This window comes from Sus scrofa, chromosome 8, assembly GCF_000003025.6.
Source record: "Sus scrofa isolate TJ Tabasco breed Duroc chromosome 8, Sscrofa11.1, whole genome shotgun sequence".
In the NCBI taxonomy this organism is placed as follows: Eukaryota; Metazoa; Chordata; class Mammalia; order Artiodactyla; family Suidae; genus Sus; species Sus scrofa.
In genome coordinates, this window is record NC_010450.4 from 573,035 (window position 1) to 640,834 (window position 67,800).

The 67,800-nt window shown below is 60.5% G+C and overlaps 2 protein-coding genes across 7 annotated transcripts; one reads left to right on the forward strand and one right to left on the reverse strand.

Annotated features, from left to right (window-relative positions):
* Window positions 265-29,583, forward strand: UVSSA (UV stimulated scaffold protein A). 6 transcript variants are annotated; one of them, XM_021100882.1, is made up of 15 exons: window positions 404-419; window positions 1,143-1,247; window positions 1,355-1,490; window positions 2,551-2,881; window positions 3,815-3,935; window positions 4,516-4,833; window positions 5,574-5,686; window positions 5,770-5,898; window positions 12,288-12,396; window positions 17,095-17,242; window positions 17,577-17,702; window positions 18,123-18,306; window positions 18,587-18,686; window positions 20,915-21,089; window positions 22,324-29,583. In XM_021100882.1, exons 3-15 carry the CDS (start codon window positions 1,393-1,395, stop codon window positions 22,415-22,417), a joined length of 2,046 nt encoding a protein of 681 aa, XP_020956541.1. In that variant the 5' UTR covers window positions 404-419; window positions 1,143-1,247; window positions 1,355-1,392; the 3' UTR covers window positions 22,418-29,583. The 6 variants fall into 6 exon arrangements, with proteins under 6 accessions (XP_020956542.1, XP_020956537.1, XP_020956541.1 ...); XM_021100881.1 differs by lacking the exon at window positions 404-419 and adding an exon at window positions 466-1,024; XM_021100878.1 differs by lacking the exon at window positions 1,143-1,247 and having other exon boundaries at window positions 267-419.
* Window positions 35,293-38,825, reverse strand: NKX1-1 (NK1 homeobox 1). The gene is made up of 2 exons (XM_021100889.1): window positions 38,357-38,825; window positions 35,293-36,158 (listed from the first exon to the last, which is right to left on the reverse strand). Exons 1-2 carry the CDS (start codon window positions 38,823-38,825, stop codon window positions 35,293-35,295), a joined length of 1,335 nt encoding a protein of 444 aa, XP_020956548.1.

A 67,800-nucleotide genomic window follows, 5' to 3' on the forward strand; every position in this document is an offset into this window, starting at 1 on the left:
TCGCACCCCTCAGGCCCGCCCCACCCTTGGCCCGCGCACGCGGCCCCTTTAAGGACTTGCTGCGCCCGCCCGCCTCCTTTTTCTCGCGCGTCGCTCTCCCCAGCGGCCCCGCCCCCGCCGGGAGCGCGCCTGCGTCACCGCGCAGACTTCGGCCGCGACCCGGCATCCGCGCCTCCCGGGTCAGGGCCCGCCGTCGCTCGGGGTCATGTGACAGGCGTGGGCGGGGCCCCCACCGGAAGGGGCGGGCTAGCGTGACAGCGGCGGCGGCGTCGCCCGGTCGATGCGGTCCTGGCCGCGCCGACCTTCGCCCTCGCGCCGCCGGGGCCGGAGCGAGCCAACCACTGCAGCGATCGGGGGCACGTGACGGGGGCGGGCCCTTCGCCGGAAGGGCGGGGCGAGGCGAGCGGCCTGGTCGCGCGGTAGGTGCCGAGGTCGCCGCGCCGCTGGGGGGGGAAGGGGCAGGGGGAAGGGGCGGCGGGGCGGGGTCCGAGGGCGCGCCTTCTCGCGGGACGCCCCTCCTGCACCCCTCCCCGGACGCTGCTCCCGGCCCCGCCTCCCCGCCGCCGGGGCTCCCCACGCACCCGCAGGTCGGCCCGACGGGTCCTTGGGCCGCGCGGTGCTGGGGGTGTGCTCGAGAGAGGGACCCTGGCCTCGGCCGCCGCGGGTGTATTGAGCCCATGTCGTGACCCTACACGTTACCGTTGGCGAGCGCGCCGGGGGAGGCTGGGCACACCTGCCCCGTCCGTCCCTCCTTCCGCCCAATGAAGCTGAGCCCTACGGCCCCCCAGGCGTCCTGGCCACCCGTGCCCCCGTGGGCGTTGAGCGACCCGGCCCCTTCCTGCCTGCGCACCTGCTGCGCGGGCGCCTTGGCCTCCTGGACACCGGTCTCTGGGCGGCGCCCCGCGCGGTGGTCAAGTCGCAGCCACTGGCTTTGCTCTCTGGAGGCTGCCTGTGGCCTGCGGGTGAATAGCAGAGTTGGCAGGGAAGAGGCGCCGCGGCAGTCGTGTGGAAAACTGATTTAAACGTAACGCAGACAGTTCCGTTCCTTCCCTTAACTCGGGATGGGTGGGACAGAGCCTTGACTGCAGCCTCTGCCCCGCTCAGCGTGAGAGTTATTGTCCTTTTCTTAATTACTCCCCCAGAGTCCTTGGCCCGGCCTGGCATCTCGCCTTGAATTGTGGTATTTCACAGAAACACAGCAACCCCTGTGAGATGGTCCAGGAGGTTCATCTGGCAGAGGCCAGGCCGTGAGGACCCAGCCTTGCACCCATGTCCCAGTGCCCAGCATGCAGTAGAGCCCAGCACACAGTCGTTAATAAAGTCAAGAGCCCTGAAGTACCGCGTGCCCCTACAGGTAGTTGCTTAGCACCTCTGTGCTCCGCATTTCTACACATGGAGCAGCAGCTCTCAAAGTTGGTGGAAGAGCTCACGATGTCGGGAGAACCCCAGCTGAGTCCTGGGAAGATGAAGGAGCTGAAGAAGATTTGCAAGTACGTCTGAGGTTCAGCCTTTCACGGTGACGGGCTGGCTCCACAAGTCCTGACAGCCCTGGGAGGTTGTCCAGCTCCCCCTGGGGTCAGCCCTCCCCTGCCTGTCCCCAGGATGCCCATCTGCTGGGGAAGAAGCGGCAAAGGAACACTCCCAGGGCCCTGCGGCCCCCAGCCGGGGCAGTGGTCCTGTCCTGAGGTGGGGAGGACACAGCGGGGCTGCGGGTTCTGCCTTTCCGTACCACGGGAAGGAGGCTGGAGGTCAGAGTGGGCTCTGCGGCTCAGCAGGACCTACCTGTCTGGTTTTTCCTGGCTGCCTGTTTGGCATGTGGAAGTTCCTGGGCCAGGGATTGAACCCGAGCCACAGTAGTGACAACCCTAGGTCCTTAATCGGCTGCGCCACAAGAGAACACTTGGTTTCATTTGCTTTGTTTTGAGGACCTACCTGTCTTTGGAACACATACACCCCTCTCTTTTCCTCCCAGATGCGGGTACATAAGCCGAGGTGGTTGCTGTTATCCTTGTTCTGTATTTGCAAAACAGGAGAGCTTAAGTGAGGAGTGTTTACATTTGGGTAAAAACCTGAGATCAGGTTTCACTGCACACCCCAGAAAACCTCCAAACAGCGGGGCTTAAAGAGTGGAGGTTCCTGGGAAAAGGAGAAGCAAGAGGGGGTAAGGGTGTGTGCCTGCCCCTCCTAGGGCAGAAGTCCCCGGAGCTTTGGGGGTGGGGCCGGCAGCCCTTGACCCAGCAGCATGGGCTCTGGCAGTAAAGTCTGCCTCTTGCCAGCCAGGCGTGGGGATGGACATGCCCGTGTCCCGGTGAAAGTAGGTGCCCAACGCCGAATCTCATGCAGCAGGGCAGGAAGTGGCCGTCTCTTGGCCAGCCTTAGCCAAAGAAGTGAAAACCGCGCTTGGCTTCGCAGCCATACCGAAACAGGCAGGGGATTTGGCCCGCGGGCCGTTTGTCCTCCCTGTTCCGGGGGACTGGGGGACGGGCAGAGGACTGCGAGGCCCCCCTTGCGCGTGTGTCAAGCACTTGATGAGGGCGGCTCTGTCCCCAGGTCTTCAGAAGAGCAGCTCAGCCACGCCTACCACCTGCTGATGGCCCAGCTCCGCCAGGACCACGCCGAGGTCCGCCTCTCCGCCTTCCAAGTCCTGGACCAGCTCTTCACCCGGTCTCACCAGTTCAGGATGCTGGTTGTTTCCAACTTCCAGGAGTTCCTGGAGCTCACGCTGGGCACCAACCACGAGCGGCCCCTGCCCCTCCCCAGGGAGGTCGCGCAGAGGCTGAGGCAGGCCGCCACTCAGGCCGTCCGTGGCTGGAACGAGAAGTATGGCTCAGCCTATAAGAAGCTGGCCGTGGGCTTCCACTTCTTAAGGCACAGCAAGCAGGTGAGCAGGCCTGGCACGGCGCTGCCTGTCCTGGAGGAGAGGCGGGCCTGGCCCTGGGCACTGGGCAGGGGAGTGGGTGGGTGGACAGTACCCGGCATGGGCCGCGGGGCTTCTGAGACAGCCGTGTCGGCGCATCCCTGCGTGTGGGTGGCGCTGAGCCTTTGGGCTCTTTCCACAGTGAGGGGAGGGCAGCAGGCAGAGCCAGCTGCTCACGTGCAGCCTCCTCTGCGGCCGCCTTTCCCAGGCCATCCCGGCTCTCTCTCCCTGAGTCCTGCCTGGGCCGCTGTGCGCTCTGGCCAGTCTGGGTGGATGAAACCCGCCAGCATCCCCCACCTGCCACAGCAGCTCGTGGCCTCTCCCTGCTCTGAGCCCGTGGATCCTGCCTTTCCTGAGGCCCCTCTCAGGCCCCAGGACCCTGGGCGCAGCTAGCAGCCTCCTTCCCGCTAACGGGAGGGGCCGGCCACCTTCCCACCTGCAGCAGAGGAGGCCGGCAGTCTGGGCTTCTCGTGTCTTGTTAGGGAACGCTGCTGGTTGTGTTCTTTCCCGGGGTTAAACATCGGGTGTGAGCTTGAGTTGCTCAGGGCTGGGGCTGCGGGGCTTCCCTCAGGCTCGTTTTTGTGTTTTGCGTTTTTGGGCCGCACGAGAGGCACATGGGGGTTCTCGGGCTAGGGGTCGAATTAGATGTGCAGCTGCCGGCCTCCACCACAGCCGTAGTGATACGGGATCCGAGCCGCGTCTGCAGCCCACACCACAGCTCACGGCAACGCCGGGTCTTAACCCACTGAGCGAGGCCAGGGACCGAACCCGAGCCCTCACGGGTGCCAGTCGGGTTCGTCATGGCTGCGCCCCGCCGGGAGCTCCTCGGGCTCGTTTTGCCTCTAGTTTTCTTTGAGTTCTGTCGAGTCACGTCTCATCTTCACCTTAATGTCTCAGGTGGACTTTCAAGACGTGGATGCTCGGACTCTGGCCGAAAGAAAGCGGGCGGAGGAGAAACAGAAGCGACTGGACAGGATCTACAGGGAGAGGTCGGAGCGGGCGGCCAGGGAGATGGAAGGTGAGCTGGGACCGGCCCTCCGCGCTCTCCTGCGCCCGGCGGCCCTGCCGGAGCCGAGTGTCCGCAGTGGTCTGAGCCGCCAGGGGCCCAACGCCCCTCGGCTGCGCCACTGTGGTCTTGCCGGCCTCGTCGCCAGCCCCACCGTGTGCCTCCCGCAGCCAGCCCTTCCCGAGGGGGGCAGCCCTTCCCGAGGGGGGCAGCTGGGGTGCGAGCAGCGTGGGAGGCAGCAGGGTCAAAGGCGCTGCCGGAAGCCCAGCCTCCCGAAGGCCTAAGGCAGGAGCTGGGCGGCCCCAGGGAGCTCCCAGGCGGGACAGTGAGCTGCGCTCGCCCCGGGAAAGCGGTGCTTGTCCGATGGTGCTCTGGGCACGGAGGCACCTCACCCGTGTCCACCGATGCCACCCGGCGTGGTGGCAGCATAAGGCAGGCCGTACCGGGACCTCCCGGAGAGTGGCCTTGCGGCAGCCGGCAGACAGTCTCAGGCAGGGGATGTGCAGCTGCAGGTGGCCGGGCCACCCAGGCCGTCCCAGGGCGGTGGCGCGGCGCTGCTGGTGGGAGCCAGCGGGCCTGTCTCTCCTCCCAGAGATGACCGGGGAGATCCGGCGCTGCCTCACCGAGGTGGAGAGCTGCTTCCGGCTGCTGGTGCCCTTGGACCTTGGCCTGAGCCCAGGGGCCGCCTTGCCTGCCGTGGCCCCTGCTGCGGCTGAGGAGGGTCCCCCGGACCTCGGTGACGAGGAGCAGCCCTGCTGCAGCAGGTCTCTGCCCGCCTGTGCACGCTGCCCAGCAGCCGTGGGCGCGGGGGTGCTGCCCTCGGAGGATGAGGACAGCGACCAGGAGGAGTTCGTGCGGCGCCACGGGCTGGGCTCCCGCCAGTACACCCTGGACGTGGAGCTGTCCTCAGGTACTCTCTCCCCAGCTGTGCCAGGCTCTGCCATGCCGGGCCTCGTGGCCATGGGCCTCGGGGAGACTTCTGAGCTTGGGCTTCTTGGGGCCACGGCGGGGGTGGGGGCCTAAGGCTGCGGCGTCTGTGGCCACTGGCCCTGCTGTGACGGGCAGCATGGTGCGAGGGCGGGCCTGACGCTCTGAGTGGTGGGGAGCCTGGGGGGCGGTCAGAGGGCGACGGGGACGAAGGATGCTGTTGAGAAACACCGTGGCCCTGTGCTTGTCCTGAGAGGTGACACGCTGGCCCCTATGCCAGCCACCAGCGGGAGAGGGGCACCAACCATCCGTTCACCACCTGTGGCCCAGGCCCCTTGCTGGGGTGTGGGTGGGGCTGGGGGAGACCTAGGCCCCCAGCGTCTTGAGCCCTGCAGGCCCCAATGAACTATCGCCAGTCTGCCTGGGCCGGGGACACAGGTGGCACACAGGAGGTGGGACCCGGCTGAGGGTTGCCTGGGTGGGCGGGTCTGGAGCGAGCCCCCCCCCCCCCCCCGGCCCTGACGTGGAGGGGCAGCTGGGGCTTCTGTCCTGAGGGCAGCGTCAGCCTGGTGTGGAGAGAGGCGTTGGGGTCAGGCCGGCTCCACCTCGGCCTACAGCGCAAGGCCGTGAGCCTCCTCCCTGGGGACCCCTGGCGCAGCGGCATGGGCAGCAGTACGGGTGGCCCCGGCAGTGGTCTCCCCGTGACCCGCGTGCTCGTTGCAGACAGCCTGAGGGTGCGGGAGGACGAGGACAACTTGGCCGTCATCCACGCGGCCCAGGACGCGCTCAGGCTCATCCAGAACAAGTTCCTGCCGGCCGTGAGCGCCTGGGTCCAGGTGGGCTGGGCGCGGGCAGGGGGCAAGGGCGCCCTGGGGCAAGGAGGGTGCCTGGCCCGCCGAGTGACACCCTGCCCCCGCAGCTCTTCACTCGCGCGGGGACACACGGGGGGCACCTGGAGGGCGCCATCGACCTGAAGGCCGAGCTGGAAACGGCCCTGAGGAGATCCCGGGAGCTGGACATCGTGCCCCAGGGGCCCCGCCGGAGGGAGGTGAGTGCCGCCGGCCAGCCGGGGACGGCAGGGGGCCCTCCCCTCTGACTGGAGCTCGGCCTGGGATGGTCCGTGCTCCTCCTCGGTGGGAGCCGTGAACCCAAGGACCGGAGGCCACAGCCAGGCTGTCCCTATAGGCAGGGGGGCTGGGACAGGATCTGGGCGGGAGGGGGCAGGAGGGGGCGGGAGGTGGAAGGGGACCTGGGGAGGGGCACTCAGGGCCCCCGCGTTTCTTCAGGGGCCGTTGCCAAGGATGCCCGCAGGGCACAAAAGCCGGAAGGCCGCCTTCTCGGGCTCTGGGGGGTGCTTGAGGCCGCCATCTGCTGGACATCTGTTGCCACCTCCCAGGCACCACGAGGGCCGAGGGGGCGTTGGTCCTGTGAGGACTGCGGCCCCAGCAAGGCGTGTGGCGTGGGGGCAGGTGTGAGGCCCGGTTCTGAACCCTGAGCCTGACCCCAGGCCCCCGCACTGACCCGGAGCCTCAGAGGTTGTGGCATCCAGGTCTCCTCTCGTGGGCCTTTGTACCAGAGAAGGACTGAGGGAGAGAGGGGTCCCTGGGGTGGGGGGGTGGGGGGGCAGGGAGCCGTGACGGGACCCGTTCGGGGACTGGGAGTGGGGACTGGGAGCCGAGAGCGGCCGGCACTCAGCTCCAGGCCCGGCCCCCAGGGGCTGGTGGCCGGGAAGGGCGTGTGTCTGGGCGTGCAGCCCGGGAGCCGGCAGGGGGCGAGCTTGCCCTTCTCCTGACCGCGGGGCCTGGTCGGCAGCTGGGGGCCTGGCCTGACTCCACGGCTGCGGGTCAGTTCCTCCAGCACTGGCTTCGCTCAGGAGTGGGACGGGACAGGAAGCAAGTGCTGTGCCTTTTGACCAGGGTGCTTGTTTCGGTGGCAGAGGGGCTGTGGTCAGGGGAGGGGCGGGTCTGGTGGGCTCGTCCCAGCAGGTCTGGGGATTGATTTCTGCATCTCGGCAGATGCGGTCGCAGCGCCAGGGCAGAGGTGGGCCTGGGGGCAGTGACCAGCGGAGGCACCGGGCTCTGTCCTGTGCACCCCTTCCGGGCCTCCAAGGCCCCGCCTGCCCTGCACGAAGGCCGCTTTTCTGTAGCTGTGTCTGGCGGGGCTGGGGTGACACACCTAGGTGTGCAGTGGGCGTTCTCAAGGCAGCGCGGGCTTCAGGCAGAGCCAAGAGGGGCGACTAAGCTGGGGCAGCCTGCCCTGCTGGTCTGGCAGGAGTCGAGGCCAGATCTGGCCACAGAACCTCCTGTGTGGCCTGACACGGCCCGGCCCTGCTCATCCCACAGCCCCTTGAGGATCACTGGGTGAGGCCAGCTGCTGGGGTGAATCCGAGGAGCTTCCTGGCAGCCCCAAAGCCCAGGGGGCATGTGGCCACGTGGTCAGGTCAGCAGACTCACCCGAGGCGATGGCAGGCAAGGAGGCTTCTGAGGGCCTGAGCCAGGGGTGGCCCGGCGGGTCGCCTGGTGGAGGACTGCAGCGGGAGGGCGCGGCGAGGCCCTGTCAGGCGTCCCCACGAGCTGACCTCGGAGGCCCCAGAACCCTCGGAGATAGTGCTTGTCCTCGGTACTATCGATGGAGTGATTGGGGCGCCCAGCTGAGTAGCCGCCTCCGCCTTGTCTGCACCTCGGCGCCGAGCTCGGAGCCAGGCCTGGTGACGGCACTCGCTGGCCCGGTGCTCCTGGCTCCTGCGCACGTGTGAGGCGTCAGGGACGTGGGTCCCGTGCCTGCCCTTTCCCCGCTGGCTTGGCTCAGGCTCGGCTCCGGACTGCGGGCTGAGCTGGGAGTGCGGAGCAGCAGCACGGGCGTCCGTGTCCTAGGGCTTCAACACCCTGAAACCTGGAGGCCCGGGGCGCCCGGGCGCCACCCCGCTCGGGGCCTCCCGCTTCAGTGTTTGGGTCGCCGCGTTGTCTTCTGTCCTTGGAGAACATTCAAGCCACTTTAGGTACGTTTGGCCGTGTGGTTTCTAGAGCGCCTGTCCCACCTCAGGGGAGGCGGGCCGGGGATAAATCGTAAGTGGATCGATGCGGAGCATCCTCCGGTAGATTTAGTTTCCAGCCAGGCTGCTCGAGAGAGCTGTAATAACCCGGGGCTGCTCCGTTTGTTAAACTGATAAAAATCCGTTGAAAACTTTTAAATTGCCTGCTGTTTAATTGTGTGGCTATGATCACCACTTACCTTCTCTTGTGTAATTAACAAAATATTAATCTCCCACCAACCGGTGACTCAGAAAAAAATAATTCTGAGCGTCAGTCCGTCAGCTGTCGGCGGTGCAGGCGTTTTCTTGGCTTCTGGCTTGCTTGCTTGCTTCCGAGGCCGCGAGGCCGGCGCGCTGCTCTCCTGCTCAGCCCTTGCTGGGCTGGGGCGGCTGCCGGGGGCTTTGAGTGCGGACGCATCCTCCCTGCAAAAGTGGAGCTCAGGCCCCCAGAGCAGGTGAGGCTCGCCAGCCGTGGGTCGCCCGCTGCCTTCGGCCTGGGCGGGTGCGCAGGGCTGCGCCGGACCGCGGCCGCGCTTGCGGCTGTGTGGGCCGCGTGTCTGTGCTGCTGGGGCTGAGCGCTGGCTCCTCGCAGGCGAAAAGCTCAGAGCGGGGCTGCAGGGGATGAGATGTTGACCACGCGGCGCCCCAGGGGGCAGGGAAACCCCATCCACGACGGCGGGGCCAGTAAACCGCCTTCCTGGTGACGCGCTCCCTCCACCACCATCATGCCCAAGGCTGCCCTGCGCTGCGAGGGCTGGAACTGGGGCGGCGTCTGCGCGGTCCCCCTGTGATCCGAGGACCCAAACGTCTTAGCTGCTGGGGGCCAGCCCTCCCCACCCGCAGCCTCCGGGCTCTCTTTGCCCGACACCCTCCGGGGCGGCCCCCAGGCGTTCCCGTGTGGTTCCCTGTGCTCCAGAATTAGCCGAAGGAGCTAGGCTCCCATCCGAACCCCATTTAGAGATGAGCAGACCGGGTCTGGGGGCCTTGCCTGAGCCTTCTGGCCAAGGCTGAGCGGCCCACAGCGACCAGCGCCCTCACGTAGGCAGAGGGCCGGCATCCGTCGGGGGCTGGAAGCCCCGGGCGGGGGTGTCCGTTAGTGGAGGGCGTGGGTCCCCTGCCTCCGCCAGCCACGACTCCTGGGAATCGGGGTGCCCAGCCTCAGCCCGACAGCGGATGTCCAGGCGTTGGGATGACCTGAGGGGGCAGTGATGTCCTCTCGTGCCCGCAGCGGTGTCGTGGTGCGAGCAGGCGAGAGGGAGGGTTACCCTGGGCCGGTGGCTCTCAGACGCTGCAGGAGGTAGGTGCTGCTCTGCCCGCCCGCCCTTGTGCTCTGCCCTGCGAGGTGGTCCCGGCAGCGGCAGCGGGGATGCACATGAGCTATTGGCCTGGCCGGGCAATTTGCACGGCCTTCCAGGGAGGCATTAGCATATAAATAGCAGGGCCACAACGAGTCTCACAGCTGAGCACGTTTAATTTTTAGTTTATAAGAGAGGCTGGGGCGGTGAAGGCGTCGCCATCCAGCTGGGGAGACAGAGGCAACCGGGGCTCCCTTGTCTGACGAGGCCTGACGTCATCTTTGTTTTAAAAAGAGAAACGGACACACGAGACTGAACAAAAGTGGTTTCTCGGGTGAAAAGGGATGGAGACGGCGCCCGAGTTAATTACATGCCCAGGATTTATCTGGCAGCCCGTGGGCCCTGTGGCAGGTGGCAGGCCGGGCGGGTGGCAGGTAGGCAGGGAGGCGGCTCTTCCCCTCCCGCCCGCTCCGGTAATTAGCAGCCCCAACCCGCCACCCTGGTTCCCTTGTAGATTTTAGCCATTTCATTGCTTGTTTAATTATGACCATGGAGCCTCATTTTTCTAAATCCTTTTAACTGGGGGTGAGAATCAATTGGCGAGAAAGCAGAGGAAGGCCGGTGCTGCCCGTGGGGCCTGGCCCGCTCCCTCCGAGGCGGTGGAACTTCAGCATCAGGGAAGGTGGGCACGCCAGGGGCGGGCAGGTTCCTCGGGGTCTCTCTTCGCCGGGGTCTCTCGGCTGCTAGAAAGCCCGGCTCCCTGAGCCGGCCCCCCGAACCGACCGCAGGTCTGGCCCGTTCGGAGGGCTCCCGCCTTCACCCCTTCCTCCTGTGCCCTGCCCGCTCTGCCCCAGCGCCCCCACCCAGGCCCTGGGCCCCGGGCTGGCTTCTGACCCGACCTGTGGCCTGACCCCTTCCTCCCTGTGCCCTGCCCGCTCTGCCCCAGCGCCCCCACCCGGGCCCCGGGCCCCGTGCCCCGGGCTGGCTTCTGACCCGACCTATGGCCTTGCCCCTGGGGGAGCTGCCCGCTGCTCCCAGCCTCAAGCTTTCCAAGGCCTGGAGAGCTCTGCCTGCCTAATAGGTGTGTCCTCTGAACAGCCCTTGGCCCTCTGGGGTCCTGGCTGCGGGGACTGTGCCTGAGGCCATCGGGCGCCCCTGCCCTCCCCGAAGGCAGTATGCCCAGAACCAGTCATAGAGGGTTCCTGGGTGCTCAGAGTATTGGTCGCCCGGTGCACCCCATGTGACCTGAACGTGAACTGGTGCTTGATTTGTTCAAGCTCGAAGCAGCGGTGACATCCCTGCCTCTGTGCCAGCATAGAATGGAGTGGGTCATCCCAGCTGCCTCTGCATGAGCACCCCAGAGCCTTCACGTGCGGCCGCGCCTGAGGGTCTGGCCGAGGGCCCCGAGCAGGCCGCTCTCGGAGGCCAGGCGGGCCTCACGGCCTCAGCAGCCCCGTCCTGTCGGCACTGATTGAAGAACCGAGGGGAGCCGGGGCTTCGTTTCCTCATGGGAACGGCCGGCTCGAGTTGGGGAGAAAGAAGGCACGGTTCCTAATAGTTGGCGAAGGGGCCAGATATCTTTTAGGAAATGAAAATTTAATAAAAGGTCCCCGGTGAAACGCAAGGGTGTGAGCAATAAGCATAATATTTTATGAAAATGACCCCCATATTTAAAATGGGGCGCTGTGTGTTATGCATTGTAGCCGCGAGTCCACATCTACCTTTTAGAAAATTAAAACACATAAATTCTGTTTAGTGTTTGATGCGCGCTGCGCCCGCCGGGCCGCGGCGCCTCGAACCTTGGGCTGCTCTCCACCTTTCATAAATTCCTGGGTGGATTCCGCACAAAAATAATTTTCAGGTCCGCGGCTCATTGTTATTCAAACGTGATGGATCGTGGCCATTTGCTCGGCTCCGGAGTTAAGTGCCCCTGTCATTTCCAAAGAGTATAATTGGGACGTTTCACAGGTCAGCGGTGGAGACAGGCCTCCCTTTTGATCAGTGTTAGACTGATAACAAAAATTACAGTTTCCAATGATTAATGTCTCTCTGCTTCCCCGCCACTCGCTGCGGGTTGTGCCCGAGCGCCGTGCGTTTGCATCTGATTAGGGCTCGCGGGCAGCTCCTCCGTGGCTTCCCGGCTCCGCAGAGTGGCCAAGGCTGGCGGCCACCACCGCCGAGCCTGGCTCTGTGGCCACGGGCACCTGCGGCCTGGCCGGCCTCCGGCCCTGGGGGCCAGCAGGCCAGGCCCTCCAGCCCTCATCCAGGTGGCTGCTGCGCCGCCAAGGCCGTGCCGTCGAGACTGACCTGTCCGGTGGTTCCGGCCACTGGCTGGTCTTAAGTGGGCAGCCGTCTTCCTGCCGTTTCCATCAGGTTGGGCCCAAGAGGCCTGGAGGCAGGAAACGGCCCCCAGCTGTTTCAGGTGGGGCTAGAGCTCCTGGGCGCCTTCCTGCCACTCACCCTCTAGGCGGGACCCCTGGGGTTGCTGCCTGGCCTGTCCCGGGGGTGGTGGGGGGCGCAGGGACCCGTGCGGGCCTGGGAGGGCAGGCTCGGAGCAGGAGGGCCGCCAGTGCTTGGTTCTGTTGAGCACGGCCGTCAGGCATCCCACTTTGGGCAGGGCCCTCCAGCCTCCACTGGGTGCTCGCTCCGTGCTCAGGGCCCCTGCCGCTCCCGCCAGGCCAAGCGCTGCCCACAGCACTGGAGCTGGGGGCGGAGGCAGGCGGGGAGGGCGGCCTGGTCCAGAGGAAGCTTTTTCCTCAGTGGCTTTTCACACTAGCTGTTCTCAAGGGCAGAATGTTCCAGAAGTGCTGTGGTCACCCCGGCACCACTTGGGCCCCTGAGCTGGCCCAGGGGTAGGGCTGGTGCGGTGGCCTGGCTGGAGCTGGGCGCACGGGCTGTCAGCTCCCCCCCTGCCTTCTCGGGACCTGCAGCCTGAAGGGGCTCTGTGGGGCTGGAGTCTCGAAGGGTCGGCCTGTGAAGGAGGCCTGGGGACGGCCTCCGGCGGGTCTGTCCTGCTGGACGAGAGCCCCAAGCTGAGAGGGTCTGTGGGAGCAGGCCTGGGGCTCGGGCTTCTGCCGCGGTTTTCACAGGGGGCTGCGGGTGTTCCCACAGGTGGCAGCCCCGGGGGACGAGGACGACGAGGACGACGAGGACTTCGTGGAGGTCCCTGAGAAGGAGGGCTACGAGGCCTGCGTCCCTGAGCTCCTGCGGCCCCCGTGTGGTGAGCAGCCGAGCTGCGCGGGAAGGAAGTCCCTCTCAGGGCCCTGCCCTTCAGGGCGTGACCTCACGTCCAGTCTGGGGCCCAGCAGGCCAGGAGCTGGCTGTGGCAGGCGCTCCTGCCTGTGCCGGGTGGGCCCCGGTTCACCTCGGCCTGGCCTGGCCGCGGCTCAGAGCAGCTGTCCTCAGAAGCCCCACGTTCTCTCTGAGGCCGCCCTCCCTGGCTCCCACTGTCCCCTGGCAGGTGGGCCTTCCCGCAGTTCCCGTGGTCGCAGCCAGGCTGTCCCCGTAGGGCAAGGGCCAGGGAGGCCCCTGCCCGGATACAGGCCTGTGCCCAGCCCCCACCCTGCAGCTGCAGCCCACCCAGGGCGAGGGGCAGCCCTGTGCGCGGTCACAGAGGTCTCCGTGCTTGGATGAGTCTGGGGCGGGAAGGGCACCCATCGAGCAGAGGGCAGGTGTTGGCCTGAGGGGTGACCCTGCGGTGATGGTTGAGGGGCTGGAAGGCGTCGATGGCAGGCCTGGGGGGAGCCCCCCATGTCCTTCAGGCTCCCCTGCTGCCCAGTTGCCATTTCTTAGTGTCACAGGTAGGGTAGAAGGCATCTTGCACCCCATTTCTGGAGTCACGGGCTTGGCGTCTGGCCCAGAAGCAGCAACGTACACGGTGGCCTTAAACCTGAGACCCCTGCTCCTGTGTAGAATTTTCTTTCCGGAGTTCTCCTTGTGGCTCAGCGGAAACGAATCTGACTAGCATCCACGAAGATGCAGATTCGATCCCTGGCCTGGCTCAGTGGGTTAAGGATCTGGCGTGGCTGTGGCTGTGGTGCAGGCCGGTGGCTGCAGCTCCGATTAGACCCCTCGCCTGGGAACTTCCATATGCTGTGGGTCCGGCCCTGAAAAAAAAAAGACAGACTTTTCTTCTTTGGAAACGACCTCCCAAAGACACATCTGCACAGGCGGCATCTTCTGTCCAGAGGAGGCAGAAACCCGGGACTGCGTGTGGCTTCTGTGGGGAAGTAGGCGAGGGGGTTTGCGTCGGGGTGTGTGAGATGAGAGGTAGCTTTCTTAGAAAGTCGAGGTGATTAGGTGATTGGAGGGCAAGGACGTGGCCCATTGGGGGTCACACCCCCGCCACCCGGTCCTCGTGCTGCCTGAGGGTGCGGCCGCCGGCCCGCTTGCCCTGTGCCCTGGCCGTGCGGACTGCACTGACCTCGCCGTCCCTGCCCGTGGGCCTCCTGGGACCACTGGGCCGCTTCCCATGCTCTCTGGTCACCTCTGCCCTTCCAGATGCCTGGTTTCGCTGCCTCCCCGCCTGGTGAGGCCTGGTCCCCTGCCCGGGACCAGCAGGGGCGCAGGGGCCGTGAGGCACAGGGACTGCCCTCGGGGTCTGCCCTGCTGGCCCTGCTTCGAGGGAACCCCCAGCCCCACCAGGAGGCTGTCTCCGGGCACCGCCAAGCTGGCTCTCACCTTCCCTGCCAGGTGCTCCGGCAGGACAGAGCAGAGGGAGGCTGTGGTCCCTGGTCACGGCCGTCGGCAGTACTCGTCACCGGACCCCCCCCGCCCCGAGCCCTGTGGTCTGTCCTGCGGTGGCAGGTGCCGTGTGGCCTTGCCCGTGGCTGTGCCACAGCCCCGTTGCCTGCACCTCCCTGCGTTCCTCAGCACAGGGGCCGGGGGCCGTCCTTCGTTCCCTGGCGGGTCTGGGTGCAGGCAGGTGGGACCGGCTGCCCTGGCGCGGTGAGCCGCTGCTGCCCAGCCTGGCCGAGGCCGGGCCATCCCTGAGACGCCCGTGTCCCCACGTGAAGCCCCACGGAGCCCTGGAGCCTCAGGCCACGGGTGAGAAGTGCCAGGCGAGCCAGTTCATAATACTAGTTTATATGCCGTCACTGTTTTTTCAATTAAACGCGGTGACTGCAGTGGATTGGCCCTAAATCCCCAGCCGAGGAGAGGCCGCGTTTCCTTTCTCATTTCTTTCTCTGAATTTTCACTGAGGGGCTTTTATCTTCCCCTTAATCCTGCCATTTCTGCCAGGACATAATCTCTTTCTCAGATTTACATTTTAATTACAAGGCCAGCTGAACTAGGTAAAATCAATACTGTCAGGCTCGCAGCCTAAGTTCGCGCGAAGCCGCAGCCTCTCTTCCGATCGATCTGTCCCGCCCTGTCTGCTTCAGCGCTCGGGCAAATGGGTGCCACTCGGCCGCTTTAGACAAAAAAAGGGGGTTTGGACATTTTTATGATGCTTTTGGAAAGCCACCGCGGGAGCGCCTCTGAGCCCCGGTCCTGCGCTTGAGCCAGATGCCGCGGCCGGGAGGTGCGGCTGGCGGGACCCGACCGCGACTCTGGGCTCTGGCTTTCCCGGGCGTGGGACGCCCCTGCTTTGGCTGTTCACTTTGAAAGTGTGTCGTGGAGATCGGCTTCCTGCAATAGTGTGGGTGGCAGTGTCTCGGTGCCCTGAGTACTCGTCCTGCCTCAGCACGCTCACCCGTCTCGTTAATGGTTAAAACAACACATCAATGAAAAATATATTTCATTCTTGTAACTCTTAGGCATTCTCTTATTGATCTTTGGCTGTGATTGTATCCAGCCGCGTAAGCGCCACAGTGGCCACTTCCCAGTCCGCCCCCCGCGTGTGGGGAGCGCGGCCGTACCGGGTCGGTGCCACTTGGTAAGGCTGCGTGGTCCGAGTCCTGGGTGGGGGCGTTTGGGAGTTTCTGTGTCGGCGATGGGGCCGGGTTCCCAGCTGCCTTCTGAACACGCGCACGTCCCAGGCCTTAGAGCTTGGCGCTCCTGCTGCCAAGCGGCCAGGGTGGACCCCGAGACGCAGGGCCGGCTGGCCTTGCAGAGTGCCCGGGGCGGGTGCAGGCAGGCGTGTCCGTGAGGGGCCAGGGTAGGCCTTTCCGGACTCATGGGCTGTGTGTGGCCTCTGTTTCAGCTACTCCCGGGCTGTGCAGACAGCCGCTGGCAGATGTGGGGCCAAGCGCAGGGCAGGCTGCGAGCCGCGTGCAGACCCCGGCCAGGTCCCCTGCCCCGTGGGCGGCCCCAGGGCCTGGCGCTCCTGCCCAGTTCTCTTTCTGTGTCCTGGGAGGGACTTCTCAGACGTGAGGCCCCACTGGAGAGGCCACCCTTGCATGACTTTAACCTGTTGAGCAGGTAGGGGCAGCCAGCTGACTACGCCTTCTGCTCAGTCGGTGTCGTGTTGCCCTTTGCTCGGTTTATTTGCCGGATAAACGTCTCTTCTGTTTTTGTTTCTTTCTTCATTTGTTTATTTACTTTTGTCTTTTCTGTTTGTTTGTTTAGGGCTGCACCGGGGCACATGGAGGTGCCCAGGCTAGGGGTCAAATTGGAGCTGCAGCTGCCAGCCTGGGCCGCAGCCACAGCCACGCGGGATCCAGGGACGTCTGTGAGCCACACCACAGCTCATGGCAACCTGGATCCTTAACTCATGGAGCCAGGCCAGGGTTTGAACCCGCGTTCTGACAGAGGCGACGTTGGTTCTTTACTGGCTGAACACAACAGGACGCCCTGCTGCTGGTGTTCAGTGTGTGAGCAAAACGGGAAAGATCCCTATGCTTCCGGTGGTCGTGCTGCCCTCTGGAGGGTGGGCCCACTACCCCCTGCTGTGCGCCTGGGCGGGGGCAGGACACTCACCTGTTCCCCTGGCTTCCAGCCATCACGCTGGGTCACCCGGATAATTCCGATGGTTGGGGGGGCGGGCGTGATGTGCTGGCCTTCACCCCGCGTGTCTTGTGCTCCCTGAGCGTAAAGGTCAGGTCACGTCGAAACCTTGCTAGGCTGGGTGTGGAAATCGGACTTCCTTTCCAGGACCTGCCGCCCGAGGGGCGCGTACGGCCTTGGGAGGAAGGCTTTTCACCCGCTTCTCTCCGCCTCGGACGCCCTGCCGTTTCCCTGTGAGCCGCTGGCCTGGTCTCCTCCTGTCTCCCTCCTCCTCCTCTGCCAGCCTCTTGGTCTTTCTCCGACTCCGGGAGGGCGGGGCTTGCTTCTTCCTCCCAGTTGGCGCGTCTCCTTCTGGGACCCAGGAATGAGGGGCTGACGCCCATGTGTTGGCCCTTCGTGCCTGTGAACGCAGAGCGAGCGCGCTGCCCCCTCCAGCCCCGCTGGGAGGTGGCGTCTCCCCACCCCCCGCCGTCTCCCGCCCACTCCTGCTCCCCTTTGTGGGTCCCCAGTGGTGCGCGACTCCAGCTCCTTGTCCCTCGTTCTCCGGACACTCGGTGTCTTTGCTCCCCAGGCTCCATTCCTGGCAGCAGCGCCCCATCTGGAGGAGGAAGTGTTTCTTGCAGGCCCTGGGCTCCTGCCCAAGTTTGGGGCGGGACGCGCCGCGCTTAGCGTGGAGTGCCCCCCAGGTCCTAGTCCAGCTGGGAGGGGCTGGCCGGGGTCGGGATGGCCCGGGAATCGGCCCAGGTGGGCCGGTGGGGCGGGGGGAGCAGGGTGAGTGGGGTCCGGCCGTGTCGGAGAAGCTGCCCTCACCCTGCGCTGGGACCTGGGCACGGACGCTGGCCCTCAGAGGTCGCTTCGCTGGGGGCCTGGGCGGTGAGGAGCCCACCTGACTGCTGGCAGGGCAGGTGCTGTTGGAGGACCCGTCCCTCTAACATGTGCTGTGGCATCACCACGGAAGAGGGCACGGTGCCGCTGGAGGTCGTCTGGGTCGTGGGGATGGTGACGAGGCTGGGCCGCGTCTCTGTTGCAGGACTGGAGGAAGGGCCGGCCACGCGGGGCTCGCAGGCGAGGAGGAGGAGGACCAGGAGCACCGAGGAGGCCCACGACCCCACCTCTGCGGCAGCCCAGCCGCATCGGCCCCAGCGCCACCCGCCCCCGGCCTCGCCCCCGAGCCCCAGGTGATGCCCGGACTCCCCCCTCTGCCGAGGCAGGCCCGCCTTTGCCCACGAGGCAGCCCCGCGTGCTCTCCTGGCCAGGCTGCTGGGCCCGGGGCTCTGCAGCCCTGGTGTGTGGGCCAGGCCGCAGGAGGGGCTGAGGCTCTGGGGTCTGAAGCGCCGGCATGGGGGCTGCGACTCCGAGGCCCAACCCACGTGGTCCCGGGCCCGTCTTCTCGGAACAGCTGCCCTGGGCCCAAGCCGAGGGGGCAGAGGTCACGCTCAGGTGTGCTGACCATGACTCCAGGGCTGTGGCCGCTCAGGGCCACGTCACTGAGTTCTGTTGTCTTGTCTCCAGGGTGCCACCGGGGCCAGAGGAGGCGGAGAAGCTGGCGGCAGAGCGGGCCCGGGCACCCGTCGTGCCCTTTGGGGCAGACTTGTGCTGCTGGGGCCAGGAGGCGGCAGCAGCTGGGTCGATCCTCAGGCGAGTGCAGCCCCGCCAGGGCCCGGCACCCGCAGCCCGCCCCAGCGGGTCACTCCGCCAGGAGGCCTGCGGACCGTCTCTCCCAGCTGCTCCCGGGGGTTTGTTCTCCCTGACGGTCAGGTGTCAGGTGTCGGGAGAGCAGGCAGGGTCGTCCGCCAGTCCCACCCCTTTCTGGCCCAGCGGCTGCTCCAGGCCGTCTGGTCCTGACTGCAGCCTCCGCAGGGGCCGGGCTCTATGGGGAGCTCCTGGGGAGCCACTCCCATCGTGTGCCGGCCCCGGGTCTAGGCCAGGCCGGGCTTTGGGGGCGGGGGGTCGTGTGCCTGCGGTGCCCCCAGCTTGCTCTGGGACTGCCCGTCCCGCGGGCCCACCACCCTCCACCACCCAGCACCCGACAGCGCTAAGAGTGCGGTCCGCCTGCAGGTCGGACTCCGAGCACCGTTTCTGGAAGCCTTGTGAGGTGGACCCGGAGGGGGACAGCACTGCCGTCTCAGAGTTGCTCCGGAGCCGCCGCATCACCTTCGCGGGGCGCTTCGAGCCTGTGCAGCACCGGTGCCGCGCTCCCCGGCCCGACGGCCGGCTCTGCGAGCGCCAGGACCGCCTGAAGGTGGGGTGGGGGCCCGGGAGGGGTGGCTGCTGGGACCCTCCCAGGGCGGGGGTCTGGGAGCCCGACAGCCGCAGGATCGGGGTGCTCTGTGCTGTCCCTGCCCCGGGCTGGCCCGGCAGCTGCAGAGGCGGACTTGGGCGCCCGGCGGGGCTCCGTCCATCTCGGAGGGCCCCTCCTCTGAGGGTGTGTGACCGGAGGGCGGGCCGCATGGGCAACCCCCCTGAGAGAGCCGAGCCAGGCTCCCCCCAGCCCCGTTAGGACTGCCTGTCCGGTGCCGCAGTGCCCTTTCCACGGGAAGATCATCCCGAGAGACGATGCGGGGCGGCCCCTCCACCCCGAGGACCAGGCCCGGGAGCAGAGGCAGCAGCTGCAGAGGCCGGGTAGGTCTGGGGACAGGGTGGGGTGGGCGGCCCGAGGCGTCTGCGGGCGTCACCTGTGCCTCCTGCTTGGTCATTTCCCTGGGGTGTGTCCAGGGCTCGCTGCCCCGGGGCTGGCAAGACCCTCAGCTTACCGACGGGAGACGTGAACCCATGGCAGCGAGAAACCAGCCTGCTGCCCCTTGTCTGGGTTCTTTGGCTGCTTCTAGATGGAGGAGGAGGCCGAGGCAGGGGGAGCGGCTCCTGCGCTGGGTGCCGGCTCTCGCGGGTGCCGTGTGCAGCAGCAGGAGGGCTGCGGGCGGTGAGGGCCTTGCGAGCTGTGCGCCGGGGGCGCAGGCGAGGTGCTGCCCGCAGCCCAGCCGCCTCTGAGCACCCTGGTCCTCCCTGCTTGGGCCCTTGTTGTCCGGCCCAAAGGCCAGTTTTGTGCCAACAGATGAGGACTTGAGCCCCTAGACGCAGTTCTCGGGCCGCGTTCCATCCTGGCTCACATGGCCCTGCTGTGTGGTAGCGCAGGCGGCAGGCTGGTGGCCCCCAGAGGCCCCTGAACAGCCAGGCCGGGTGGTGACGCGCAGAGGCGGCATCCGTGGTGGGCAGCGTGAGGGCACGGTCAGGGTACTGGGCACCCAGCGAGACCGCCGTGACCTGGGACACCTCTGCGGTCTGTGGAACCTGGACTGGGGTCTGGAGGCCCGGCCGCCCTGGGCCCCTTTCTTGGAGAAGGGCCAGGCCCTCGGGGCCAGACCCCCGAGGCAGAAGGCGGCCGTGTCCGTGGGGCGGGGCAGGCGCGCGCGTGGGGCTCCCGCCGCCCGTGTGGCCTCTTGGCGGGGCTTCTCCTTTTGTCACGAGAGACACACACGTTAGGATCGGCCTCAGCCCGGGCTGGGTGCCCGGGCCCGCGGGCCTGGGGGGCGGCGGGGAGGGGCCCTGACCCCGCGGATCGGCGGGGCGAGCCTTGCCTGGTGCTTCCCCTTCAGGAGCAGATGAGGTGCGAGTCTGCTGTCAGCCCTGAGGGGCGGCCGGTCCCGCAGCCCTGGTGACTTGTTAACAACAGGTACCGGCGGGCGCGGCGGCCGCTGGCCACTCAGATGTGAAATAGCGTCTCTCTACTAACGACGCGATCGATGCCGCCTCCCTCGCCCGGTGGGCAATTTTCTTTCCCCGGCGCTCAGCTCGGGGACAATACGCGGGGCTGCCGGCCGTGGGCGCGCAGCCCGGCCACGCGGCGGCTGCTATTGATTTTCCTCCCAGGCTTTTAAATTGCTCCTGCGTTTCCCTGAGGCGGCCGTTCCATCTGCGCCGGGCGCCGGCGTTTTCCCCTTGTGTTTACACAATCGCTCCGTTCACAGGGGCCTAAACTGTGGCGCCTTCTCATCACGCGGAGATAAACTGTTTGGACGGTTTTCCTTCATCTTGGATTAATCGCTTCTGTGGGGGCCGCCACCGCCCCTGGTCCTTGGCGTCGCAGGTGCACCGGGCGGGGGGCGGGGGGGGGGCTCGCCGCAGCCTGTCTGCGCTCGGCTTCCTCCCCTGGGGACGCGCCCGCTCCCCGCCCACCCTCTGCCCCGGCCCTTGGGGCTCCTGTTCGCATGGTGGGTGCCAGAGTGTCACATTCGCGGCCTGGGTGGCCTTCCTGAGCCAGGCTGGGCGGGATGGACGCCGACGCTCAGGCCGCCACGTGCCCAGCCCAGGAAGGAGCTGTCAGGGCCGGGGCAGAGGGCTTGGAATCCTGCCTTCTGACCCCGACACCTGTGCCCCCAGGTTGGGACGCCCCCCACCTAGCCACGACTTTCAGTCCTGGCCGACAAGCACCCTGACTTGGCTCTGGTGCAGCCTGGGGCAGCCGGACCCCGGTGGTGGTGCTGGGGGCTTTGTTTCCCCTTGGAGCGCCCCCTGTGGCAGCTCTGAGAGGGGCCATGGCGGGAAGAGCAGGGCCGTTTGGATGAACCGACACCCTCGTCGCCAGGGTCTGGGGTCAGGGTCCCTTAGGACCAAGAGAAGTCTGGCTGGCCTTGTCCCCTCGGCCCTCGGCCAACAGATGGTCACAGTCCAGCCCAGAGGCTGGCAAGCAGCCTGCACATGGCACTGTCCCCCGGCCACCGCCTGAGGGGTCGGGGGACACACCCACCCCGGCTGCAGGGTGCCGGGGCCTTGCCTGCCCGGTGGCAGGGAGGGGTCAGGCCCAGGTGAGCTCAGTGCCAAGTGTTCTCTGAAACCTCGGGGTCTGTTTGCAGCCTGGCAGGACCCCGAGTTCATGAGGGACGTGGAGGCGGCCACCGGGGTGGACCTCGGCTCGTCCAGGTGCGGCGGGAGAGGCAAGGGCGGCAGGAGGAAGCACTCGGGCCTCACGGACCTCAAGCGGCAGGCCGACACGGCGCGGGCACGCATCGCCAAGAAAGTCTTTGCCAAGTAAGAGCCCCCCGGGGCCCACCCCAGTCCCGGGGCCTGCGGTGCTGGAGGCCAGCGCCTGGCCCCCGCCCCGCGCCACATGTTTCCTGTGACCACCAGCCCCGCGGGTGGGAAGAGCGGAGCCCAGAGCCGGTCACCCTGCCACCGGTGGGGCCTTGCTGGCAGCCTGAGCACCGTGGCCCAGCAAGCTTGCCCCACGTCTCTCCCTCCCCCGCTTGACTGGGAAGGGCTGCTTAGTGCCCGAGGCACCCACGTGGTGACTTCAGGAGAGCACGTCCCCCAGGGTCTCAGCTCCAGGAAGGCGGCGCCTCGTGCCGCTCCAAGCACCGGCTCTGGGGCGGCAGTTGGGTGTCTCCTGGCCCAGCTGCACCTGCCTGGCTGGTGGGGACCGAGGCTCAGAGTGGAGAAGCCCCCAGCCCAGCACCCCGCAGCCCATCCCAGCGCCGTGGGGGCCAGAGACACGGGTGCCACCTTCCCGGCCCGGCTCTCCCAGACCTGGCAGGGCTGCCCGTGTGGGCCAGCCTCTCCCGAAGATGCCCCAAAGGCTCTCGGCCCAGCGCACCGGGCAGAGGAGGTGCTGCCAGGGACGCGGCCTGAGTCGGGTGGGACTGGAGGGCAGCTTTGCGGCACCTCCTCACTGCCAGCACGGCGTGCCTACACCGGTGTTCGGGGGAGGGCTCGGCCCCCAGGCTCAGGCACGAGGCTGGTTTCCCGAGCCTCAGCCGGGGTGGAGGGCATCCTCGGGGCTGAGGGGGGCTCCTGGCGGCCATGTGGCCTGGGGCTCTCTTGCGGGAGGCCACTGGGAGCCCTGGGGCACTGCCCTCGGCCTGGCCTCCCTGCTTCCTCCCAGGCACTGGGTGGGCACAGGCTGGGCTGGCTGAATCGGACATGTCCTCCCACATCTGCCTACGTGCTGTGCCCTCGTCCTGGGGTCCGGCCTGGTGCTGGCAAGACTGAGGGATCTTGGGAGCTACCCTCAGGGCTCAGGGAGTGATGGGAGATGCCAGGTCACGGCCAAAGTCACTTTCGGTGGCATAGCCACCCACCATGGTCTCTGGCTCTGGGCGGGAAGCGCTGGCTATTTCCGAGCTGTGTCGCCCGTCCTTAGGGAGCCTGCGAGGGGTCTGAGTGCGGCCGCCCCCAGGACCCGTGCCCAGTCCCGGCCGGGCTGCCGTCAGGAGCCCAGAGCCCTTTCAGAGTCTCCTTGACCACAGCTCGCTGTGTCTCCCTGCAGGGCAGCTGTGCAGAGAGTGGTCACAGCCATGAACCAGATGGACCAGAAGAAGCACGAGAAGTTCTCAAACCAGTTTAACTACGCGCTGCACTAGGGGCCAGGCCGCGCGTGTCCGGACACTGGGCGGCAGCTCTTCCTCTGCCGACGCGCCAGGGCAGGAAAGCAGACCCGGGCCCCGGGGGGTCACAGCGGCCACCGCCGCAGCGTGGGCTTAGCCTGAGGAAGCCGTGCCCCTTCTGATGCTCGTGGCTGCGGGCTGTGGGTTGTCCCTGCTGCACGGGCTGCTGCCTGATCTAAGCCCTCGCGCCGTGCTTCAGAGTCGCTGGGCGCAGCCCCCAGCCCTGCTCCCCAGCCTTCTGTCCCGGGGGACCCCTCAGAGCACCTCGAGGAACAGCCACACGTTGATGTGGCGCGAAGAGGAGGGCGCCGTCCCACCTGGCATGTGCAGCTCCGAGGCCTCCTGAAGCGGTTGCTGGGCAGGGAGCAGAAAACGACTGCCCTCTGTGGGCTTAGAAGCAACCTTGCTGGGAGTCCCCGCTGTGGCTCAGCAGGTGGAGAAGCCGACTGGTGTTCACGAGGACACAGGCCTCACACGGTGGGTTAAGGATCCGCCGTTGCTACAGGCTGAGGCATCGGTCGCAGACGTGGCTCGGTTCCCGCGTGGCTGTGGCTGTGCCGCAGGCCGGCTGCTGCAGCTCCCATTCAACCCCTGCCCGGTCTGGGAGCTTCCCTGTGCTGCGGGTGCAGCCTCAACGAGAGAAAGAAAAGCAACAGCCTCATTGCGACGTACCCCGCGTGACATGGCCTTCGCCCTGTAAAGCACACGGTTCAGCGGCAGTAAATCCATTTGGGGCCACACAACCCCCGCCACCGTCCAGTTCCGGACTTCTCGTCACCCGAAGACCCCTGTCCCCCAGCCCTGGCGCCCTCGCGTCCGCTCTCTGTGGCTGGACTTGCCTTGGCCGGACCCCACCTGGGAGGGTCCGTAAACGTGGCACTGCGTTGCTGGCCTTCGCCCGGCTGAGGCGTGTCGCTGCCTCAGTCCTTGTCGCGGCGGCCGGATGATGCTCCACCGTGGGGGCGTCTGTGCCCTCGCTGGGGACAGTCGGGCCGTTGCACCTCGGAGCTGCCGTGGCCGATATTGCTGAGACGCCGTGTTTAACTCTGGCGACGAAGCAGCTGCACCGTTCCCCGTGCTGCCCTCGTCTCCCCAGCTCCTGCCGGTCGGCGCGCGGCGCTGGGCACTCAGCACCCGCCGCTGTTGGGCTTTCTTAGTGGGGGGGTGGCATCGTGGTTTTGATTGGCGTTGTTCTGATGAGTAATGGCTTTGAACATCTTTTCAGGTGCTCACTGGCCATTCGGATGTCTGCTTCAGAGAAACCTCCAGAGCCTCTGCCCAGTTTTAGTTGAATTGTTTGGAGCTGCCCCAGTTCTTTACATGGTCTGGGTGCTGGACCCTCTTGCGATTTGCAGAGACTCTCTCCCATTCTGTGTCTTCACTGTCCTGATAGTGTCCTTTGAAACACAGAAATTAGGAATCTTGATGACATCTGGTATATCCGTTTTCCTTTGTCCCTTGTGCTTTTGGTGTCGCATCTAGGCAGCCACGGCCTGATCCGAGGTCAGGGACGCGCCCTTAGGCTTCCTTCTAAGGGTTTGGGTTCTGGCTCCTCAGTTCCCGTGTCTGGTCCCTTTTGAGTTCCATTCTGTCTGTGGTTCTTCTGCACGTGGATGTCTCAGCATCGTTTCTCAGGAAGGTCATTGCTCTTAAATTGTCTCGGCACTTGTGTTGATCATCAGCGGACAGTAAATGTGTGAATTTATTTCTGGGCTCTCAGTTCTGTATATCTTTGTGCCATGGCCACTGTGTTCATTGCCTCTGTGTTAGGTTTTTTCGTTTTTGTTTTTGTCTTTTGTCTTTTTTAAGGCTGCACCCAGGCATATGGAGGTTCCCAGACTAGGGGCCTACACCACAGCCGCAGCCTCAGCAATGCCAGATCCGGGCTGTGTCTGTGACCTACACCACAGCTCACAGCAACGCCGGATCCTTAACCCACCAAGCGAGGCCAGGGATCAAACCCGCAACCTCATGGTTCCTAGTCGGATTTGTTTCCACTGCACCACGATGGGAACTCCACCTTTGTGTTAAGTTTTGAAATCCTCCAACTTTGTTCTTTTTAAAGATTGTTTTGGGGAGTTCCCGGATGGCCTAGTGGATTAAGGATCCAGCGTTGTCACTGCTGTGGTCTGGGTCACTGCAGTGGCGCTGGTTCGATCCCTGGCCCAGGAACGTCTGCGTGCCGAGGGCAGGGCCAAAAAAAAGAGGTTGTTTTGGCCGTTCTGGGTTCCTTGCATGTCCAAGTAAATTTCGGGGACGTTTTGGTCCAGGTCACATTGACCCTGGAGGTGCCTTTGGGAAGCAGAGCTGGTCCTGAAGGCCGTGGGTCTGAGATACACGAGCATGGCCTGCAGCAGAAGACACTCCAGCGTGGCGTGACCCTCGGCGTCGCGTGCTTGGAGGCAGGTCCCGGACTCGGGGGCTGACCGCAAAGTTCCACGTCAGTGCCGTCACCCCGAGATGCTCACGGATCAACTGTGACCTCGTCCAATGTTAAACTTGTAATTCATGAACTTGAAGTACCTTTCCCGTGTGCTGAGGGCGTCTTTATTTCCACGGTGCTTTTAGTTGTCTTGTACAAGCCTTGGTTTCTTTTGTCCAGTTGATCTGAAGTCCTGAATTCCGTGTGACGCCGTGAATTTCGTTTGTGCTTCGTTCACTTGCTGGCGCAGAGAAACACAGCTCATCTTTTTATGTCGGCCTCGTGTCCTGAAACCTTGCTGCATTCACTTACTGGTTCTGATAGTTGAAGGGGTGTGTGTTTGCGGGGGGTTCCTTAGGATTTTCTGTGCCCGCCATCGTGCCATCTGCGAGAGCAAGTTTCATTGCTTCCTTTGCAGTCTGGGTTCCTTTTATTTCTGTCCCACCTGGTTGCTCTGACCGGAGCCTCGGTGCAGCGTCAGACAGGAGTGGAGAGAGCCGACCCCCTTGTCGCGCCCCTGCTCCCAGAGGACAGGTGTCAGTCAGTCTGTTACCCACGAGGGTGCCGAGAGGGGTGGGGTTTTCGAGGATGCCTTATTTCGGGGCGAGGAAGTTCCCCGATGTTCCCGGCTTGCTGAGTGGTTTTGTCCCGTGAGGCATGTGGATCTCGTCAGTTGGCTTTTCTGCGTCTCTGGCAGTGATCGCGGGTTTGCTCCTTCCTTCTGTTGGTGAGTATATTACACTCAGTGTTTTCCGTATGTTGCCTTCATGGGATACATCTCACACGGTCAGTTTCAGTAGTTTCTCTATTTCCAGGAACTTACCTGTTTCTTCTAGGTTATCTGAGGTAGCTTATTGACACACCGTTATTCAGAGGATTCCTTTATAATCCCTTTCACTTCCGTCAGGTTGGTAGTAATGTCTCCGCCATCATTCCTGATATTAGAAATTCGAGTCTTTTTAAATTTTCTTGGTTAGTCTAGAAAACGGTTTATCAATTTTGTTGATCTATTCAAAGTTGCTTTTCTGCCTTGTTTTCCATTCTTTATTACTTTCCACTCTAATCTTTATTATTTCCTTTGGATTACTTTGGTTTAGTATTTCTTACTCTTTTTCTAGTTTCTTTTGTCTTTTTTTTTTTTTTGTTGTTGTTTCTATTTCTTGCCGTCCCGGCATATGGAGTTCAGGCTAGGTTGATCGAGCTGTAGCCACCGCCTACGCCAGAGCCACAGCAACGCAGGATCCGAGCCGCGTCGCAACCTACACCACAGCTCACGCAACGCCGGATCGAACCACTGAGCAAGGCAGGGACCGAACCCGCAACCTCATGTTCCTAGTCGATTCGTTACCACTGCGCCACGACGGAATCTTTTTCTAGTTTCTTTCTTTCTTTTTTTTTTTTTTTTTTTTTTTTGGCCATGCCCATGCCATGCAAACGTTCCAGGTCCAGGGATAGAACCTGTGCCACAACAGTGACACCACCAGGCCCTTACCCAGTGAGCCACCAGGGAACTCCTCTAGTTTCTTGTGGAAGTTAATCTATTGATTTGAGCTCTCTTTTTTTAACGTCAGTGTTTACTGGTATAAGTTTTCATCTCAGCTCTGCTTTAGCTTCAGGCCGTATATTCCGGCATGTTGTATTTCCATCTGCATTGATCCCCAAGCACGTCCTGATTTCTCTCGTGATTTCTCATTGTACTGACCTTGTCTATTTGGGAGTTTGTTTTCTGATGTCCACATACGTGTGAATTTCCCAAATTTCCTCCTGTTGTTTGACTTCTGACTTCATGCCATGTAGCCGAAGAACACATTTTGTATGACCTCAGTCCTTTAAAACCTGAGACTGTGGTTGCTCCTGGAGAGAGTGCTTTCCGAGCCCGAGGAGATGCGGGTGCTCGGTGGCTGGCGCTCTCGCCGTCCCTTGCGGCGGGTGGCTGGTGGGGTGTGTGCCTCCTCCTTCCCGGGTCTTTACCCCAGCGGTTGACCCCTTGTTGAGACGAGGGTGTTGAAATCCGAGGCTGTTGTCGTGAAGTCGTCTCTTCCTCCGTCTTTTCTGTCAGCTTCGCTCCACGCCGGGGGGCTCGGTGGCTCACTGCAGATGTGGTCGCAGCCGTCGTTTCCTCTGACGACGGACCGCTGGTCCCGAGGCCGCCTCTGTCTCTGGGCGGCTTTTGCCCTCCCGGCGCTTTCCCACGACGTCGCCGTGCCTTTGGGTCGTGTGGGCCGTGTGCCCTTCCGCTCTGGTTGCACCTGCGCCTCTCAAGGGCTTCCCGTGGACACGGCACCTCGCTGCTGCTGTTTTTCCGGCTCTTCCGTCAGGGTTTCATCTCTTTGCCTTTGATGGAGTTACTGGTAAGATAAGATTTCTATCTGCCTTTTTTTTTTTTTTTCCGGTGGTATCTTTGTCTGGTTTTGGAATGAGGGTGATGGTGGCATCATAGCATGGCTTTGGGAGAGTTCCTTCTTCTTCAACCTTTTGGAAACGTTGCAGGAGGCTAGGCGCCAGACCCTCTTCGTATGTTTGGTAGAATTCGCCTGTGGAGCCGTCTGGTCCTGGGCTCTTCCTTGTAGGGGGTGTTTTGATGACGTATTTCATTTCATTTCTAACGCTCGGTCTGTTCAGTTGGCCTAGTTCTTCTTGATTCAGTCTTGGCAGGCTCGAAGAGTCTAGAAGGTTGTCCATTTCTTGCAACATCTGCCATTTTTCGGTTTTTCTACGTGTCTCTTTAAATCTGTCTTCCTCTGTTACTTTGTTCTCCGGTGGTAAATGGCTGTGTCATTCCCGTGGAAGGCTTAGTTCCCTTCTGTCGTCTTCACTCTTTGGTGGGTAATTTTTTCAGGGGGTGCCGCGAGGATTACCGTGCACGCAAACGCCCCGGGGGCGTCAGAGGCGCTCTGATGAGGCCGGCCCCTGTGTCTCCCAAGCGGGGAGGGAGCAGGTGGTGCCCAGAGTGCGCTTGCGCGGACCTCTCTGGCCCCCGGAGCCCCGGTCCCGTCTCTTCATTCTTTCACCTGCGTCTCAGACCGCACCTGTTGCCCTGCATTGTATCCAAGGTCACAGATCCTCTGTGGCCGTGAAAACCTGCTGTGGAGTTGCTCTAGTGAACTTTTCATTTTAGTTACCACACTTTTTCAGTCCACAGTTCCTGTGTTTTTTTCTTCCTTCTCTCTCTCTCTTTTTAGGTCGTCTCTATTTGGTAAAACATCATCTCATGCTTTAATTTTTCAGACACGGCTTTGAACACACTTACGGGAGCCGATTTCAACTCTTTGTCTGGTCATTTGAGCACCTGGGCTCATTTTCCTGAACAGCTTCTCTCGGCTGGCTTTTCCCTGTGCAGGGGCCCGCCGTTCCTGTGCGTGTGCGTGTGTGCTCCCCAGGTTTGTGGTGGCTGCTGTTTGCTTCGTGCATTTCTGGGACGGATTCTGTAACGTCTCTGTTCTTTCTTGCTGCCGGTGAAGTGCCTGTCCAGCAGCTCGGCTGCTGAGTAAGAGCTGAGCAGAGACTTCCTGACGTGCTTTGACCCAGGGAGTCCCGTGGTTTTGCTGACAAGCTGTGTGCGTGTGTGTGTGGGTTGGGCACACCTGCAGCGTTCTGCCAGACAGCCGCCAGCTCTGCCTTGGCCCTCCTTTCATGAGTGTTGCGATCTTTGCCCCACAAGAAGGTAGCGTGTCACAGTTTTCATCGGAGAGTGAGCACTTTTAACACGTGAAAGCACATGCACTGTTACCCTTTTCTGTGAGTCGTAGTCCATATCCTTTGCTTACTTTTCTGTTGGCTTATTGGTTTCTTATTAAACTGTAGGAGCTCTTCATTCAATTAGAGACCTAGCCCACTCGGAGTTCCTCTTGGAGCTCAGTGGGCTGAGAACCTGACTAGTATCCATGAGGATGCAGGTTTGAACCCTGGCTCCACTCAGTGGGTGAAGGATCCAGCGTTGCCACCAGCTGCAGCATAGGTAGCAGATGTAGCTCGGATCTCGGATGCTGTGGCTGTGGTGTAGGCTGGTGGCTGCAGCTCCGTTTCACCTCCTAGCCTGGGAGGTGCAGCCTTAAAAAAAAAAAAAAAAAAAAAAAAAAAACACCAAAAAACTAGCTCTCCATGAGCAGTTGCAAATATTTCCTTGTTTTGTATTTTCTTGCTTTTGCCATGTAATTTTCTTTGTTGGGGGGGGCATGGTTCGCGGTGGCTTGATGTGGGATCTCAGTTCCCAGCAGGGGTGGACCCTGGTCTCTGGTGGTGAAGGTGATGAGTCCTAACCACCAAACCGCCAGGGAACTCCCTGCCATGCGGATTTTTTGTGCGGTTGATTTTAAGCAGTCTTCCATGGCTTCTGAGTTTTATATGCCCCACTCAAAGGTTAAATTAGGGAGTTCCCCTGTGGTGCAGCAGGCTAAGGATATGGCGTCACTGCAGCAGCTCGGGTCACTGCTGTGGCATGAGTTCGCTCCCTGGCCTGGGAACTTTCACTTGGGGGCATAGCCAAAAAAAAAAAGAGGTTATATTTAAAAAAAGGCTCCGTCTTCTCCTCTCGAACTTTTATGGTTTCAATTTCACATTTAAATCCCTGATCTAATCATTTATATGGATGTAAAGTGTGGCCTGGAAATTCAGTTTACCTTAAATACCCTCCCAGTCCCAGCACCATTCACGAATGAATTCATTTTTTTGCAAATTTTAAATAGTGCGTTTATCACCTATTAAAGTCCCATGGAGAGTGGTTGTTTCTGAGCTTTATTCCACCTCAGCGGTCTGTCTGCCTGTTTACGTATCGTCCCCTGGTTCCGTACTACGTGCCTACGCCAAAGACCTTTGGCATTTCTGGGTTTTTTTATGTATCTTGAGGTACAGTTAGATAACTGGGAGTGAGATGGGGAGAGAAAGTGCTTTTATAACAGTTAACTCAGGCCTGGGAGTTCCTCTCGTGGCTCAGCAGAGCGCGATTAGGATCCCTGAGGACGAGGGGTCAACCCCAGGCCTTGCTCGGCGGGGTTGGGGATCCCTCATTGCCGTGAGCTGTCGTGTGGGTGGCAGATGCGGCTCAGACCTGGCGTTGCTGTGGCTGTGGTGGAGGCTGGAAGCTACAGCTCTGATTCGACCCCTAGCCTGAAACTTCCACACACTGCAGGTGTGGTCCTAAAAGACGAAAAGAAAAGAGAAATCCAGGACTGACCTGTGACTGGCGCCCCTGGCAGCAGGGTCCAGTGGATCTGGCTGAGTGTCCAGCAGGACGGACGCATAGGTCCGTGCGTCTCTGGCTGCCGGGAGCAGTGGGGGCCGGCCTGGCCCTGCTGGCCAGCGGGGTCCAGTGGACTGAAGCCTGGGGGCAGGCTCCACCACTCTGAGCCCAGGGCCCCCGTCAAGGCTTGGTGCCCAGGGCATGCTGGGGTGGGCCCCACTTTCCTCAGAAACCCTCTTCCCACCTAGACTTGTCACGTGCCTCTTGGGTGCCCATGAGTCAGGGAGGGGAGGGGCGGCCTGGCCCCGAGTGTGCGTGGGGAGCTCCCCAGCAGCAGCTCCTCCTGCTCCAGACCCAGAGCGGGGGGGCCCTGGGGGCGGGTCACGGGGGCCGGGAGCTGGCTGCTGGGTGGGCAGGGAGCTGCGGTGACATGGTGATGGAGCCGGCCACATGGCCCAGGCGCGCAGGTGGGGAGAGCCGAGAGCTGGGGGAGCGGACTCGGGCCGAGGGGCCTCCCCTGTGCCACGCTGGGGAGGGCAGGGGGCCGGAGCCACCCGCAGAGAGCAGAGGGGCCCTTGCTGCAGGTGCTGTGGGGGCGGGGGCTCTGGCCACGGGCGGGGGGATAGGATGGCCAGGGCAGGCTGGCTGGGCCCGCCCAGGGGTGGCAGAGGGCCGGGCAGGGCTGTTGGAGCAGCAGGGTGGCGGAGTGGAGTCCCCTGCACGAGTGGGAAGCTCCTAGCGGCCGTGACCGTGAGCCACGGGTGGCAGCGTGCTTCCGCCCTGAAGTGGGGCCCAGGCTGGTGAGGGGGCCCCACCGACCCGACGGGCCTTGTTCCTCCCCGGCGTCGGGGCCTGTGTCCCCAGGGCTACTGCCAGAGCCTCAGCCACCAGCGGGTCTGCAGAAGGGACCGGGAGGGGCTCGCGGGGGCCGTTCCCCGAGAGGGGCCTCCCCGGGGCCTCCAGCGCCTTCGGTCAGGTCACCTCGGCCGGTCTGTCGCAGGCAGCACCCAGCTGCCCAGAAGGCAGGAAAGGCGCTCTAGTCTGGGTTCAGGCGCCCAGCTGCCATCACACTGTCCTGGAGGAGGGTCAGTGCCCAGCAGGGGCTTCTCCAGAGGGGGCACCCCTCAGGGCTATTGACGTCGGGGGGACATGGCCACCTGGAAACATCGGGGCTGGGGCTCTGGAGTGGATGAGGCCCTCCCCACAGGACCCAGGTGCCTCAGCCCTGCGCCCTCCCCTCGAGTGTCACGGACCTGCTGCCCCCGCCCCATGCCCAAGCTGTACGTCCAGCTCTGCCTTTCCCCGTGGAAACGCCACGCCCGCCAGGAAGCCGCCGGTGGCTGGGGAGGGTCCCCCTGAGCTGAGGGGCATTTCCCTGGCCCAGGACGGAGACCCTGGTGCCGCCCCGAGAGTAGGTCAGGCTGGCTGACTGGAGCAAGGACGCGAGGTTACGGGGCCGGGAGCACGTCCGAGGTGGGGAGGGGCTGGGCTTGGCCCCTGGGGCTCATCCCCGCCTCTGCGGGACAGGGAACACGCTGGGGGTGCCAGGGGCCCACTGAGCCTGGGGAGAGCAGAAGGATGGGGGGCAGCCAGTGAGACAGCAGAGACAGCCCTGGTAACTCTGGCTCTGAAAGGGGCCGGGAGAGGTGGGTGACGCTGGGGGCTGCAGGGCTGTGGGGGGGAGGGGAGGGTGGGGGCAGGATCAGGCAGGTGGCACGAGCCTGCCGTGCAGCTGGGGTCGGGAGGGGGCGTGAGCGCAGTGGGCGGGCAGACTGCCAGTCAGGAGTGCCCACCTGGGGCCACAGGAGGCTGGTTAAATGTCCACTGAGCAGGCGGGCAGGGGGCCATGGGCAGAGCTGTGGGGTGCCCGCAGGCCCGGCAGGTCAGCTAGCTGCCCCCACACCCGTTCTGCTCTTTACCAGGAATAAGAGGCCACCAGCTAAAACCCTGCATTTCCCAGCCTGCCTTGGCGCGGAAACGCGGTCAAGTCTGGCCAGTGAGACGTGAGCAGCTGTGCTACCTGGGCTTCTGGAAAACTCCTTGAAAGGAAGGGGAGGGCTCCTCTTCTCCCTTCCCTCCCGTTTGCTGCCTGGAACATGGATGTGATGGCTGGACCCTCGCCCTCTGTCTGGGGCCGTGAGGATGCGGGCCCCGCCCAGGCGGCCTGGGCTGCTGGTTCTTCAAGGGGCCGGTGTCCCTCACGCGGGAGAAGATGAACCATCAGATTCTCTCTTTCATGCAGCGAAAGCCAGTCCTGACACACAGCCAGGCGGCAGGGGCTGGCACCGGGGGTGGGGTGGGGGGCACCAGCGTTCTGCCTCCGCGGGCCTGGCGGTCTCTGGGCGGAGGCCGGGGCACAGTGGGGCTGGGCGCCTGCAGGCTGCGGGCCCCACTCCCTCTATCCCTGGGGCTGGTCTGCGGCTGGGGGTGCTGCTGTCTGGGGCCAGGGCTGGTCCTGGGCGTGAGAAGTGCCTTCCCAGGGTGCTCTTCGTGGCACCGACGCCAGAGTGGGACCATGGGGGACAGGAGTGGGGTGCCAGCAGGGCTACCGCTCACCTCTGCTCCCAGCTCAGGGACCCCATGCTGAGAAAGGGGCAGGCAGGGGCCCCACCTTAGTGGGAGCCAGGGTAGGGGGACCAGCTTGAGCGCCCCTGGTAAGCGGCCAGAGGTGCTGCACCCCAGTTCTCCAGGTGCTCTCATGGGAGTGAGCTGGAGCCTGCACTGGAGCCAGGAGACAGAAAAAGCCCCTGGGCGGGGGCCAGGTGAGGGCTGCCCCCAGCGAGCCCATGACCTCCGGGGCCTGTTTCTTCCTGTTTGACATGGAGACGCCACTGGGGGTGTGGAGGCTCAGACCGGCCGGCACAGGCCTGTCGCCACAAGGGCCCAGCACACAGTAGGCATGCCCCAGAGAGACTGGAGGGGCTTGGAAGAGGACAGGGAGCTGCCCACTCCTGCACCAGGGCTGCACAGAGCCCTGAGTGCCCGTGTGTGCCTGGCATGTGGCCCAATGCACGGCCGTGGCACCCGCTCAAGGCTGAGCCTGGTGGTGGCATGGAGTGTGGTGGCGGCGGGGGGAGGGGAGGTGGCCCCGCTTCCCTGCCTCTGGCTTCAGCCCCTCCGCCATGGGGACCCCTGTCCTGAACCAGAGTTGGTGCTGGAGGGTCCAGAGCTGTGGCCGCAGTGTTTCTGGGTGAACTTGGTGAGGGAGGGCAGGAGGCGGGGGCCAGAGCTGTCTGGTGCGTGCGTCTGAAACACCTCTGTCCCCCTCCCCTCCCCGCCTCCGGAGCCTCGTGAGCGTGGGTGTGGGTGCAGGTGTGGCAGGAAGGGGCCCAGGAGCGCTGGCCTTCCCTGCCCTCTCCCTCCGTCCCAGCAGGTTCTGGTTGGAGCCCATCCAGGTGGGCTTCGGGGTGGGAGGCGGGTTCCTGGGGGGCAGACCTGAGGGATGCCTTTCTCCGGCCTCTGCCCAGCTCCTGGAAGTGGAGGCTGTGGTTTCTTGCTTGGCAGCCTCTGGCACCCTGCTTGGGCTAAGTGCACAGTAATGTTGAGCTTCCTTCTGGAAACTTCTGGGGCTCCTCTGTCAGCTGTCTACACCCTGGAGACCCAGGCCTCAGCAGTAAAACCAGGGGTGTCCCCACCTTTCTGCACCCCATCCTGTTAGATTCAGGAAGGTTCAGGGTGCCCACACGTCGGGGGTGGTGCTGAGCAATCCTGACGGGGGAGTGTCTGGCCCCCACCAGTGAAGGGGGGGGACGGGAGCCCCGTGCCGATGGCAGTGAGGAGCCCAGGGAGGTGCACCGGCTGGTGAGCAGCAGCCAGAGGCTCGGGAGGCAGGGGCTGCTCCTCGCCCACCCTTCGCCCACCAGTGATGCCGAGAGCAACGCGGGGCCGGATCAGCCCCCAGGGACCCCAGCTTCCCCCACCAAGCCTCTCCGATGGAATGTGCTGGGACCAGGGGTGGGCGGGGAGGGCAGGGAAGGCCAGCGCTCCCCAACCCCTTCCTGCCACACCTGTACGGCCTGCCTGCCCACGAGGCCTGGGAGGCCAGGAGGGGAGAAAGACGGAGGGACTCGGGGCTGGGGTGGGGATGGTTGCCACCTGCCGCCACTGGGCCGTCCTGCTCCCCAGGCCAGCCTCCCCTGCCCACAGTGCTCAGTGATGGGCTGACCAGCTCAGGCAGGAGTGCCTTGGAGAGCTTGGTCGTGGCGCACAGAGGGGAACTCCCGGAGGGTGTGGGGACCCAGCAGGTGCCCAGCGTCCGGTGACAGTGGAAGGCCGCCCTGAGTACACGCAGAGCCCTCCTCACGCCGCCGCCACCGCCGCAATGCCTGGTCCTGATGCTCAGCTCTGGGCATCAGGGGCCACCACCCTGCCTAGGTAGCGGCAGCCACCTCTCACCTCCACTTCCCAACCCGGGTCCCAAGACTCCAGAAGCTCCCGTGGGGATGGTGCCCAGAGCAGGGCTGCAGGCAGCTGGAGGAGAGGGGGCCACTGGAGTCCAGCCCCGGCCCTGGGGCGCCCCCAGCCCCAGCTTTCCTCCACTGGGAAGCGGCAGCAGCTCCCTCCTCCCTCGGTTGCAGCAGCGACAGGTGTGCCCAGCAGCAGCCAGCCCTGGCACCGGGTGCTCGCAGGCCACGGGGGTTGAGGCCCAGGGGGGAGTGGGGGCAGGGCAGTTGCCCCCTGCCACGCCAGCAAGGTCCCAATGGGCTTTCCTCCCCCCAGGGGCTCCCTAAGACTACACGGAAGAGGGTGGGGACATCCCCAAGCTGCGAGGGCCGGAGTTGGGGAAAAGGAAGCGGGGAACCCGGGCCGGGAGGGAGCCTCGGTCCGCACAGTCGCTGAGGCCGCGCGCCCAGTTCCAAGCGCAGAGGGGGACCCGAGAGCCGTAGGACCGGGCAGCTTGGCCACGGGACGCGGGGCCGGCGGGGAAGCTGCGGCCCCAGCCCCGCGCCGAGGAGGGCTCCCCGGGTCCCCGCCGAAGGGCAGCCAGGAGAGCGGGGCGTGGGCGGCGCGGGAGCCGGAGGGACGCGGGCGCGGCCTCCTGCGGTTTATTGATTGAGTTCAGCAAAGTGCTTCCGAGCGGCCGACCTCGGCCCCCACGCGCGCTTACAGCGGTTTATAAATTTAAAACTCTTCGGCAGCAACCGGCTATGTACAGAGTCAGAGACCGCGGCCTTACGGACGAGGCGGCCGGCGGGCGCCGGCGGGGCCCCGGGCTGCGTGGGGCTGCGCCGCCGGGTCCCGCGACCGCGCTCAGAGGTGCGGCGCGTAGAAGGCGGGCGCGCCGTAGGTCTGCGAGCCCAGCACAAAGGGCGACAGCACCGCGGGGCTCGACAGGAAGGGCAGCTGTGCGGCGCACACCAGGCCGCCGGGGCCGTGCGCCGGGTACCCGGCCGGGCCGTGCATGGCGAGCGGCGCGCCCATGGGCGGCGACGGGCTGAGCGGGCTGAGGCCGCCGGGCAGCCCCGCGCCCGGCCCCGCGCCCGGCCCCGGCCCTCCGCCGCCGCCGGTCGGCGCGCTCGTGTCGGCGCCGGGGTTCTGCTTCTTCCACTTGGTGCGGCGGTTCTGGAACCAGATCTTCACCTGCGTCTCGGTGAGGCTCAGCGACAGCGCCAGGTTGAGGCGCTCGCAAACCGACAGGTAGCGCGTCGCCTTGAACTTGTTCTCCAGCGCCACGAGCTGCTCGTAGGTGAAGGCGGTGCGCGCGCGCCGAGGCTTCCCGGACTTGGAGTCGGAGCCCGTGCGCTTCCGCTTGGGCTTGGTCGCCGCCGCCGCCCCCTGCGGGGTGGTCCCCCCGCCCGCCGGCGCCACTGCCGCCGCCGCCACGACCCCCGGCGGGCCCGAGGCTCCGGGAGAGTTCCCGCGGGGGCCGGGGGCCGCCGTCTCGTCGACGGCGCCGGGGGGCGCCTCGGCCTCGCCCTGGCTGCCCGACCCGCGGGCCCCGAGGCCGCTGCCGCCTCCTCGCGCCTCCGCGCCTCGCGCCGCCCCCGCCTCGGGCGCCTCGTCGTCGTCGTCGTCGTCTGGTGCCTCGTCCCCGCTGTCCGCGCTCGGGCTGCGGCCGCCGCCGCTGCTGTAGCCGTTGGCCTCGGCCTCGTCAGCCTTGCAGGGGTCGCCGGCGTCTGCGGACGGGACGGGACGGGGCGTGAGGACAGGACCGTCGGGACTCGCCGCCCCCCCTGCCGCTTGCTCGTCCCCTCCGGCGTCCCGCTCCCCGGCCGGCCGAGTCCCCTGTCCTGCTTCCTGGGCTGGCCTTCGTCTCCTGGCCGCCCCCCTTCCCCCTTGGCTCTCTCGGTTTCCTGCCCTCTTTCCTCCTTTCCTTCTCAGCCGCCTGCGCTTCCCCTCCGCCCTGGCGCGTGCCTTCTCCCCGGAGGCTCCCCTTCCCGCCGTCTCCCAGCGCCGCGCCCAGCAGGGCCGGCCGGGGGCCACCGGGAATGCGGCAGAGGCAAAGATCCCATCGATCCGGGAGGCAGATACAAACTTAATTAAACTCATTTTGTGTAATGTACAAACTAGTTAACGGCCATTTAATTTATTTCGGCGTATATTACCCTCCAATTACTGCAAGGTACTGGGCCAGCCAATTACTGCGCATTTAAGAGCTGGCCGGCCGGAGGCCTGGGGTGGGGTTGGAGCCTACCCCAGGGGCAGGATTTCTGGGCACCCAACTTCTCGCCCTGGCCCCATCCCTACCTTAAGCCTCGGGGCCCTGGATCTTGGCCACCCTTGGCCTTTGGCCCCTCTGCCGAGGCCCCGGCGGGTCTGAGCTGGCCCTGACCAGGAGGTCCCCGCCTGGGTGGCGGGGGTCCAGAGCAGTGCTGACACCAGCCAGGATGGGAGCACCTGCCAGGCCGAGTCTCAGCAGCGGCTCCGGATCCTCCAAGCAGAGGCTCCCGCGGTAGCGGCAATCTGAGTCTCAGAAATTTGGGAGGAGGCCTCTGTCTGGTCAGGGTCCCGAGTGAGGGGGACGCCTCTGCAGCCCCTGCTCCCATGGGTGGCCATACAACCATGAGAGAAGCCAGGGCAGGTGCCCTACCCCGTGCCACCCAGTTGGGCGCCAAGGCCCCAGCCAGGCTGGCACTGGAGAATAAAGGACAAATTCAGCCCCTGCTTCGTCCTCCAGGATGGCCACAGAGGGTGCATGGAGGCCCGCAGGGCAGGCGTCCTGGCCCCACTCCTGCCCCTGAGCAGGAGCAGGGACAGTCCCCCGGCTGACCCAGAGAGCACCTTGCCATCCAGCCCCTGCTCTTGCCAGGGGCGGGCTGAGGAGGGAGGGGACCTGGCCCAGCTTCCTCCCCGAACCACCACAAACCAGGCTTCGACTGGGAGGGGTTCCCCATTTGAGCGGAGGCTCCGGTGGAAACTCCCAGAACCCTGTCAAAAGCCTGAAGGTTCCCTGCTAGCCAGCCGGGGCTTGTTCCTCCTTCCTCTCCGCCCCACGGGAGGAAGCCCGGTGCAGGTGCCTGAGGCCCCGACCGGACAGCAGCCGCCCAGCCCTGCTGGCCTTCGCGCCTGTCCCGCCGGGCAGAGGACCCGACTGCTGGAGGGAGGAAGGGGCGGGGGAGGGGGCACCAAAAGCAATCAGGAGCCGGTCGAATGCAATTCTCGATCAATAGCGACCCCTAATAAGTGTAATAGGTTTTAATCGAGTAATTATCCGAATTTTGACCCTATAATTTAGATGTTCGGGGGGAGTTTGCAAGGTGCTTGAAAGAGATATGCATGCAGCGGTAATGGGATATCGACCGGGCCGGGGGCGCGGGCCGCCCCATTACCGGCCGCTTTCCGCCGCTAAGCACATTTCCCCTCAACTGTAATCGAAGGGATTTAATTGTTTTTCCAGAGATAACCAGCGTTTTGTCACAATTAGTCTGATTTGTCCAAAAAGAGAGAGAGAAGGGGAAAAAAAAGAAAAGAAGAAAAGGAACGCAGGGAGGGAGGCCTCGGCGGGAGTGAGGAGGTCACTGGCCAGCCGCTGCGCACGACCCGGCCGCCGCCGCCGCCGCCGCCACCTCCTACCCCGAAATGCGCGAGGCGCGCGGTGGCCGAGCCCGGGCCAGCCCTGCAGCTCGCGGCCCTGGGCCCGGCCCGGCAGAGCCACCCCTGGAGGCACCGGGCGGTGGGGGCCCCGCAGTCCGGGTCGGACGGAGGCCGCGGGCGGGCGGGCGGGCTGGCGCGAGCCCCGCGCGCTGCGAACTTTCCTCCGCGCCTTGGCGCCCGGCCGGCCAGCTTCGCCGCGGGTCCCGGGAGCGTCCACGCGTAGAAGTGGCCGCTCCCCCTGCCCCCGAGACCCGGCGATGGATGGCCGTGTCCTACTCACGCGGCGGCTCAGCTCCGGGGCCGGCTCCAGCTCCTCCAGCGGCGGCGAGGGCGCGGCGCTCCAGCTCCTCCGAGCGCGGCGGGCGTCCCGGGGCAGCGGGGGCCGGGGCGCACGGGGCCGGGGCGCACGCCGCGGGCGCCACGGGGCCCAGCAGCACACAGCGGCGTCTTCTGCTGTTGAACTTGTTGGGGTCCAGGATGTCCAGCACCGAGAAGGAGGTGGGGCGCGGCGGCGGGCCGGGCCGGGCCGCCCCAGCCCCCTCGGGTGCAGCGGGCACAGTGTCGCTGGCGGCGAGCGGCGGGGCTCCGGCGCGGGGGAAGGCGGGCAGCTCGGCGCGCCCGTCCATGGCGTCCCGGGCGGCGGCGGCGGCGGCGGCGGGCGCGGGCGGTGCGGGCCCCGGGCCGGGCCCAGGCGGCGGCAGCGGCAGCGCGGGGCCGTCCCCCGGAGCCGCCGGGCCGCTCGCGCTCATGCCGGCCTCCCGCCGCTCCGGCCGCTCGGGCCCCTGCGGCTACTGGGCTCCCATCCCCGGCGGCCCGGGCGCCGCCGCACGGTCTCGCGCAGGCGGCCGCGGCCGCAGCTCGGCTCGCTGCCCGTGCGGCCCCGCGCTCGGCCGCTGCTGCCTGGCGCTGCCTCCGCCGCCGCCTCAGGCGCCCGCCGCGCCCGGCCCGCTCATTTATGGCGGCCCCGCCGGCGGCGCCCACGCGCCCACTCGCCGCACACACGTGCGCCCGCAGGCGGCCGCGGGGCTCCGCCGCCCTCGTTAGCGCGCGCGCCTAATTGGCTGCGAAGGGTCCCGGGCGGAGGAGGCGGGCCCCGCGCGGGACACACGGACGGAGCGGCGGGGCCGACCGACAGACGCGCAGCCGGAGTCGGCCCGCGAGCGGCTGTCGCGGGTCGCGGCGTGTCGCCGCGCCTCCGCTCGTCCGGAAACGGCGCGCGGGTCTCCTGGGCGGAGGGGGGAGGCGGCCGCCCGGGCTCTTAGAAAACTGCGGGATCCATCTGCGGAGGGGCCGCGGAGGCCCCGGGGCTCGCGTTAAGAGTTGGCTGGGGCATTCCCACGCCCGGCCGGCCTCTCCTCCGGCTCCTCGCGCGCTCTGGCGGCTCCCGATCGGCGGCTGGGGCGAGGGCGGAGTCCTCGGCGGCCGCCTCGCGGGGTCTCCGCCGCGTCTCCAGCCGCCTCCCGGGCGCTCCGTGGACCTCGGTCCTGCCTCTCTCCGTCGCTCCGCTCGGGGTCTCCTCTCGCGTCTCGGGGTCTCCCTTGCTCAGGGTCTCTGGCCCTGCAGCGCCTCCCGCACCCGCCCCTTCGCGTCGTCAAATTAGGTTCTGGCTTCGTGTCCTCGCCGGGGGCGGGGCCAGCGGCCCCCAGGGCGGCTCATTAGAAGGGGCCTCGAGACTGGGGGAGGCTGGACGGCCCTCCTCCCGCCCCTGCCGACCAGTATGGGGGCCGAGAAAGCGCACAAACGGCGGGAGGCCTACACCAAACCCGAGAGCCTTCGAGGAAGGGGAAACATTACGGCAGACTCCCCCTTCCCACGCCCGGAGCCTTGCGTCCTTCGGTCGGACCTTTATTCGTGCACGTTGGTCCAGAGCGTCAGCGCCGAGCCCTGCGACCCTCGCGGGGCCCGGCGGCGTCCGAGGGCGGGGCCGCCGCCGCCGCTCCCTCCTCCCCGCGCCCGCCACCGAGCACCCCGGCCGCTGGTGGGACCCAGGTGGGAGCCGGCGGTGGGCGCGCGCGGGCGAGTGTCTTCGGGGTGTGCGGCTGTGTGTGGCGGGTGTGTGCGGCGCGGGCGTGTGCAGGAGCGGTGTGCGCCGCCTCGCACTGCGGTCCCCGGAGCCTGCTCTGCGCACAAGGACGGGTCCTTTGCAATTACCGCGGGCAATGATCCTTTGGAAGCAGAAATTAAAAGTTGGGAGAAATAATGGGGGACCAGTTGGCTGTAATTTGGACGAAGCTCGGACATGCTGAGCCTCGGGGAGGGAGGGGCGGGGCGGGGACGAGTGGGGGAGGCAAGACCGCCCCTCCCCCAGTCTGCCCCCTCCCCCGCGGGCCGGTCGGTCCTGAGATTCTAATCAGACGCGCAGCACTGTGTCCTTCGTTGCCAGGACTTGGTTATTCTTTATCTTTAAATTATAAATCACCTCTGGGGGAAGGAGGGGGGTAATCTCTCATCACAGAGAGGTAATTATCTCCTTCCCGCCCCCACCTTCCTGGCGGGACTCAGGCCCTCTCCACCCCTCCCCCAGCAAAGTTGGAATAGAGCCGTGCACACCCATTCACACGAACTCACACTCACCGGCAGGCAGCACACACACTGGCTGGAGCTGGAGACCCAGGACTGCCCTCACGCCCCCGCAGCCAGCCTCACCCTCTGGCTCACCAGCTCTGCTCCTTCTGGGTGGTGCCCCTCCAGCTCTTTCCTGCAGGACTGTCACACAGGTCCCCTCCCCTGCGCTGCCGCCCTGATCCCCCATGAGGCACAGCTGCTGGGCGCCTTAAGGGCCAAGTCCCAAGGGCCGGGCTCGGACCTGGCTCCCGCTGGCCAAGTCTCGCTCAGTGTGACATAGTGTCACAAGCCCCTCGATTGCACACTTGCGCTCCATGCCTGTCCTACTGTAGTCACCAGGCAGGGCACAAACACAGCCATCAAAACACCCACACCTTGCTGGGGGGGGCGGGGCAGAGGTCTGCCCCCACCCTCATTGTGCACACAGGTGAGGAAGGGAAATGTGAGCTCTCCTGGCACAACTTTCATTCCACCTGAACATCAACGCACATAAAATGACGTTTTATATAATGTAGACGTAGTGTAATAAATGGTGATTATCACTGAAGCATAGTAAATAGAATACAGTATGTTGAATACGATATGTAATGAGCATAATAGAATAATATACCGTTATATACAACCACGCACTGCTCCTCTCTGAAGCACGGGCGCACCCTCAGCACAGCAAAGTGCTGTCCCTGCTGAGAGGCGTGGGCCGGTCCAGGGCTGGGTGCTACTTGGTGAGAGCACTGCATCCTGGGGCTTGCAGGTCCTTGCCTCCCCGTTCTTCCCTGCCCCACAACATTCTTACAGGAGCTTCAGCAGGCTGGGTGTGATTGGCAAAGTCTGCAGTCCCCTGGGGAGCAGGATCAGGACCATGGGGTGTGAGGGGGACCTCCAGAGGCACACGTGGGAGCTCGGGTACTTTCCCATGGGACGGGGATGCCGCGTGTGAACAAGGGTCAAGGAGACTGTCGCATCCTCTCCTGCTCTGCCCTCCCCCATCTCTGGGAGCAGCCTGTCGTAGAGATGCACAGCACCCCCATCTCCCCCAGATACCGAGAAACAACCTCCCATCTCCCCAACTTCAACCCAGAGTGTCCGAGGCTATAAAGACATCCTTTGGTTCCTAATCACAATTGATTGTCAATTAGACCCTCATTTGTGCAATCTTTGCCCATCTGCCATATCAGGTTATCTCCGAGCCACGAGCTTCCCTTGTGGGGCCCCAGGTGGGCAATGACAGGTGACATCAGTGCTTGAGTTGGGGATGCCTCCACCTACCCAGTGGACAGTAAACACCCCTTCATTGCTAAGCCCCCCCCCCACCGTACACAGTGGTCAGGACCAGATGGGGTCGTTGGCGGGCTTGGGGGAAGGGTGTCACAGCAGGAACTGACACCTACATGGACAAGGGTAGAAATCTGGGGAGAGACTAGCAGTGAAAGGCCTTAGAACCAGGGAAATGGGGGCTGAGACTGTGCAGAAGAGGGAAGGGAAGCGTTGGGGAGCTGGGGGGGGAGATGAGCTGAGCATTTAACCCAGGTCCCTCTCCCCAGCAACTGGGTGTTTGGAGGTTTTGGAGGCTGGAGCAGGAGAGACATCGCAACAGCCCCGCTGCTAACTCCTCATGTGCTTGTGAGTCGCTTCCTCAATTTTTCACCTGTCAGTTGTGGGGCTGGATGGCGTGTGACCTCTAAGGTGCCCATGTGCTCCCTCGAAGGTCAAAGGATGACAGGATTACAGCCTTCCTTGTACATGGTGGTGTGTAGGAAGGGCAGCCGTGTTCAGGGGTCTCCAGGGCATATGGATAAAGAACCCCCACTTTGAATGATGCTTGCTTCATGCAAAGCACACCCCACCCCGGATACTCAGGGTCCTCCCAACACCACTGTGACCTGTACAGGGCGGGGGTTACCGTTTTCAATCTACAAACCAGCGCTTCAAGTCCGGACTGGGGTCCACTGCTGACACTGCGTTCTCTCCTGTGCACCTGTGGGGAGGACGCAGGACGCAGAGGCAGAGCCTGGGGACAGAAGGCCCCCACGTTCCCTCCTCTCACTTCTCCACCCTTGAATGCCCCGTGGGAAACACTTTTGCTGGAGTTTGGCAAGTGAGCGGGTACATTTGTCTTGTTGGCTTCCTAAGGGATACCTCTCCCGGGGTCTTTTGACTACTCGAGAAAGGGTACCCTACACTCAGAACACCGGAGAAGTGAGGGAACACGGGCGACTGATTGCCCCCAGAACACAGCGGCTCTGGAGACATGAGGGCCCCAGCCCCGCATGGCCCCGAGCGTGAGGGCGTCTTCAGGACCACGGACAGCGCGCACACGAGCCCCGTTCAGCACCGCGGACAGCGCCCCGGGCGCCCTTCTCCCTCAGGGAGCACGAATGTGCTGTCTGTCTGTGGCCCATTCACCAAGGCCACGCCAGGACCTACAAAAGGGCACGGGGGTTTCACTGCCTGGGTTTGAACTCTCCTGCTTGTAAGCTGCATGGACTCAGAGATGACGAGCACTGTAGCGCTGGGCCTGGCTTGAAGCGAGGAGTCAGTCAGATGCAATTTTTTTTTTTTCTGTTTTTTGTTTTTCTTTTTCTTTTTCTGTTTTTTGTTTTTCTTTTTAGGGCCGCATGCGTGGCATATGGAAGTTCCCAGGTTAGGGGTCCAATCGGAGCTGCAGGTGCCGGCCTACGCCACAGCCACAGCCACACACGATCCTTAACCCACTGAGCGAGACCAGGGATGGAACCTACGTCCATGGATACTAGCAGGGTTCCTGAGCCACAGTGGAAACTCCCAAAGATGAGGCTTAAACCCTTTAAACTTAAAACAAAAGCAAAAGTCAACTGGGAGTGATTTCAGGCTGTGAGGGACCAAGTGCACTGTGGGTGGAGGGAATCCAATGCCCATATCAGGGCTGCAGCGGTGGTTGCCAGCTCCCTGTCTCAGCCTCAGAGGGCACCCCAGCTCCAAAATGCTTTCTGACCAGAGGGCTGGGAATCGCCACATCACAGAGGGGTTAAGTGGGGCTAGAGGGGAACAATGACACTCTCAAGACCGCCCAGCCAGTAGCGCTGGAGCTTTGACGGGAATGCTGGGTCCTTCTGATCCAGCATTTTTAATGTGCCCAGAAGCCAGGTTATCAGCTCTCGGGTCCAGAGGGAAGACGGCCCCGGTGGGACGGCCGAAAGGGTCTTTGCCTCTGCTGCCCCGGCCTCTCCGGGCCCTTTGCCGGTCACTGGCCCATCTCTGAAGGCCAGCAGGTTATCCAGGCTTGACCCTGCTGTGAAGGCCACCTCTCCTCCCTGTCCCCAGGGTCCCGCCAGCACCCAGAGCTCAAACGCAGGCATCCTCACTGTCAGTGGTCACCAGAGTCATCGGGGGTTTCTGTGGATTTCGTCCCCAGGGTGATACCCAAGGCCCCTCTGTCTGGAGGTGAGTGGTCAGAAGGCCCTTCCTGAGAGGATGGTCTAGGGTGCCTTGGGCACGGGGTACCCAGGTCTCCTGCTGACGACAGCCTGGCCCCCTCCGGTCTAGCGCCATCATTCTAAAGCACAAATCCAATCACACTCCTCCTCTCCCAGAACCTCCCTAAGGCTGCCGTGGTCCAGGGCCGACTCTGGGCTCTGCAGCCTGGCATCGAGGCCTTCCTGACTGGGTCCTGTGGGATGTCCCGCATGGTTCTTAAGCCTGCATCTTGTGCCCAGAGTTCCTGATATGTCCAGGCTACTTAGCTGCCATGTGCCTCTGTTGGCAGTGCCCGTGGCTGTTGTCCACATGTGTCATTCTTACTCACCTGAGTGCAGCATGACCTGGGAGCCGTCTGGCTTCCGCAAGCGGAGGGAGGCACCGTCCCGGGCGTCTGTCCTAATCCCGAGCCTCACCCATCGGGTCTCGACACGTCGTGGGACCTTTATCTTTTCACTCACGGCTCTGGCCTCAGGCCGTGGGCTCCTGGACATTCTGTGTGTGTCTCACTCAGCTCCACCCCCCATTGGAGCAGATGCAGGATGCAAAATGCAAAGCATGTTTTACCCTGACAAGGAAAATTGGGGGATCAGCATTGAGGGTGGAGCATGCACTTGGGGGCATCACCCCACTTCCACCCCGAGGTGGTCTGACCCCCTGGTTTGTCTGTCCGTCTGCTGTGAGGAGGGAAGTGGTGCTGCCTGGGAGTCAGGGTCTTGGCCACCTTGGCTCTGTCCTCCACCGACATTGTGGTTGGCACTGCTCAGTTCTATGTCTGGTGCAGCGATGCAGGCAGTGCCCTGCCCAGATCCCCAGTTCTAGCTGCTGAGTGCAGTGGGTCAAGCCCGCACCCAGGAGCTGCTTGGGAGAACTGCCCCTGGGGGGCAGAAGGTGCCTTTCCCAGAGCCAGTGGGTGGGAGACCCTCCCCTCCTCCAGGGGCAGGACTAGAAGAGGGCATCCTTGCTCTGTTCTGTCCCTGCCTTTCCTGCACCACCTCCTGGATTTCTCCTGCCTCAGTAAATCCCAGGAGCATGAATGGCTGCCTCTGGCTCTGCTGGGGCCGCCCCTGGGGTAAGAGGTCAGGATGGGTGGAGCCAGACCTGGGCATTCTCTGTGATACAGGGGAGGGCATATCACCCCTAGGGGGCTGAGCGCCTTGTTGCGCAGCTGGATTCTGGAGTCGGGATGCGAGTGTGTGCCTGAGTACATTTACAGAAACACTTCTCCCCTCACCCCTACCCCATCCAGCTGGAAAAGCTCTAATTAAGCAAAAACATCATCTATTGGGTAATTTGCGCCCCCCCGCACCGTGGACTTGCAGTGAGGCGAGCCTGCTTTCTACTGCTGAAGCTGGCCTTGGCCAGGTGTCCTGCAGTGCACAGAGGTACTGGGCCTTCTGCACTCAGGCCTGAAGAGGCTGCTGTGTTTCTGTCCCTTGCAGCTTCCAATCTCTTCCATCAGAGCATGCTCCAGGGCCCTGGTGGTCCCTTGGCTGGGCCTGGGGGCGAAGGTGTGGTGGCCACCTGAGCTCCACCTGGTGAACCTACTGGGGGTGGGTGCCAATTGGCAGCTGACCCCAGGCCACCGGCAGGAAGTGAATGACATTGCTGTGGACCACTGAGAGATTTGGGGATGTTTGTTACACAGTGGGACTCTAGCAGAACCCTGACGGTTACAGTGGCACAGCTTACAGTCTGTGGTCAGGCTGAGAACACCTGGGCTTGTCGGCACCCACCCATTTGTGTTTGGTTCTGGCTCACCTGGCTCTCCACCTGTTTCCCCTCTGTGACCGCCACCTGTCCACCGGCAGACCCAGCCACTGCTCAGCTGCAGGTGGCACCGTGTGCCCCTCCGCCCGCCCTTCCCCAGCATGCAGCCATCATCGCAGGCCTGAGGGGGGTGGGGACAGCAGTGAGCAAGACGGGCAGGCCCGCCCTCAAAGAGTCCAGACAGTCCCCCAGGGCTGGCAGGCAGTGACCACCAATTTCTGGGAGCTGGGTGGTGCTGGGAGGGAGGGGTGGGGATGGGGAGTGTGGGGGCTGAGAGACAGCATCACGCCCTTCCTGAGGGGGTCGGAGGGGCGGGGAGGGCGCCAAGTCCAGGTGCACAGAAGGTGCTCAGTAAATGAATTGGGGAACTGGTCCGCGCCGAGCCCACCCTGCCACGCACAGCGGCCGGGCCGCGCGCGGGTCGGGAGGGCACGTGGGGGGGACGGTCAGGCGGCGTAACGAGCTTAATTGAGGTGAATGCCTCCTGCGCGGCTCCCTGATTATTAAATTATTATTATCACACGCGTGAATCATAATTAGAAGTTTGAGTCACGCTCCAGGGGAAGCCTCAGAGCGGTGATGCTGGCACGTGGTGGCCCCGCAGGGTCCCAGGTGGGGTCCGCGGGGCAGCCGGGCCGAGTACTCAGGGATTGGGGGTGCGCGCGGGGTGGGGGGCGGGGGCTGGGCGCGCAGGAGGGGAGTCCGCCGCGGCGGCGGGGGGGGGGGGCCGTGTCCGAGGGCTGCTGCGCGATCACGCGGATGTGCGCGTCCCCGCGCTGCTGAGCCTCAGGATCAGGACTGGAGACTGGAGGAGACCGGCCCCCACGGCCGAGCGTCTCCACTTCCCGCACCCCGGCCCCCGCCCCTGCTGGCGCCTGCGCCTGGGCCCCGCGGTGCCCTCCTCGTGGCCACCGGCTGCCTTTCTACGTCTGCACCCCGGAGGCCCTCGGTGAACCCGCGTTGGTGGAGGATGTGCGTCCGTGTCCTCCGCGCCCAGGCGCCCGTGTGTCCGTCCGCACGTGTGACCGCGTGTGTCTGCTCCTGTGTGTCTGGGAGTCCAGGTGTCTGTGTGTGTCCATCCGTACGTGTGACTGCGTGTGTGCCCAGCGTGGACCCGTGGTGGGAGGGGGGCTGTGGACGAAGGGGGGCTGCCAGGGGGTTGGGGGGTTGCTGTGCAGACCGGGTGGCGCCCACCCTGAGGGCCAGGCTGCAGCGCGTGCACCTTGTCTGTATGTTTGATTCCTGCAGCCCCGAACAGCTCTGCCCGGAGAAGCCCCTTCTGCTGGGGGGAGGGAGGCGGGGGGGGGGGGGGGGACAGACCAGTGCCCCTCCCCTGCCCTAGGAGCCCCCTGCCCCTCCCTCTCTCTCCACTTCTCCATTTATTTTTCTCTCTGTTGCTGAAACATATTGAAGGGGAGAAAAAGGCAACATTAAGCCCCACTCCGAGCCGCCCGGCGGTTTAACGATTTCAAATGAGCCCCGGTCTGGGCGAGGACCTGACAATCCGCCGTCAGGATGGCAGATGATGGCTAAAATTACCCGGAATCAATATTCTCACCGGGTGTCCCGGGCTGATAAGCGCCGCCAAGACAATGTTGACTATTAAACTCGACAGCTTGAGATATTACACTATTAGTTATGCTATTTTTAATAATCTATAATATTTGGGCTATAATTAATTAATTATACGGGTCAGATAATATCTAGGGCTGGAATGAGGTCTGAAGGACCTATTACCGTGGTAATGAAAGGGAGAAATCTAATCTGGGGACAGGTGCAGCCAGGGCCTGGCGAGCAGGCCGAGGACACGCTGCCCGCCTCGCTGGCCTCCCCCGGCAGTCCGGGCCGAGAACCGGCCCAAAGCAGACGGCGCCCTCGGAGCCAGGGGTCTGTGCGGGGCTCTCTGCCTCTGAGCGGCTGGGGGAGAGGAAGGGTCTGCAGGTCCTGCAGGGCTGTCCTGGTCCCTGGCCGTCCCCCCGCTCCCCCATCTCCCCTGAAGTGAGGGCCCGGACGGGTGGGCTCCCTGCTTGGAGATGCTCAAAGCACGGATGGCAGGCCCTGCCTCGTGCCTGTCCACCATCCTCCCAACACGGAGAACACAGAGGACCCCAAGCCTGCTCCAGCGGCTGACCCCACCCCTCCCCTCCTTCCCTTGGGCTTCCATCCCTGCCGGGAGGCCTTCCTGCCGGAGCCTCCGTGCCTTTGCACTGGCTGTTCCCTTGTTCTGACTGCCAAGCCCCATCTTCCCGTTGACACTCATTTCCGCTGGCACCTCTCTGAAGGCCCAGTGGCTGCCCCAAAGGATTATCTGTCTGCTGGCAGGAGGAAGGCAAGGCGGGCTGGTGCTGCTGCTCTGGGGTGGAGTGGCTTTTGGCGAGCAGCGCTGTCCTGGCGCGAGGGCATGAGCAGGTGCGTCGCCCACAGCAGCGCCCAGTGTGCCGCTCCTTCCCCTCCCTTGCTGGGGTCCCTCCCTAAAACCACGGTGTGGGCTGGTGCCCAGAAGTCAGGCCACGGGAAGCTGGGCTGGACGCCCTGCGCAGGGGCCCTGACCCTCCGTGGACTTCCTGATGGGTGAGGACTCTCTGTGGGGCTGTCACCCTTCACAGCTCCTGCCCCTTCCTTGTCCGTCAGCCACGGGGCCTTTGCCCCCGTGGGCCCCTGCCCATATGGCCCTGCTCCTGTCCCCACCTCCTCATGGCCGGGCCACCCGCCAGGCTGAGCTCTGGGAAGGGGGCACGGAGTCTGCAGGGCTTTAAAACCTACTGAAACCAGCTTGCAGGCTGTCCTCTCCCTGCTCCACGAGTGCCACGGCTCTAAACCACGTTAATGGTGGCTCAGTGGTTGACAAATCCGACTAGGAACCATAAGGTTGCGGGTTCGATCCCTGGCCTCAGTGGGTTGGGAATCCAGTGTTGCCGTGAGCTGTGGTGTAAGTTACAGACGCGGCTCGGATCCCGCGTGGCTGTGGCTCTGGCGTAGGCCGGGGGCTACAGCTCCGATTCGACCCCTAGCCTGGGAACCTCCATATGCCGCGGGAGCAGCCCAAGAAAAGGCAAAAAGACAAATAAATAAATAAATAAAATGACAGTGGCTGCGGTTACTGTGGAGTTTGTAGAAACGTCTGGAACCGCCAGCTCCACATTCATCGGCTTCTCCTTTGTGACCCTCACCCCACGAGGAGGCTGATCCAGAAACGGGGACCGGCCCCTGACAGGCCAGGAGCGAGCTCAGCCTTCGTGTCCGGCCACCCAGTCTCCATCCCTGCATCCTGCCCGGGCCCACGTGTAAACAGCAGGCCCCCAATGCAAAGACACACGTGTGCCTCGCTGTGTCACTCGAGGCGCCATCCCCAGGCTTGACGTCCTGCACGGGATCCTGGAGCAGGGAAAGAACGTTAGTGGCAGAAAGTTGGCGACCCCCGATTTGAGTTTTCCCAAATAAGCTTCCAGCCCTGAGGTCTCAGGGTTCGGGCGTGCAGTGCACGGGGGAGGTGCCGGCCTCAGGGTCCAAGGAGGGGCTCTGCCCTCTTTGCAGCTCTTGTGCAGGTCTAAAATGATTCCGAGTAACAGTTTGCTAAAATATGCTCATGTGATCTAAACGTACCAGCCCAATACCTTCTCCCTTCTTTGCATTATAATATTCAATTAGTTAAATTTTTTCTGATGATATAAAAATTCAATCAAAGAAAAGTCTCACGGTCAGCAGCGACTGTGTGTTGGCTGCTTGGTTCCGATGACTGCAGCAAGTTCTCTGCACGCACTCCTGCTCTCAGACTCTAGAGGTGGTTCCAGAGGCTGCCTTGCTCCCAGGCCCAGTGCCAGCGCCTCCAGCGTACCCCCTTGGGCCCCTCCCTGCACCTCTTCTGGGCGCCTCTGTCACCCCGCAAATGGCACAGGTAAGTGTTTGGGTCACCTTTCGCCTCCCTTGACACAGCAGACCTGGGAGCCGCTCGGGGCACGGAAGCGGGTGGTGCATCCAGGCCCCCGAGGTGGGCACCCCAGGGGGAGGGACAGGAGCCCTGGTTTGGGGGCTGTGGCTTCCAGCCTTCAGGAGGAAGCCACATGGCTCCGTGCTGACTGGCCCTGCCTCGCCGTGGGGGCTGGAAGGAGCCTCCCTTACAGTGTCCTCGGACCGAGAAGGTGACAAGTGCCGAGAAGCTGAAATGGCCCCTGATCCCACAACACCGCTGTGACCCCGCTCACATCTTGCCTGTTTCACCTTGTTTTCTGCTTTTTGGGGGCACGCACACCGGTGCTGTGTGTCCAGCTGCCCCACGTGGTGTCATAAGAGGCAGCAAGGGCCCGGGGGACCGTCCTCGCCCTCCAGGCCAGGGTCTGAGTCCATCAAGGCTCTGGTTGCCTCAGGAAGCTCTGTCCGCGGTGGCGGGTCTGGCTCAGGCTCGAGGCGCTGGGTGAAAGGGAGGGAACTGCCTGACGTCTCCTTGGCCCCTGAGCTCCCAGGCAGGAGGCGGGCAGATCTGCCGACTCGCTTGGATTTTTGCTCTGTGGGTATCGGTGTGGATGCTGGCGTGGATGCTGGCGAGGAGGCTGGTGTGAAGACTGGCCACACGTGGGTTTGGTCCTTCATGAATCGCCTTCCCCCCATTTGTTTGGCAGGTGGGGTTGTTTTATTGTGATAGATTAAAAAGTTCTTTATTACACAGTATTACATTTTTTATTTACTTTATTTATTTACTTATTTTTGTCTCTTTTTCCTTTTCTAGGGCCACTCCCGCGGCATATGGAGGTTCCCAGGCTAGGGGTGGAATCAGAGCTGTAGCCGCCGGCCTACACCACAGCCACAGCAACGCCGGATCTGAGCCGCACCTGCGACCCACACCACAGCTCACGGCAATGCTGGATCCTTAACCCACTCACTGAGCAAGGCCAGGGATCGAACCCGCAACCTCATGGTTCCTAGTCGGATTCATTGACCACTGCGCCACGACGGGAACTCCCTATAAATATTTCAAACACACAAACCAAAGGAGAGTAGAATCAGTTCCCTGACCTGTCACTCAGCTTCAACAGTTACTGACATTTTGTCACTATGAGTTCATCTGTTCACAGCCACACTTTCCTTTCTGGAATATTCTAAAGTGTATCTCCAGATATCGAGTCTTTTCACCCACGAATATTTCAGGCAAGAAAAACAAGCCAACAAAAGGTGTTCAGGCTGGGAAGGGATGTGGTTACCACGCAAGAAATCCTGAAGGGCCTGTGAAGCTTCTGAGGCACAGACATCAGGAAGTGCAGGGCGTAAGACTTAAACGAGTCGACCAGGGAGTTCCCACTGCGGCACAGCATAAACAGATCCAACTAGGAGCCATGAGGATGCAGTTTCAACCCCTGGCCTCACTCAGTGGGTCGGGCATTAGGTGTCGCCATGAGCTGTGCTGTAGGTTGAAGACGCGGCTCAGATCCCAAGTTGCTGTGGCTGTGGGGTAGGCGGGCAGCTGGAGATCCAGTTCAACCCCGAGCCCGGGAACCTCCCTATGCCTCGGGTGTGGCCCTAAAAAGCGGGAAAAAAAAAAAAAAAAGTAAACTAGGTTTCTATCCACTAGCAATCAACCAGTAGAAACTGAAGTTTAAAAATTTGCAGTAGCTCCAGGCTCGGGAGAAACTATTCCTAGTTTTCTGAGTTTTTATCATGAATGGATGTTTCATTTTCTCAAATGTGTCTTCTACTGATGCGATCTTGTGATTTTTTGGCCACTCCTGTGGTGGAATAAGAGCATTGGTGGTACAAGTTTGAACCATCCTTGCATTCTTGGGATAAACCCCACTTGGTCATAATGTGTTTGTTTGTTTGATTGTTTTTTGGGTTTGTTGTCGTTTTAGCGTCACACCTGTGGCATACGGAGGTTCCTAGGATAGAGGTCGAATTGGAGCTACAGACACCAGCCTACACCACAGCCACAGCAACTCAGGATCTGAGCCATGTCTGCAATCCACACCACAGCTCATGGCAATGCTGGATCCTTAACCCACTGAGCAAGGCTAGGGATTGAACCTGCATCCTCATGGATACTAGATGGATTCGTTGTCTCTGAGCCACGATGGGAACTCCAGTCAAAACATTTTTATTCTTTTTTATGTAGTGCTGGATTCGATTTGCTAGTATTTTGCTGAAGATTTTTGCGTAGCTGCTCATAAGAGTTATTGTTCTGTGGTGTCTTATCTGGCTCTGGCTCTGCCCGCTGTTGGAATTAGGGTAATGTTGGCCTCATAAAATGGAAAGTGTTATCTCTTCCACTTTTCAAAGATACGATGTAGAATTTGGGTTATTTTTATCTTTACATATTTTGTAGAATTTGCTAATGAAACTATCTGGGTTTGGAGGTTTCTTTTTTGAAAGGTCATTAACTATGGCTACAAATGCTATAACAGATAGAGGAATATTCAGGTTGGGTTATTGTTCTTGGGTAAGTTTTGATAGTTTGTAGATTTCAAAAAATTGGTCTACTCATCAAAACTGTTGAATTTTAGTGTGCACAGTCACTAATTGTGCTTTTAATGTCTGTGGGCTCCGTAGGGATGGCTTGTCTTTCACCCCTGTTATTGGTAAGTTGTGTCTTCTTTTTTTCTTTTCAGTCAGCCTAGAGATTAATCAATTTAATTGACTTTTCCAAATAACCATTTCTTGGAATGTTACTCAGCCATAAAAAGAATGAAATCATGCCATTTGCAGCAATATGGATGGATCTAGAGATTATCATACTAAGTGAAGTAAGTCAAAGACAAAATCACAGATTTAAAAACAAGTCTTAGAGTTACCACAGGTGAAACTGTTGGGAGAAGGGAAGAATTAGGAGGGTTGGAATAGCTTGTACACACTACTTTGTAAAATAAGTGATAAATAAGAACCTGCTGTATAGCACAGGAAAATCTACTCAACAGTTTGTAATAACCTATGTGGGAAAAAAGAATGGATATATTTATATGTATAACTGATGCACTTGCCTGTACACCTGAAACAAATACGACATTGTAAGTCAATTATGTTCCAATAAAATTAAAAGACAAAGACAAACCCCCAAAATCCAGTTCTTGATTTCATTGGTTTTTATCTAAAGTTTTTCTGTTTTTAATTTCAACAATCTGGCTTCATGTTTATTATTTCTTTTCTTCTGGTTTCTTTGGGTCTCTTTTTCTCTTGTTTTTCTAGTTTCCTAAGAGGGAAGCTTAGATTACTGATGCAGCCTTTCTTCTTTTCCAGTATAAATTTTAATGCTATAAATTTCCCTCTAAGTACTGCTTTAACTGCAATCCACAAATAATTTTGATATTTAAAATTTTTCATCTTCATTTAGTTCAAAACGTTTTCTGATTTACCCTGATACTTCTTCTTTGATCCATGGATTATTTAGGAGTTTGTTAACATCTAAGCATCTGGGGTTTTAAAGATATCTTACTGTTACTGCTTTCTGGTTTAATTCCATTGTGGTCAGGAACATACTTTATTCTCCTTTGTAGCACAGAGAACAACATCCAGTCTCTTGGGATAGAACATGATGGATGATAATATAAGTATGACTGGGTCACTTTGCTGTACAGCAAAAATTGACACAACAAAATCAATCAACTATACTTTAATTTAAAAAATTTTAAAGACCATGCTTTATATAAGTTGAAGTCCTTTAAAGCTATTAGGTTGGTTTTATACCTCGGAATGCGGTCTGTAGACATGTGCGCTTGAAAAGAATACGTATCTGCTGTTGTTAAGTGGAGTGTTGGTCCATAACATTGTCTAGAAACAGTGGTTGACGGTGGCATTTTGTCCTTTTTCTTGCTGGTGATCTGTCTTGTTCTATTGGTACTGAGAGGACTGATGAAGTCCTGTCATAGTTGTAGATTGGCTATTACTCCTCCCAGTGTTTTGAAGGTCTTGTTAGGTGAATCCATATTTAGGCTTTTACATCTTCTTGATTAATTTATTGGCCCTTTTATCATTATGTAATGTCTTTATTTACCCCTTGTATTTTCCCTGGCCCAATGTTATCAGCTTTCTTCATGAGTGTTTCCATCTGATAGCCTTCTACATTCTTTAACTTTTCCCCTTCAGTTTGACCGAAATATAATTGACATACAGCATAGTATAAGTTTTAGGTGTACAGCACAGTTATTTGATTTATATATATCTGGAAGTGATTATCACAGTAAGTTTAGTAAGTTTAGACATAAAATTAAAGAAATAGGAAAATACTCCATGTGGTTTCCATAGTGGCTGCACCTGTTTACGTTCCCTCCAACAGTGCATGAGGGTTCACTTCTTTCCACAATTTGCCAACCTTCGCTATTCATGGTCATTTTGATAATAGCCATTCTGACAGATGTGATATCTCATTGTGGCTTCGGTTTGCATTTCCCTGATGATTATTGATGCTGAGCATATTTTCATGTGCCTGTTGGCCATCCATCTGTCTACTTTGGAAAAAGATGTCTATTTTGATCCCCCACCTATAGTTTAATAGGGTTGTTTATTTATTTGTTTTGATGTTGAGTTGTATGAGTTCTTTGTTTATTTTGGATATTAACCCCATATCTGATATGTCATTTGCAAATATCATTCCCCATTCAGAGGTGGCCTTTTCATTTGGTTAATAGTTTCCTTCTCTGTACTTAAGGATTTTAGTTTGATGTAGTCTCACTTATTTATTTTTAGTTTTGTTTCCCTTGCCTGAGAAGACATAGCAAAAAAAAAAATAGTACTAAGACCCATGTCAAAGCGTGTACTGCTTATGCTTTCTTCCAGAAGTTTTATGGTGTCAGATCTTATTTGAATTTACTTTTGTTCATAGTGTGAGAGAGTACTGATTCTTTTGCATGTGGTTCTCCGGTTTTCCTAACACCATTTATTGAAGAAAGTGTCTTTATTCCATTGTATATATTTGCCTAGGTAAGTGTTGGTTCACTTTTGGGCTCTCTATTCTGTTTCATTGATCTATGTGTCTGTTTTTGTGCCAGTACTGTACCACTTTGTAGTATAGTTTGAATTCAGGGAGTGTACTACTTTCAGCTTTGCTCTTCTTTCTCACGGTTGTTCTGGCTATTTGGGGTCTTTTATGATTCCTTATAAATTTCAGAATTATTTATTCTAGTTCTTTGAAAAATGCCACTGGCATGTTGATAGGGATTGCTCTGAATCTACAGATTGCCTTGGGTAGTATGGTAGTGTTAATTCTGTGTCCTGCATCAGTGAGCTCTAGCAGCTCTTTGGCAGCATCTTTAGGATTTTCTATGTATAGTATCATGTCATCTGGAAACAGGGGCAGTTTTATTTCTTCCTTTCCAATTTGGATTCCTTTTATTCCTTTTTCTTGTCTGATTTCTGTGGCTAGGGCTTCCAATACTATGTCAAATAAAAGTGATAAGAGTGGACATCCTTGTCATGTTCCTAATCTTAGAAGAAATATTTTCAGCTTTTCACCGTTGAGTATGATGTTAGCTGTGGGTTTGTCATATATGGCCTTTATTACGTTGAGTTATGTTCCCTCTATGACCACTTTGTTGAGAGGTTTTTTTTTTTAATCATAAAAAAATGTTGAATTTTCTCAAAAGCTTTTCTGAATGTATTGAGATGATCATATGATCCTTATTTCTCAATTTCTTAATGTGATGTATTACATTGATTGATTTAGGGTTATTGAACCATCCTTGCATCCCTGGGATATATCCCACTTGATCATGGAGCATGATTCTTTTAATATATTTTTAACATTTTGTTGCTAATATTTTGTTGCAGATTTTTGCATTTATGTTCATCAAGTGATATTGACCTGTAATTTTCTTTCTTTTTTTGAATATCTTTGTCTGGTTTGGGGTTTCATGGTGATGCTGACCTCATAGAATGAGTTCAGAAGTGTTGATTTCTTCACGATGTTTTGAAATAGTTTGAGAAGGATAGATGTTGAAGCTATTTGGTCCTAAATTTTGTTTGTTGGGTAGTTTTGGTTTGTTTGTTTAATTAATGATTCAATTTTGTTACTGGTAATTGTTTTTTCTTTTTAATATTATCTATTTCTTTCTGTTCAGTCTTAGGAAATTGTACATTTCTAGGAATTTGACCATTTCCTCTAGATTGTCCATTTTATTAGCATATAATTGTTTACAGTAATCTCTTATGATCTTTTGTATTTCTTTGGTGTTGGATGTAACTTCTTTTTCATTTCCAATTTCATTGTTTTGGGCCTTCTTTTTCTTTTAGTGAATCTGGCTAAAGTTTTATCAATTTTGTTTATCTTTTCAAGGAACAAAATACAGTTTCATCGATCTTTTATATTGTTTTATTTGTCTTCATTTCATTTATTTCTGCTCTGATCTTTATGATGTCTTTCTTTCTACTAACTTTGGGTTTTGTTTGCTCTATTTCTAGTTCCTTCAGGTGTAAGCTTATGTTGTTTATTTGAGATTTTTCTTATTTCCTGAGGTAAGCTTGTATTGCTAGTCCAAATGCCCAGAGATTTTGGATTTCTATTGTTCAGTTTTCATTTGTCTCCAGGTAGTTTTTATTTCTTCTTTGATTCCTTCAGTGATCCATCATTTGTTTGTTAGGATATTGTTTAACTTACACATGTTTGTGTTTTTTCCTGTTTTTTTTTTCTCCTTAGAGTTGATTTCCAGTCTCATAACATTGTGGTCAGAAATAATGATTTGGAAGTTCCCGTTGTGGTGCAGTAGAAACGAATCCAACTTGTATCCATGAGGATGTGGGATCAATCCCTGGACTCGCTCAGTGGATCGGGGATCCAGTGTTGCCATGAGCTATGGTGTAGATCAAAGACATGGCTCGGATCCTGCATTGCTGTGGCTGTGGCATAGGCCAGCAGCTGTAGCTCTGATTTGACCCCTAACCTGAGAACCCCCATATGCCTCAGGTATGGTCCTAAAAAGCAAATATATATATATGATTTGATATGATTGATGTGATTTCACTCCTTAAATTTGTTGAGATTTGTTTTGTGGTTTAGCTTGTGATCTGTCCTAGAGAATATTCTGTATGCATTTGAAAAGAATGTGTACTCTGCCGCTTTTGGATGGAATGTTTTATGTATATTTATTAAGTTCATCTCATCTAATGTGACATTTAAGGCCAGTGTTTCCTCATGGATTTTCTCTCTGGATGATCCATCCATTGATGTAAGTGAGAAGTTAAAGCCTTCTATTCTTATTTTGTTACTGTCAATTTCTCCATTCATATTTGTTGATATTTGCTTTATGTATTTGGGTGCTCCTACGTTGGGTACATGTATAATTATAATTGCTACAGCTTCTTTCAGGTGTCTTGGGACTGGTGTCAGCCTGATGGTGGGCTGGGCCAGGACCTGAGTGAGTCCTAGGGCTCACTGGTGAGTGGAGCCAGGGTGCAGGGGATTCCTGGGCTATTCATGGCTCACTGGTGGGCAGAACCATGTCCCATGGTCTCTGGCTACAGGGCCTGGGTCCTGGAGCTGATGTCCTCCCACTGGTGGGTGGGGCCAGATTCTGGGGTGGCTGGCTGAGAGGACAAATTTGTCCCAAAGCTGGTGGGCAGTGCTATGGCCCAGGGGATCCTGGGACTATTTCCTCTCCATTTGTGGGTGAGGCTGATGGTGAGGCTGGTCCTGAGGTCAGGGCACTGGTGTGTGAGGCCAGGTCCTGGGCCCTCTGATGGGAAGAGTCATGTTCAGGGGTGGCTGTGGGTTTAGGGGGTCTTAAGGCAGCTGGTCTTCTGATAGGTGGGGCTGGTCCTGGTGCTAATAAGCTAAATGGAGACTTCCAAACAAGTGCTTCCCAGCCCAGTATCCTCCTGCTAGAATGAACTCCCACAAAGTGGTGCCAGCAGTGTGTGTGTCCCTGGGAAGCGGGTTGGGGTTCCGGTTGCCTCCTGCTTCTTGGGGAGGCTCTCAAAGATTAGCAGGCAGGTCTGATCCAGGATCCTTTCAAATTACTGCTTCTGGAGTGCCCACTTTGGTGCAATGGGCCCAGTAGCATCTTGGGAGTGCTGGGACATGGGTTTGATCCCCACCACCACCACCACTGGCACAATGAGTTAAGGATCTGGAGTTGCTGCAGCTGTGGCTTAGTTTTTGAACCCTGGCCCAGGAGCTCCAAATGACTCAGGGTAGCCAAAAAAAATTACTGCTTCTGTCCTGGGTCCCAGAGAATGTGAGATTTTGTGTGTGCCCTTTAAGAATGGAGTCTCTATTTCCCACAGCCCTCTGAATCTCCCAAAAGTTAGCCCTTCTGGTTTTCAAAGCCAAATGTTCTGGGGGATCACCTTCTTGGTGCAGGACCCCTAGGCTGGGGAGCCCAATGTGGGTTGAACCACTTGGGCACAACCACTGCGATCGTAATTATCCTCCTCTTTGTGGCGATACCATGTCTCTAATCATCCTGTGCCTTGTTGCAGTGCCTTTATGTCTTTAATCACAGAAGATCTTTTCAGAGAGTCTTCCGGTATTTCTTATTAATAGTGCTCTGTAAATAGCTGTAATTTTGGTGCACCCATGGGAGGAGATGAGATCAAGGTCTTCCTCCTCCACTGTCTTGGCCACTCTCTCATGTTCTTTAACTGTTAATCTAACTGTAGAGCTATATTCAGGAGTTCCCTGGTGGCACAGTGGGTTAAGATTCTTGCATTGTCACTGCAGTGGTTTGGTTCTCTGCAATGGCACAGGTTTTCTCCCCAGCCTGGGAAATTCCTCATGCCATGAGTGCAGTCAAAAAAAAAAGTTATGTATAACTATATTTAAGGGATTTTGTGTAGACAGCATATAGCTGGATTTTTCTTACTCCACTGTAAATATCTCTGTCTTTTCATAGGCAGTTTAGACCATTGGCATTTAATGTAATTATTTATATATTTGGATTCAGGGCAAACACTTCATTATTCCTGAATGTTCATCTCATTTCTGTTTCTCCATTTTCCCCTTCCTGCCTCCTTATCATTATTTCTATGCTCTTGTATACTACTTGATCTAATGGGTTGTGTGTTTTTTTACAATGTCTTTATATAATTATTTTCTTAATGGTCACTCTGGAGATTATAGTATAGATACTGAACTTGTCACAGTCTATTTAGGATTAATATTTTTCTACTTCAAATAGGATGTAGAAAATTTAGTACCAAACCACCCTTGTTTTTCCTTTTTAGTGGTAGTTGTCTCATTATTTTTTTATTTTTTTATTTTTTTGTCTTTTGTCTTGTTGTTGTTGTTGTTGTTGTTATTGTTGCTATTTCTTGGGCCGCTCCCGCGGCATATGGAGGTTCCCAGGCTAGGGGTCGAATCGGAGCTGTAGCCACTGGCCTACGCCAGAGCCACAGCAACACGGGATCCGAGCCGCGTCTGCAACCTACACCACAGCTCACGGCAACGCCGGATCGTTAACCCACTGAGCAAGGGCAGGGACCGAACCTGCAACCTCATGGTTCTTAGTCGGATTCGTTAACCACTGCGCCACGACGGGAACTCCAGTTGTCTCATTATTACATCTGCATAATTCAACACTCCCTCAGATGATGTTATAATTTAAAGAAGAAGAAAAAAATAGGATTTTATCTGGATATTTATGACTTCTGTTGCTTCATTCCTAAAGTTCCAAGTTTCTCTTTGGTATCATTTTCATTCTACCTGAAGAACCACCTTTAGCATTTCTTTTAGAGCAGGTTTGCAGGTGGCAAATCCTCTTATATTCTTTTTTATGAAAATGTCTTTATTTTGCCTTAATATCTGAAGGACATTTTTGCTGGATATAGAATTTTGGGTTGCCAGTTCATTCCTGTTAACACTCTAAAAATCTTGTTCCACTGCCTTCTTCTTCTTCTTTTTTTTTTTTTTTTTTTTCATTTTTGGCCACCCTCAGCATATGGAGTTCCCAGGTCAAGGGTCAGATCCAAGCCTCAGTCATGACCTAAGCCACAACTGTGGCAGCGCTTGATCCTTAACCCATTGTTCTGGGTTGGGGATCAAACCTGCGACCCAGCACTCCCAAGATGCCTCTAATCCCGCTGCGCCATTGCAGCAACTCCTCCACTGCCTTCTTGTTTCCGTGGTCTCCAACAAGAAATCCAGTCTTTTTAAACCATTGTTTCTCTATATGTAATTACTTTCCTCTGGCTTCTTTCAAGGTTTTTTCTTTGTCTTTGGTTTTCTGTGGTTTGAATGTGATATTTCTGGGCATGGATTTATCTGAGTTTATCTTCTTTGGAATTCAGTGAGCTTTTCAATACTGGAAATGTATGTGTTTTAGCAGATTTTTGGAAGCTTAGGGTCCCCATTTCTTCAAATATTCTTTCTGTACTTTCTTCTCTCCTTCTGGGACTCCATGTTGTGGTACATTTCAGTTCTCCTTTCCCTTTTATGGCCTGGAAGGAAGGCTGGTCATTCTGCCCAGCAGCCAGGGTGGGCAAGTCCCAAGCTGTCCATCTGTGGGACCACCCTGGTCACATGCTCACATGTGGGACAGGACATCTGGCCAAGGGCAGCCTTCAGTGTCCATGTGCTGACCTTGGAGCCAGCAGCCTGAGCCTGTGTGGACCAGGGAGAGATGCCCAGGGAGACAGAGGGTCCAGGTGGCCATCACATGTGGCAAGAGCTGACATAGCTCATGGGCCTGGGAGAAGGATGGGCCTGCAGGGTGGGAAGGAGGTGTGAGGCACGCTCTGGCCTCTCCCTACATCTCCTCCTTGCTATGAAACCAAGCCTCCTGCAGTGTTGGAGCCTGCACTCAATAAGCACCTAGGGCCTGGGGAGGGTTCATGTCTGAGCTTGGGTTGGTGCACATGGGAGGGTCAGGGTTGCTGTGGGAGCTAAAATGTGGGCAGAAACCCAAGGGCCTCGGGTGGGTTCCCGTGGGGACGTAACTGACCACCATGCCCCAGGGTCAGCGTGGGGACTCAGTTCCATAGCGAGGTCATTCAGTCAGTCCATAAACCTTCTCGGGCCTTGGGGCACAGCAGTGAACGAGCTTGGTGATCCCTGCCCACCAGTGTTGACCTTGAGGGCAAAAGTGCCCAGGACAGCAGACTGGGCCCAAGTGGCCCTACACCTGGGGGAGAAGCTCTAAGCAATGGCCACAGGACCAGGTGGGCCCTCGAGGGGAGGAGGTCAGAGTGGAGGGAAGCCCTGCGTGAGGAGCAGGCCTGGAACAGGGGCACAGAGTGTGGGAGGGCAGGGGCACAGGAGGGAGGCGAGTGGGCCGCAGCGTCTGAGGCCTCGGAAGGAGGCCCTGGGGGCTGACCTGAGGGGCCAAGGGTGAGTAAGGGCTGGCGACCCTTTGCAGGGCGCCGCAGAGGTGGCAGGTCCTGTGCATGTCCAGGGTCCAGCCAGTGGGGTTTGCAGGTGGCCCTTCTCCTGCGATGGGGAACGAGGGAGTGGTGGAGGGGAGGGGCCGAGGGGGAGGGGCCGAGGCCCAGGGTCATCGCCTTTACTTGCTACCCAAGCAGATGCGTGGAGAAGGCAGCTGGACTTCAGGGTCCAGAAGGGGGCTGTCTGGGCTGAGAAAGAAGTGGGGTCATGGGGCTACGGCCGAGGGAACAGCGAGCCCCAAGGTGGTGGGTGGGCGGTGAACAGTGACGCGGGTCTGAGCCCAGGCTAGAGAGGCCCCCCGTCCTTCTAGCTGCTGGGTGGGCCTTGCTGGCCACACTCTTGTGCCCAGCGTCCAGCAGGCCCGGGGGCACCCCTGTAAGGTTTATGGACTCACCGTCTTCAGGCCCCAGGCCCTGACGCAGGACTGCCGAGCTCGGGGGACCCTCTTCAGGGACATAAGTGGCACCAGCAGGAGGACCCTTGGTCTGGGGAAGGGAGTCACTGATGACCTTGGAAAGTGCTGGGGGGGTGGGAGGCAGAGATGGGGAGCTGCAGGTGCCTGGGGGCTCTGCGGCAGCCTTGGGCACTGGCTGGTCCCTGGCCCGCCCCCTCCCCTGTTGGCAGCTGTGTCTGGGGGTCTGCTCTCCATGTGCAGAGCAGGCGTCAGCCCTGCCCTTCTGGGGTGGAGGTGTGGTTGAGGCTCAGGGCCTCAAGCTCCAGTGATGCACTTGCCGCCCAGGTGGGGCTGGCAGGCCTTCGACAGGTGGGAGTCACATGCAGCGTGGGCGGAGGCAGAGAGGAAGACGTGCCCAGTGACCTGGGGCCTCCCCTAGGCCGTGAGAGGCCTGAAGAGCAAACCAGGGCTCCTGGGGAGGTGAACCCCAGACGCAGCACCCCCTGCCCCGTGGGGTTCCAACCTGCCCAGCCGGTTCCGGGCAGTGGACTTCTCAGCGCACAGACACACCCCGCTGGTCTGTTCCTCCAGGAGGCCCAGCTCCCGCGTGGCCCCGGGCGCATCCCAGAGGGAAAGCCACAGGGGGTGGAGGGTCCGTGGGGGGCAGCGTGGGGACCCTCGTGTGAGGAGGCTGCGGTGACGGTCGTGTCCTCCTGGGTGGAGGAGCCACTCCCCTCTGCAGGCACGTGGAGGAGCCAGCGCCCCCAAGCGCCTCTGGCGCGAGCCTTGTTCCCGAGGGGCCCGGAGCCCGTCACTGGCTCCAAATGGAACCTGGTCATCGCTTCTCGCGAGCGCACGAGCCCGTCTCGCGACTTGAAAGGATGCGGGGAGGAGGGGCTGCTTACAAGGTGTCCTGTGTCCATCGATGCTGAACAGCGGGCTTTTGATTTTGCAGTTACACGCAGGACGATAAGTGTGCGGAGACTCAGGCCGCGGCTGTAATCGACGGCTGAGCGGCCGGGGGTCGATTCTGATGGGTCAATTCTCTGCGGCCCCTGACGGCCGTCTCAGGACCGTTAGTGTTTCTGTCCGTGTAGCAAAGGGCTAGCGCTGTATCAAGGCCAAGGTCAACAGGCCCCAAACTGCCCTTCAGCACCAGGCCAGGCCTGAGCGTGCAGACCCTGGGCCCCACTCCGTCCGCAGGGCCTGGCTGGGCCTGAGCAGCCTTCTGGCTGGGCTGCCGGGACAGTCTGCTGGTGGGGGCCTGGGTGCTCGGGGGCGTCCCTGCCGAGCTGGCTCTGGGTGAAGCTGGGCCCTGCGGGGGGCTGGGTTCCCTGTGGGTTCCTGCCCTCCTTTGTGTCCGCTGCTGGCGTGGCTCTTCTCCTGTCACCCGGGTGCCACACTCCTTTCCCACCTCTGGTCTCCTCCGGCACGTTTTCCAGAGCCAGCCTCCTTCCTGGGCTCCAGCCCCGTGGACCCGCTCCGGACGGGCCCTTCTGGGTGTCCTGCCGCCCAGAGCCCCTCTCCAGCTGTACGTCCAGAGAGACTGCTGGGTCCCCTGATGCCCCCCCACCCCTCCAGTGGCATCTCCCCCCACCCACTCCCTTCTGACCTGTCCAGCGCCATCCTCCATAGTGCCCACGCCTGGAGTGCCTCCTGAGAGCCTGGTTCCCGCCCAGCCCTCTTCACCTTGTGCCCCTTCCTCCTCCCCGGCTGCCCACACCGTCCCCTCCGGTCCCTTTGGAGGAAGAGCCTTACATCTGGCAGCCCCTTCTCCCAGGCCTGTGCCGAACTGCTGGGGTCTCCCTGGGCACGGCCAGGCGTGGGGCTGGCGTGATGGGGGTGGGTCTGTCCCGGGAGCAGGTGCTTGGTGCCAGGGCCAGTGTCGGGGCAGGAGGCTGGACCCATGATGGGATGGACTCGGCGGTCCTGCCTCCAATTTGAATGTGGGGGCCCTGCTGTCCTGCCTGCCCTGGGAGTGTGACCTGGTCAGGCCACAGAGCCCCCAGACCCTCCCTGGCCCCCAGGGGCCGCCGTCCTTGGGTGGTTTGGCTTCTTGGAGATGGCGCTGCCCACCGCGGGCTTCCTGCCGGCGGAAGCCCAGCCCGGTGGCTGGGTGCAGAGCTGGCCTCCGCGAGGGCGTCACCCCCCCGGGACGTCAGCTTCCTTTTAAACAGTGTCTTTGCAAAGTTGGGGCCCAGAAACACCAGGCCCCATAAATGGCAGTTTTATTACTGTCGGCAGGAATAAAATAGATCCAGGAGAGTCCCCTCTTCTCCTTTTAAGTGTCCCTGTCACATTAAGGGAAAAGCACGGCCCACCACCACCTCCTGCAGGCGAAGCTGGCTGGGCCTCGGCCGCACACCCTGGGGCCTGTCTCCGGCCTGCCTCCCTCCTGCCAGGGGCCCAGGGCTGGCCCAGGCTGGGCTAGGCTGGGAGCCCTGGAGCCACGCAGCCGCAAGCCACCTGCCCACACACGGCGTCCTTCTCGGCTGCCCTGGACCGTGGTTTTCAAGCCTCGGTGCTGACTGGACTGTCCCTGTATTTCCGGGAACACCGCGTCCTTGCAATCTTGCTGTCTTCTATAACCGTTCATGGGTAACATTTCCTGATGTGTGTGTCGTGTGTTGGCTCCGTTCACTCTCAAGGCCGCTGTCGGCCCAGTGCTGGTGTCCTTGCCCGTCTGAGGACCAGCACAGCAGCCCGACCGCGGCCCCAGCTCCAAAGCAGGGCGGCCGCTCTCGCTGCGCCCGGGGTGCCCTTCTTTGGATCAACAGGCCAGGCGCTCCTGGGAAGCTTGCGTTTTGCCTTCTCACTTCTTTTCCTGAGACTGTCAGCCCATTTGTCATTTCCTTTCCTTCTCATCTTTCTCTCTTGAGCTTCTGTTTTTCTGTTTTGAACTCTTGATGTATCTCCTTTTTTTTTTTAATGCATTTCTCGAAGGTCTCATCTTCAAATCCATCACATTTTGTCTGCAAATCCATCACTTTTTATAGAAAACTGTTTGGCCAAAATTTTCTTTCTTTTTCTTTTTGAGGTCGCACCCACGGCATATGGAGGTTCCCAGGCGAGGGGTCTAATCGGAGCTGCAGCCGCCCGCCTACACCACAGCCACAGCCACGCGGGATCCGAGCCACGTCTGCGACCTGCACCATAGGTCATGGCAACGCCGGATCCTTAACGCACTGAGCGGGGCCAGATATCAAACCCATGTCTTCACAGAGACAGCATTGGGTTCTTAACCGGCTGATCCACAACGGTGGCTCCATGTGTGGCCAGAGTATCTTCTTTGGCAAAATCTTCCGTGTAAGCGTTCTTTTGCGTGTATTTGTTCTCCCACTCTGCCTCCCATGGGCTGCAGCGTGTCAGGGTGGATTCTGTCCCGGGTCCGTCACCCCCTCTCTGTCCCCGTCTCTGACTGAGGGCCCTGCAGACTAATATCTGTGGGGCCTCAGAGCCTTTTCCCATGAGACTCCAGGTCTAGGAAGCCCCGACCCAAGTGAAGCTTGGAGCGTGTGCGTTTGTGCACGCATGTGTGCATACATGCGAACGTGCGCACGTGCCTTGTGTGTGCATGGTGTGTGCGTGTGCATGCACACGTCTTGAGGAGGCATGTGACCTCTGGGAGCTCAGGAGCCGTGGAGACGAGACCGCTTACCTGCAATTCTGCCCCCAACCCAAGCTCACTGCCACTGCCAGGCCCTGTCCAGTCCAAGCAGAAGAAGCTGGGGACCCGCGGTGCCGCCGCACAGCCTGTCCTGTCCCCACCTTCTGGGAGCTGTACTCTGGGCCCCAGCCCCCAGCCCATAACAGGTGCCACACCGGGCCAGGTTTGAAACAGACAGCACCTATGGCTTGAACCCGGCCAGAACCCGGAGTGGGCCTTGAACCCACTGTTTTGTTATGTTTGTTTGTTTGTTTGTTTATTTGTCTTTTTGCCTTTTCCAGGGCCGCTCCCACAGCATATGGAGGTTCCCAGGCTAGGGGTCCAGTCGGAGCTGCAGCCACCGGCCTTCACCAGAGCCGCAGCAACTCGGGATCTGAGCCGAGTCTGCGACCTACACCACAGCTCAGGGCAATGCCGGATCCTTAACCCACTGAGCAAGGCCAGGAATCAAACCTGCGACTTCATGGTTTCTAGTCAGCTTCATTAACCACTGAGCCACGACGGGAAATCCCGATCCCACTGTTTTAAATTAGGATCACTCACCTGGTGTCTGGACTCATTGGGGTTCGGGTTCTTTGTGCCTCTGCGCAGAAGGAATTCAGAGCAGTGATAGGCGAGGGATGGACGGATTACGACGGGACGCTTGTGAGCGATGCAAGCGGGCGGGCACGGAGGCTCTGCCCCAGGATCGGGAGGGCTTCGGCTGCATCATCCAAGGGGGGAGGGGAAAGCCCGTCTCTTCCTCGTCCTCTGAGCTGCGGCTCCTCCTTGGCATCTAAGCGACTCTTTGACCCTAGGAGGTCCAGCTAGGACTGTCAAGGTGCTGATTCAAATCAGCGGAAGGGGGGTCCTTAAACGCCTGCCCTGGTCTGGACCTGAGTGCAGGCCCCAGGCCACCCGCTCCCAACGACCCGGGGCCGATCGCACGCCTCCCCCAGTGGAGCTGCCTGCCTGCTCTGCCGGCTTCCAGGGTTACCTCTCCATCTGGGGTCCCCTAGGGGGACTTTTACCACCACCTGTGTGGCTGTCCCCTCCATCCCTATCAGGTCGACACACAGAGGTCACAGGACACAGGTGACCCCGCTGGGCTAGAGTCTCCGGGTGTCCTGTGTCCCTCTGTCTGCCCTCAGAGGCGAGGCTGCTGCCCGCTCTGCTCTCCTCTCAGCCAGTCAGCGCTGGTGGGCGCCGGCCTCAGGCTGGCCCCTCCCCAGGGTGGCCCCCGGCTGTTCTCCACACCCTGTTCTGCCCTTCAGGCCACCGCAGGGCCCAGTCCCAGCAGTGACACAGTGCGTGCCAGCCAGGTATGGTGGCCCAGCAGATGGGGGGCGTGGGGGGAGGGCACATGCAGAGACCTCCCCACCCCCACCTCTGCTGGTCCCAACCACGCTTCAAGGAGCTGAGCCCAGGACTCCGCCTACCCCCCGCCCCCACCTGGGAGGGCTGGATGTCCCCCTGCTCGTGCTCCCACAGGAGGGGTTCGTGCAGGACCCACACCCGCCACAGCACCCTGGCTGCTCATCCAGCTGGGCACAGCTGTGCCCTGGTTCCATGTGTCTGGAGGGGGTGGGTGCCCGTGGGGTGCGGGAGAGGAGAGCGCTGAAATGGGGGGCGCCTGCTGGGCCTCCCGGCTGTCCTGCAGTGGGGCGAGGCTGTGGGCACCTTTCCAAGGAGCAGGCAGAGGTGGGCAGGCTTGCGCCCCTGGGCCGGCTGGCAGGCCCCATGTCCTGGGCCCAAGGGACACCCAGGCTGCGGCCGACACTCCAACACTCGAGAGAACTGCGGCGTCCCCCACAGCGAGCCGCCTCCCCTGCTCATAACTATTGTTAATTAAGACTGTCTCCATTATGAGGCTAATTAACAATTAGCATAAACATAATTAGCCAGCACTGACATTTAACTCATTACATTGTTTAAATAATTTTCGGAAATTGCCCCGCAGGCATTCTGTCAGCTCGCAATAATGGCGCCACTTTGTCATGTAAATTAAATGACATTTGTGTTTTTGTCTCCCTGCTCAGTGGGAGCGGGTCGGACCCCTGGAGTCCTATCCTGCTGCCGCCAGCCTGGGCCCCTCTCCCCACCGTCCCTCTGGCCGAGCAGGTGCTGCAGGGGAGGGGGAGGGGCCCAGGTCGGTCCCCTGACCCTGACCTCCCCAGGCGGGGTCCCCACCGCCGCCCCTGCGGCCTCCTGGCCCAGGAAGGGTGGCCAGACCTCCCACCACCTGTGGGCAGTGTAGGTCCCGGGCGCAGGACGGAGGGGGCGGCCCTGTGGTGTCCTGCGAACTGCAGGTTCCTGGGCCTCGGCTTCTGCAAGTTCCCAGGGCAAACCCCGGCCCCTGAAGCCAGTCCTATCCCTTGGAGCCGCCTCCATGCCCTACCGGCAAGGGCGCAGTCTGTGCGTCCTGGGAAAACGCACGCCAACCTCCTGGCGGGGACCCGCCCTGGCCGTCTTCAAGGCCGAAGCTCAGGCCGCCCTCCAGCCAGGCCAGCGCCCTCTCTGATGGTCCCCACAGCCGGCAGGTTGAAAGTCCCCACGGGCATCTGGCTGGGGACCGCCTCCTCATCGCGAGCCAGCCCCATCCTCGTA

Bases quoted from the DNA above. Each gene is read 5' to 3' on its own strand.
- UVSSA (XM_021100878.1), top strand. From the start codon at position 1,393: ATGGAGCAGCAGCTCTCAAAGTTGGTGGAAGAGCTCACGATGTCGGGA. The intron at 3,936-4,515 runs GTGAGCTGGGAC...CTCTCCTCCCAG, and splicing joins GGCGGCCAGGGAGATGGAAG to AGATGACCGGGGAGATCCGG. The intron at 21,090-22,323 runs GTAAGAGCCCCC...GTCTCCCTGCAG, and splicing joins GCCAAGAAAGTCTTTGCCAA to GGCAGCTGTGCAGAGAGTGG.
- NKX1-1 (XM_021100889.1), bottom strand. From the start codon at position 38,825: ATGAGCGCGAGCGGCCCGGCGGCTCCGGGGGACGGCCCCGCGCTGCCG. The intron at 36,159-38,356 runs GTGAGTAGGACA...TCCCGTCCGCAG, and splicing joins CCCCGGAGCTGAGCCGCCGC to ACGCCGGCGACCCCTGCAAG.